General features: G+C 42.9%; 1 protein-coding gene across 1 annotated transcript; it reads right to left on the bottom strand.

Moving 5' to 3' along the window:
* Positions 1-14921: 14921 nt before the first annotated feature.
* Positions 14922-55171, bottom strand: LOC120046146 (probable E3 ubiquitin-protein ligase HECTD2). The gene is made up of 21 exons (XM_038991146.1): positions 55076-55171; positions 54301-54418; positions 52993-53143; positions 52804-52906; positions 48007-48096; positions 47847-47911; positions 47636-47681; positions 46233-46342; positions 45813-45961; positions 43859-43982; positions 43454-43550; positions 42740-42847; positions 40797-40929; positions 40257-40345; positions 35873-36031; positions 30420-30494; positions 30207-30294; positions 29957-30063; positions 16311-16426; positions 15958-16101; positions 14922-15788 (listed from the first exon to the last, which is right to left on the bottom strand). Exons 1-21 carry the CDS (start codon positions 55169-55171, stop codon positions 15668-15670), a joined length of 2289 nt encoding a protein of 762 aa, XP_038847074.1. The 3' UTR covers positions 14922-15667.
* Positions 55172-72089: the final 16918 nt, after the last annotated feature.

Genomic DNA, 72089 nt, shown 5'->3' with positions numbered 1-72089 from the left:
GACCAAGACGTTGGTTGCTCCTGTGGGAGACTGGGTCATATCCCATGTCAGTGGAGGCTCCTCAGGGGAGGACCATCCTCCTCAGTGAATAGACAAAACTATATTAAATATATTCACGTCACTGTTTTGCAATGAAGGTCTACAGTAGCCTCAACAGCACTCTGTAGGGTAGCACCATGGTGTAGCCGGAGGAAAGCTAGTTTCCGTCCTCTGGGTACAGTGACTTCAATGCAAAAGTTAGGAGACTAGTGATTCTCACCCCCTTCCATAGACTTACACAGTAATTATGACAGCTTCCAGGTGACGTCCCCCAACTTATCAGAGCTCTTGCAGCATGAACTGACATGTTGTCCACCCAATCAAAGAATCAGAGAATGACTCTAGTACTGAAAGCATAAGATACAGCTAGTGCATAAAATGTGGTTAGAGAGAGAGCTATATTTTGTATTTTTTTCACTTTCACTTTCTTAGCTAGCGAATACAGTTAGTTAATTTAGCCTACTCAAACACCCTGCTCAAACAGAGTGGGATGCTATGTTAGCTAGCTGGTTATGGCTATCAAACACTGGTACTCTTCCAAGTCAAGGTAAGCTTTTGGTTTTATTAATTTATTGCCACCGGAGCTGGCCAGTGTAACTGCTAAACTCCTTGCTGACTGAAGCGGATTTACTAGCGCGTTAGTTCTAGTAGCTATGCTGACTATGACATCATAATAGGGTGACAATGATGTAGGCTGTGTGTAGTGGTTAGCGGTTATGATATAAAGGTTTGGCTTGGAATGATTTTTTTGCCTAGTCACAGACAGCTGATGTGTTGTTCACTGAAGTCCACAAGCGAAGGGAAAAGGTGAGAGGAGGAGAGCGCATAGATGCGAGAAGAAATTATACAATGATCAAAGGGATCATGCTGTTCACTGCTATGAAAGTGAACTGTGTTTGTGTGTGATCAGGGTGTATTCATTCAACCTTTCTTAAATGGAAGCAAATGGAACGAAACGATGATAAACATACCTGAATTTGCTTGTTTGCAACTGCTGGACTAATGATTACACCTTAAATCAGCTAGATGCAGGCAAGAGTGTGCAAGTCGGTATTGAATTTGTCAATGTCTGTCACCTTGATTACTCAAATTTCTCTCAACCTGTGCATCTAGCGTACATTGTAAACTTTCATTCATAGGCTAGGTTGTAGCAACCTCATGATTGGTACAGGGAAAATTTGAGTATCATGTATTTGTCTAAACCTATCGATGTTATATTGAGCTGAGTGAATGGAATATGAATGACAGTTATCCAAAAATACCGTCCTCCCTCATCTTAAATGGCACCGACAGCCACTGTCCCACGTGTTACATAAGGTGTATTGAAGTTACAAAAATGTCAATGTTCAACCTTAACATGTCATAACTATACAACAGAACTGATGAACAGAAATAACATTTACTCTCACAGGTGGGCAAAAATAAATATCTAAAAGCCACGCGCCTAATAAGATACGCCTCCAGTCTTCTGATCTGATCCGCTGGGTCATATCTCAATAACCCAGCACCAATAACCCAGCATCAACAACCCAACCTTGCTCTTTTTAAAAAAAACAACCCAACTAAGTTACCCAACGCCTGCAACCAAACAACCCAGCATGTTGTAGTGTATTCACATCTAAAAAGCTTTGTGCAGGTGTTTGCTATTGTAATTGATTTATTTAACCTTTATTTAATTAGGCAAGTCAGTTAGGAACACATTCTTATTTATAATGACGGCCTACCAAATGGCAAAAGGCCTCCTGCGGGGATGGGGCTTGGGATCGGAAAAAAATATACAATTTAGGACACAACACACACCACGACAAGAGAAACAACACAACACTACATAAAGAGAGACCTAAGAAAACAACATAGCATGGAAGAAACACATGAAAACACAGCATGGTAGCAACACAACATGACAAAAACATGGTAGCAACACAACATGACAACAACATGGTAGCAACACAACATGACAACAACATGGTAGCAACACAACATGACAACAACATGGTAGCAACACAACATGACAACAACATGGTAGCAACACAACATGACAACAACATGGTAGCAACACAACATGACAACAGCATGGTAGCAACACAACATGACAACAACATGGTAGCAACACAACATGACAACAGCATGGTAGCGGCACAACATGACAACAGCATGGTAGCAAACACAACATGGTAGCAGCACAAAACATGGTACAAACATTATTGGGCACAGACAACAGCACAAAGGGAAAGAAGGTAGAGACAACAATACATCACACAAAGCAGCCACAACTGCCAGTAAGAGTGTCCATGATTGAGTATTTGAATGAAGAGATTGAGATAAAACTGTCCAGTTTGAGTGTTTGTTGCAGATCGTTCCAGTCACTAGCTTCAGCAAACTGAAAAGAGGAGTGACCCAGGGATGTGTGCTTTGGGGACCTTTAACAGAATGTGACTGGCAGAACGGGTGTTGTATGTGGAGAATGAGGGCTGAAGTAGGTATCTCAGATAGGGGGAGTGAGGCCTAAGAGGGTTTTATAAATAAGCATCAACCAGTGGGTCTTGCGACGTGTATACAGAGACGACCAGTTTACAGAGGAGTATAGAGTGCAGTGATGTGTTCTATAAGGAGCATTGGTGGCAAATCTGATGGCCGAATGGTAAAGAACATCTAGTCGCTCGAGCGCACCCTTATCGGCTAAACTATGAATTATGTCTCCGTAATCTAGCATGAGTAGGATGGTCATCTGAATCAGGGTTCGTTTGGCAGCTGGGGTGAAAGAGGAGCGATTGCGATAGAGGAAACCAAGTCTAGATTTAACTTTAGCCTGCAGCTTTGATATGTGCTGAGAGAAGGACAGTGTACCGTCTAGCCATGCTCCCAAGTACTTGTATGAGGTGACTACATCAAGCTCTAAACCCTTAGAGGTAGTAATCACACTTGCGGAGAGAGGGGCATTCTTCTTACCAAACCACATGACCTTTGTTTTGGAGGTGTTCAGAACAAGGTTAAGGGCAGAGAAAGCTTGTTGGACAGTAAGAAAGCTTTGTTGAAGAGAGTTTAACACAAAATCCGTGGAGGGGCCAGCTGAGTATAAGACTGTATCATCTGCATATAAATGGATGTGAGAGATTCCTATTGCCTGAGCTATGTTGTTGATGTAAATTGAGAAGAGCGTGGGGCCTAGGATTGAGCCTTGAGGTACTCCCTTGGTGACAAGCAGTGGCTGAGACAGCAGATTGTCTGACTTTATACACTGCACTCTTTGAGAGAGGTAGTTAGCAAACCAGGCCAAAGACCCCTCAGAGAGACCAATACTCCTTAGCCGGCCCACAAGAATGGAATGGTCTACCGTATCAAAAGCTTTGGCCAAGTCAATAAAAATAGCAGCACAACATTGCTTATAATCAAGGGCAATGGTGACATCATTGAGGACCTTTAAGGTTGCAGTGACACATTCATAATCTGAGCGGAAACCAGATTGCATACCAGAGAGAATACTATAGACATCAAGAAAGCCAGTCAGTTGATTATTGACAAGTTTTTCCAACACTTTTTATAAACAGGGCAAAATAGAAATAGGCCTATAACATTTAGGATAATCTTGATCTTCCCTTTAAATAAAGGACGAACCATGGCTGCCTTCCAAGCAATGGGAACCTCCCCAGAGAGGAGAGACAGGTTAAAAAGGTCAGAGATAGGCTTGGCGATGATAGGAGCAGCCACCTTAAAGAAGAAAGGGTCTAAACCATCTGACAGAGATGTTTTTTTGGGGTCAAGTTTAAACTTAGGGATAGGCCCCTTTTTTCTCCACTTCCTGTCTGAATGATGTGCCCAAAGTAAACTGCCTGTAGCTCAGGCCCTGAAGTCAGGATATGCATATAATTGGTACCATTGGAAAGAAAACATTTATAAGTTTGTATAAATGTTAAAATAATGTAGGAAAATATGACACAATAGATATGGTAGGAGAAAATCCAAAGAAAAACCAACCAGCATTTTCTTTGAGAGATCATCCTCTTAGAAATGCAAGAGAAAGGTCATATTGAAAATTAGCTCCCTGGATGCAATTCCTATGGCTTCCACAGGGTGTCAGCAGTCTATGTTCAAGGTTTCAGTCTTGTAACTTCAAAAACGAATAAGAAATATCAGTTTTAGTAGAAGGACACAGTCTTGGAAATTCGTGTTTGCGTGCGCATGAAGACATTACCCACCTGCTAAAATCGGTTTCATATTGAACATACTTCTTTCCGAAAGAAATATTATAGTTTGATTACATTTTAGGGTGTCTGAGGAATAAATAGAAACGTATTTTGACTTGTTGAAACAAAGTTTAGGGGTAGATTTTCGGATTCCTTTCTCTGCAAGTTGAACGAGTGGATTACTCAAATCGATGGCGCCAACTAAGCTGACTTTTTGCGATATAAAGAAGGATTTTATCTAACAAAACGACACTACATGTTATAGCTGGGACCCTTTCGATTACAAATCAGAGGAAGATTTTCATAAAGTAAGTGAATATTTAATCGTTATATGTGAATGTATGAAACTGTGCCAGTGGAAAAATATTTTGATGTGGGGCACCGTCCTCAAACAATCGCATGGCATGTTTTCGCTGTAATAGCTATTGTAAATCGGACAGTGCAGTTAGATTAACAAGAATTTAAGCTTTCAGCCAATATCAGACACTTATATGAACCTAAATGTTTAAAATCCATAATATTTATGATTATTTATTTGAATTGCGCGCCCTCCAGTTTCACCTGAAGTTGTCTCGTTAGCGGGACACCGATCCTTAAGAAGTTTTTAAGGAGCTCCTTTAGCACCTTGGACTCAGTGACCGCCTGCAGGGAGAAACTTTGTAGTGACACAGTGGGAAAAAAGGGAGGAGCATTGGGGCTAGTCGCATTAGAAGGGGTGGAAGATGAGGAAATGTTGGACGGGCAAGGAGGCATGGCTGAGTCAAATAAGAATCCTGACTTAATGAAGTGGTGATTAAAGAGCTCAGCCATTTGCTTCTTGTCAGTAACAACCACATCATCAACATTTAGGGACATGGGCAGCTGTGAGGAGGAGGGTTTATTCTCCAGGTCTTTAACCGTTTTCCAGAACTTCTTGGGGTTAGACCCACAGAGAGAGAACTGCTCCTTTAATAACCTTTTCTCAATAGGGGGGCGCCATTTCGACTTTGTAAAAAATCGTTCCCAAATTAAACTGCCTCGTACTCAATTCTTGCTTGTACAATATGCATATTATTATTACTATTGGATAGAAAACACTCTCTAGTTTCTAAAACCGTTTGAATTATATCTGTGAGTAAAACAGAACTCATTTTGCAGCAAACTTCCTGTCAGGAAGTGAGAAATCTGAAATCGGGGGCTCTGTTCCAGGGTCAGTTTATTAATTTGCATGTAATCTATGGGTCTACATGCACTGCATACGCCTTCCCCTAGATGTCAGTAAGCAGTGAGAATTGGAATGGGGTGTCTATGTAGATCTGAGGCCGAACAAGAGCTCTTGGAGCCGAGGGTGCAGTCTTTTCAACGTTCGTCATGACGCGAGACAGACCTCAGGATTGCGTTCTGAAAAGCTGTTGTTATAGGCGTTAGATATATCCGGCTCTGATTTTATTCGATATAGGTGTTAAAAACATCATAATGTAGTTATTTTAAACCGAGTTATATCAGTTTATATCAGTTTATATTGCGATTTTCGGGATTTTCTTTGTGCTGCGTTCTGGGGATTTGGACACGTCTGCACCACATGGCTAACGTTTGCTGCTAATTCCACAGTTGAAGACGACATTCTACAACCGAGCAACGATTATTCTGGACAAATGACAACTTGTACAAGATTCTGATGGAAGCTCATCAAATAGTAAGAACTATTTATGATGTTAATTCGTATATGTGTCGAAAATGTTAAACTATTATTCCGCCATTAATTTCGGCGCGGTCTCGCTTTAACGCACGCTGTATGTCGTAGTAACGTTAATTTAAAAAATCTAACACAGCGGTTGCATTAAGAACTAATGTATCTTTCATTTGCTGTCCAACCTGTATTTTTTAGTCAAGTTTATGATTAGTTATTGATTAGATTAGGTGCCTCTCCCAAGATTTCTCCCGACATTTTGTTAGCAGTTTGGCTACTATTCTCATTGTATAACCACGATTTGTGCTGCTAAATATGCACATTTTCGAACAAACCATATATGTATTGTGTAATATGATGTTATAGGACTGTCATCTGAAGAAGTTTGAGAAGGTTAGTGAAATAATTAATATATTTTGCTGGTTTATTCGCTATCGCTAATGTTATGTTGAATGAATGGGGCTGTGTGGTAGGCTATTGTAGTAAGCTAATATAATGCTATATTGTGTTTTCGCTGTAAAACACTTAAAAAATCTGAAATATTGGTTGAATTCACAAGATGTTTGTCTTGAATTTGCTGTACACCGTGTATTTTTCATAAATGTTTTATGATGAGTATTTAGGTATTTCATGTTGGTTTCTGTAGTTATTCTAGCTGCTTTGGTGAGAGTTGTGATGGTGGCTGCAATGTAAAACTATGATTTATACCTGAAATATGCAAATTTTTCTAACAAAACATATGCTATACAATAAATCTGTTATAGGACTGTCATCTGATGAAGTTGTTTCTTGGTTAGTGACTATTTATATCTTTATTTGGTCGAATTTGTGATAGCTACCTATGCAGTAAAAAAATGGTGAAAAGAAGTTGGGTCTTTTGCTATCGTCGTTAGCTAATAGAAATACATATTGTGTTTTCCCTGTAAAACATTTTAAAAATCAGAAATTATGGCTGGATTCACAAGATGTGTATCTTTCATCTGGTGTCTTGGACTTGTGATTTCATGATATTTAGATGCTAGTATTTACTTGTGGCGCTATGCTAGGCTATGCTAGTCAGCTTTTTTACTGATGAGGGTGCTCCCGGATCCGGGATGAGTACCAAGTAGAAGTTTTAAGTAACTAACTTTGGCCTTCCGGACAGCCTGAGTGCACTTTTCTCATTTGCCTGAACGAGAGCCAGTCAGCCTGAGTATGCGTGTGCCGAGCATTTCACCAAATGCAATTCTTGAGGTGGAGTAACTCTGCAAGATCATGGTCGAACCAGGGACTGAACCTGTTTTTAATTCTCATTTTCTTTATGGGGGCGTGTTTGTTAACAATACTACCGAAAATATCAAAAAAGAAGGGCCAAGCATCTTCGACAGAGGGGATCAAACTGATTCTATACCATTTTACAGAAGCCAGTTCATGAAGGAAGGCTTGCTTATTCAAGTTTTTTAGCAAGCGTCTATGACAAATCAGGACAGGTCGTTTCACTGAGCAGCCAATACGAACACAGGCTGTAAAACAATGATCACCAAGGTCATTACAGAAAACACCAGACTGATACCTATCAGGATTATTTGTGAGGATAACATCGAGGAGAGTAGCCTTTCTGGGTGTTTGGGGTCATACCTTGTGGGATTGGTAATAATCTGAGAAAGATTTAGGGAGTCCCATTCCTATAGGACTTGCTCAGGTGGTTTAAGACTTAGTGTAAGGGGCCAGGAGAGAGCTTAGGGCAGGAAGGGTACAGGCCTGTGCTGATGGAGGACAATAGCACCCAGCAACAGTCAACAAAGAGCTATTTGAAAGTTGAATGCTTTAAACCAGCAAATCAAACTGTTTGGAGACAGACTTGGTAGAGACAACCGAGCACTGACGGCTCCTACTTCCGGCGCCGACAGAGATGGCCGCCTCGCTTCGCGTTCCTAGGAAATTATGCAGTATTTTGTTTTTTTACGTGTTATTTCTTACTTTGGTACCCCAGGTAATCTTAGGTTTTATCACATACAGTCGGGAGGGAACTACTGAATATAAGAGCAACGTCAACTTACCATCATTACGACCAGGAATATGACTTCCCGAAGCGGATCCAGTGTTTTGCCTTCCACCCAGGACAATGGATCTGATCCCAGCCGGCGAACCTAAACAACGTCGCTGTAAAAGGGGCAAACGAAGCGGTCTTCTGGTCAGGCTCCGGAGACGGGCACATTGCGCACCACTCCCTAGCATACTACTCGCCAATGTCCAGTCTCTTGACAACAAGGTTGATGAAATCTGAGCAAGGGTTGCCTTCCAGAGAGACATCAGAGACTGTAACGTTCTTTGCTTCACGGAAACATGGCTCACTCGAGAGACGCTATTGGAGTCGGTGCAGCCAGCTGGTTTCTTCACGCATCGCGCCGACAGAAACAAGCATCTTTCTGGTAAGAAGAGGGGCGGGGGGGTATGCCTTATGATTAACGAGACGTGGTGTGATCATAACAACATACAGGAACTCAAGTCCTTCTGCTCACCTGACTTATAATTCCTCACAATCAAATGTCGACCGCATTATCTACCAAGGGAATTCTCTTCGATTATAATCACAGCCGTATATATTCCCCCCCAAGCAGACACATCGATGGCCCTGAACGAACTTCATTTGACTCTATGTAAACTGGAAACCACATATCCTGAGGTTGCATTCATTGTAGCTGGGGATTTTAACAAGGCTAATCTGAAAACAAGACTCCCTAAATTCTATCAGCATATCGATTGCGCAACCAGGGCTGGTAAAACCCTGGGCACATCAAAAGTGGGCAATGTCGAATACAAAATATTACCAATATGTTGTAACGTTTCCATTACCTATTGATTCATATTACACAAATGTGTGGACTTAATTCCACTTTTATGTTAAGTATTTTCATCAAAATCCTTAGAATGACTGTGATGATGTAGTGAAAAAATAGAGTGAACAAATGTGAATGATGATGAAGGCCAGTGATGAAGATGAGTCTAGCAACTTTCAGACGCTAAGGTCCAGGGTGAGGACTCAATCACGATTTATGGCATTGTCTGGATGGCAGACCATATGATGGATATCATAAAAGTCAAACACAACCTTATCCGTGGCTTTCTCAGAGGCGGGAGGCTCCCATAGAATCCTGGGAGCACGCACACCGCCGGGGGTGTGAAGACACATTAAAACTTGAGTCGACTAAATTAATGTTGCTGTGTGAATTAAATTGTCGTTTTCGGAATGTTTCAAGAGTTCATAAAGATTCGCAAATTTTCTTAGGTCTATGTTTTATTGTTTTTAAGTGCTATGGATGTATTTTTACAGCTACTGTGTTAATTAGTTCAAAGAGGGTGCACTCCTATCATTTAGATTAGAAAAGGTTCAAGAATGCATATGGTGTTTTTATGCCCTTTGTTTATTGTTTTGGCCAAGCAAAGTGATGAGAGATACTGATATTTGGCGCTCTGGGGAAAATAAAAGATGGGTGGAAACTTTGTTCATGGAGTTATTCTAAACCAATCTCCAGGTGTAGCGTTCCGTTACACTATAGTATGTATTTTATCCATTTAGACTTTTTGTATCTTTTCACATTGAAGACTTCTGGTATGTACCATTTGATATGCATATTCTTATTGCATAACTGTACTACATCTGATTACTTTTAAATGGATACAAACCACTGTCCTCTTATTTGTGAGTAATATTTCTATTTGGGGTGGCAGCGTAGCGTAGTGGTTAGAGCGTTGGACTAGTAACCGAAAGGTTGCAAGTTCAAATCCCCGAGCTGACAAGGTAAAAATCTGTAGTTCTTCCCCTGAATAAGGCAGTTAACCCACTGTTCCTAGGCAGTCATTGAAAATAAGAATTTGTTCTTAACTGACTTGCCTAGTTAAATAAAGGTGAAATATGTATTTTAACTAATGGTAAAAGTTATTCACATAGCATATATGCTCGGCCTCTAACTGTGCAGCTCTGAACTGAGGTTAAATGAATCATTAGCTCTTTGTCTCTTAGCCTGTTAATGTTGGACACATGTAACTTATAGTATTCCAAGTGGTGACGCAAGGCTCGCTATTTTGACTAGAACCATCGGATTCGCTTATAGCATTCACATGATAATAGAGTCAGATATTCAGATATTCAGTTTAATATTCATTGCAGTCTTATTACGGGTTCGAGTGTGAGGTACTGTATATAATATAGCCTGTATGATAAATATCACCTCACTACAATGGAATCTGTGAACGCCATGTACAGTGCGAAACAACATACAGAACCTTTCTTATTTAGATTATGATTAACTGACACATTAATGCTTGTGCAATACTAGAGCATTAGATTAAGCAAAATAAACATGAGTGTAACCACTACTCTGTATAACCTTGACATTGACCCTGAAATGTTTACCTTGCACTACATTTTTTAAATGTATTTTATTTAACTTTTATGTACAGTTGAAGTCGGAAATGTACATACACTTTAGCCAAATACATTTAAACTCCGTTTTTCACAATTCCTGACATTTATTTCCTAGTAAATATTCGCTGTCTTAGGTCAGTTAGGATCACCACTTTACTTTAAGAATGTAAAATGTCAGAATAATAGTACAGAATTTTTTTTATTTCAGCTTTTATTTCTTTCATCACATTCCCATTCTATTTTTGTTTAATCAGACCAGAGGACATTTCTCCAAAAAGTACGATCTTTGTCCCCATGTGCAGTTGTAAACCGTAGTCTGGCTTTTTTATGGCGGTTTTGGAGCAGTGGCTTCTTCCTTGCTGAACAGCCTTTCAAGTTATGTCGATATAGGACTCGTTTTACTGTGGATATAGATACTTTTGTACCTGTTTCCTGCAGCATCTTCACAAGGTCCTTTGCTGTTGTTCTGTGATTGATTTGCACTTTTCGCACGAAAGTACGTTCATCTCCAGGAGACAGAACGCGTCTCCTTCCTGAGCGGTATGACGGCTGCATGGTCCCATGGTGTTTATACTTGCGTACTATTGTTTGTACAGATGAACGTGGTACCTTCAGGCGTTTGGAAATTGCTCCGAAGGATGAACCAGACTTGTGGAGGTCCACAAGTCTTGGCTGATTTCTTTGAATTTCCCATGATGTCAAGCAAAGAGGCACTGAGTTTGAAGGTAGGCCTTGAAATACATCCACAGGTACACCTCCAATTGACTCAAATGATGTCAATTAGACTATCAGAAGCTTATAAAGCCATGACATAATTTTCTGGAGTTTTCCAAGCTATTTAAAGGCACAGTCAACTTAGTGTATGTAAACTTCTGACCCACTGGAATTGTGATACAGTGAATTATAAGTGAAATAATCTGTCTGTAAACAATTGTTGGAAAAATTACTTGTGTCATGCACAAAGTAGATGTCCTAACCGACTTGCCAAAACTATAGTTTGTTAACAAGAAATTTGTGGAGTGGTAGAAAAACTAGTTTTAATGACTCCAGCCTAAGTGCATGTAAACTTCTGACTTCAACTGTATCTAGGCAAGTCAGTTAAGGACAAATTCTTATTTTCCAATGACTGGCTACCCCAGCCAAACCCTCTCCTAACCCGGTCGGCGCAGGGCCAATTGTGCGCCGCCCTATGGGACTCCCGATCACGGCTGGTTGTGATACAGCCCGGGATCGAACCAGGGTCTGTAGTGATGCCTTTTGCACTGAGATGCAGTGCTTTAGTCCTCTGCGCCACTTTGGATGAAAAGGGAAAACATTCATAATTTCCCTCCTATTATGCTGGTAATAGGCTGGGGGAGTGTGACAACACTTTCACAGCCATATTGTTAAGTCAATAAAATGTAAAAGGGAAGAAGTTGCTATTGTGAAGAACTGGGACACAGCAGGCTATACAGTAGAACTACAGTAGCAGGCAATAAGGAATTAAAACAGACACTTGTGGATATGACTTAGAGTTATGAACTTGGTTTCATGATAAGTAATTTTTTTGCATGATGTGGAGTGGTTTCAGTGAACTTCAGACATAAGGTTCTTATACTCTTCTCTACCTGAGAGCAATTAGTTCATCTACAATTTGTGGCACTTAGCAACGGTGTAGTGCTGTAGGTTTGCCAACCTGTGCTAGTCTCGGAAATCCCAGACCTGGAACATTGGTACATTGTGGGAGGTAACCCGTCTGTCTAGAGATCAAAAAAGTGGGTTATGACAGTGGTTCCCAACCTTTTTCGGTTAATGTACCACCAACTGAATTTTGCTCTGCCCGGTGTACCCCTGAAGTACCCCCTCATGTGCATTTTACCAGTAAGCCTATGATCTCATGAGTTTTCTGAAGTGGATAGGCCAAATACCTCCAGGGGTCCTAGTACCCCTGGTTGGGAACCACTGGGTAATGAGAGCCAAGGAGTCACAGCTGAGGTATTCGGACAGCTGTCATGAGTGGACATACCTAGGCCCTATTGTGACCTCGCTTGCAAGTACTGGTACTCCATTGATGTAGGATCTTAATTAGATCACTCTTTGGTTGCTGAGAATTTCCCTGCACCGCAGGAAATGCAGATGAGCTTCATCAGTTACATAAATTCACAGAAAACACGCACTAGCACACAGTTATATTAACAGTATTCTGCTTTTCATGTAGCCTCATTTTGACCAGATAATAGCCTAACCACAGCTCAAGCAACATTATGGACAAAAAGTTTGGAATAATTTTGCTGCGACACTACAGGTCAAATTAAAATCCTATGCCTGTACGTGTTCTCAACCAGTCCACGCCCAGGTACATTGGGTTTATATCAATATTACGTTCAGTTCTCAGAGTACAGCAAAGGCACCCAAAAATGGGAGCACCTTTTTACTCTGCTTGTCGACACCCTACCGTTCTAAGTCGAGCCCTCTGCTGTGGCAACCCAACCTGTCCAACCCTGTTCGTCAATCAGCACTGGTCTGGCATGCCTCTAAGGCATTCTGAATGCGATAACTGGCTTTTTTCCAGTTGCAATCCAAACTATGAATGTACACATTGTCACTTCAGAAACCGGGCGGTTGTTGATCTGATGAATGGCGGTAACCTTTATAAAGTGTTTTTAACACGCCTCCGATGGCATGTGGTGAGGTGTTATATGGCCTTGATCAGACAGATATGAAGGTGGCCCCTGGCTATTGAGTTCTCTGGTCTACCTTTGGCCTGATTCTTGACCTAGACCCACCTTGAGGTGTGAGACAGAGGAGGGCTGTCAGTCACTCGGGGCCAAACTGGACACACAAAGCTGTCTGATTGTAGGAAGGTCAAATAGATTACTGAGAGACTCAACCTTCTGATCAGCCACGTGATGTGATTGCGTCATCTACAGTCTCTATGGTTTATCATGTGAGTATGGTTGCTGACTGACTGGCTCTCTGATAACCTTTATGATAGGAGTCCATTCTCAGCTGGCTACAGTACAACATTGTACATAGACTAGAGAAAGACTACAGAGACCGTCTATACAGATGCTTTTAGAGGTTCCTAGCAGCAGCTGGGTCCATTTAGACTACAAGAGAGCAACCCAGATTTAAATGGAAGGCTAGTAGTCATTTTATTTCTGCTGGGGGATCCCTCCTGTGATTGGGCGACTGGTCTATATTTTCACAAGCTTGGCTACTGCTTAATTAACACTTTCCTCATTTAAAGCATTAGCTCATCACGTCAACTATGCTAAAAGGCTTCTCCGGAAGAACATAGTGCACATGTTTAAAATCAGCAACAGGCCACATGATTAGTAGGTTTTCTAGAATGCAGGATAACTTACAGTGCATTCAGAAAGTATTCAGACCCCTTGACTTTTTCCACATTTTGTTACGTTACAGCCTTATTCTGAAATGGATAAAATAATTCAATCTACACTCAATACCCCATAATGACAAAGCAAAAACAGTTTTTTTTTTAATTTTTGCAAATGTATTTCAAATAAAAAAATGAAATATCACATTTACATAAGTATTCAGACCCTTTTGTATGTTTTCTAGAGTACAGGATAACTTAACCACAGGAGGTTGGTGGCACCTTAATTGGGGAGGATGGGCTCGTGGTAATGGCTGGAGAGGATGGTTTCCATGTGTTTGATGCCATTCCATGCGCTCCATTCCAGCCATTATTGTGAGCCATCCTCCCCTCAGCAGCCTCCACTGAACTTAACTGTGACTAAATCCCCATGTCCAACATATACATTCAATGATGAGATGTAAATAGTTATCTATGCAGTATACTTTAAATAACTTCCATTCCATCACAGTTGGTGGTATGCATTGCAACTTCACTTCCTCACTGTTGGGGAGAACTATAAACAGTTGACCTGGGCTCATAAATCAACACAACCGATTGCTCCTGTTAGAGAAGCACAGGCAGTCTTTCTTTAGTGTAAGTGTCCATTACCTGAGGAGAAAGAGTGATGAGGGAGGACTCAATCTAAGGCAAGATCGTCTAAGCCTGGTAACCTTTGGTTAATTGGACACCACATGCAACAGGACAACGGATCTGTTTCAACAAAGACCTTATTTTTATCATCAAGATCATTTTAGAAGAATCATACAGTCCATGAAATATGGACATCCTGAGCGAGCTAACTACCACACAAGTGTCACCACTTTACAAAAGGATCCCTATACAACAGTATTAAATCACATGACATAGTTCCCGATACTGTACATTTCATGAATTCGTCTCATCGTTTTAACCTGCAGGTGTGTGAGGTCCACCGAACTCATACTTGCCTTGATATCAATCGTGATCTCATTGGTGTTTTGTAACTACTTCATACCTCTCCATACAATATGCCAACTGTACCAAGAGATGTAATCTGTACAGAGAGGCATCACCGACAATGTGGGAGTAAGCAAACAAGGTACACAGTAAGTTCCCACATCAATAATAGCCATATACCAGCACAACTACTGTATTTATTTATTTATTTAACTAGACAAGTCAGTTAAGAACAAATTCTTATTTACAATGACGGCCTAGGAACAGTGGGTTAACTGCCTTGTTCAGGGGCAGAATGACAGATTGTTACCTTGTCAGCTCGGGGATTCAATCTAGCAACCGTTCGGTTACTGGACCAACACTCTAACCACTAGGCTACCTGCCGCCCCAACATGATAAACCTTACCGAAGCTTGATTCCCTTTCATGCTCTACATGAAAACATCCAGAAAGGGTCGTCTAAAAACTCTGCTCACGAACAACATAACAGAAACGTCTTCCAAATGTTTCAAAACTTCTGAGACCTCTGAAAACAAAATATATTAGTATAAATACCAACAAGATAATATCTGTGTTCATAATTTACCATCAGACTCGGAATTATTTAAATCTTAGGCCTGAAAAGGCTTTTGTCAAAGAGAGGCGGGAAAGAACTCTGTTCAGGAGGAGAGATGGGCTCTGTCACTTTAAGAGCTGACACCACAGTACTGGCAGACTGTTTGTTTAACTATTTTATCACAGACCAACCCAGCCCTGCTCTGACCTACATTCAACCTCTGACTTTAATAAACAACTCCATTGTTTAATGGACTGAGCAGAACATTTTCCATGTCCATTTTGATATCCAAAAGGCAAAGGTATTTATAGCACAAACGGGAGAGCTTTGAAGGCTATACTTGTAATGTAACTTTTCACTCAATATTCTACAGAAACAGATTTGTTAAGTATATTATTAAGAAATACTGAAGCTGAGAGATTACTGGTAGCATGTCTGAACATGTTCAAATATACACACCCTACTGACCACGATCCAAAGATAAATGGCAGTTTAACCATTGTCGTTATCTGAGTTTACTCCAGTCCAAATCCCTCCGCATTTGAAATGGCAATAGTTAACTTCTGCTTCAGTTCTTTTTTGTTTTTGTATGGTGGCAGGCAGATCTGGTTGAAACATGTGTGAGATATAGGCAACCTGGAAGGAAGAAAAGGTCAACGATAAATTCACGTTTGTTCACAGTTGCTGTTCTGTATAAATCAAATGTGACAATACCAACTGAATAAAGGAGGTCTGCTTTTAGTACTTTCGAACATGTTTACAATGAATAAGAAAGAAAACAGTGAGGACATCTGCAGTATCTTACCAGTCGGTGGAGGCATCAATCTTGGAGATCTTGAAGTTGAGGTTGGCCATTCCTCCCACGGGGACGCGGTCACTTCCTGTTGAGAAGTGGAGCAGCCTCTTCTGGAACTTCAGAGGGAATCCCAGCACCACGGCCCAGAACGCCCTGACCACGTAGACGGAGTAACACATTAGATGATTTACTTTAAGGTTAGGGTTAGGCACAATCATTAGGACCTACTTTAATTAGATGCACCATCTGGGATATTTCCTGCTGTTCAATGGTCATTTAGAAACTCAGGATTGTGGCTTTAATATCTATGAGACATCAGGCCTTTTTACACAATGACTGATATGATGATGGGTTTATAGTACCTGATGGTGGGGTCAGTCTTGCTGTAGCCCTCGTACTGGGCTGCCTTCTGCAGAGAGCTCATGTCCAGGTTGGGACTGCCACACACCAGGATCTCCACCTCCTCGGGCCTCAGTAACTACAACGAGAGGGACAAGACACAGAGTCACTATCGCAATAGTCTGACAAGTAAAACTGCAGGATATGAAACTACAGGACACAATGGGATTCCAGTGAAACTGCAGGATTTCACAAGACAACCAGTGCTAGTACCATGGGAGTTTGTCCATTAAAACCTGACTACTGCATGACACAAGACAAGGGGTTACTACCATGTTGGTCTGAATCATGAATCCCTGTTTATTGACCCAATATTGCACTAAAATTTGCACTTAAACAGAGCAGTGCATGACTATGGTAGTGTCATGCATGGATTGTTGTGTCACACACTGTCTAAAGTATTAATCAGACACATTATGCAAACATTATCAAGTTGCAAACTTGATACATTTGGCCTCATTTTGCAAACCCTAATAGACATAGTTGCATATTTTCTCTGTATTACTCTGTCCTTGACCACTTTTCAGTCCCATGCACTCTTCCCAGCTAGCACATTTGGTTCCTTGGATGTTGTGGGAATGTACGTTTTTGGTTTTCCTTTGGTTCTGGGAACGAAGCCATAAGTGTCCTGACCGGTAAAGCTGAGGTTCTGAGAACTTTTACTATGGTTCCCTGGATGTTTTCCTGAGAGGTTTTATTTAAGTAAAGAAATAACATTCTGAGAACATGTTTCAATAAGACTTTTAATAACACTGCTAGCTAGCATGAACTGTTTTGAACTCTAAGCACAGATATGACACATGGAAATTAATCAGCATTAATCATGCAAACACATATTTTTTTTTATTGAGGCATGGTATCTGCGAGATTAGAACCTATGATCTTCTGTTTACTAATCATGGAATAGTCCACTGCACCACCTGGATGTTGCTAGAATACCAAGTTTTTTTTTACTCATACAAAGCTATTCATTTTAGTCTATTCAAACATACCCCATTTTAAAGGAAACAATCACTAATTAAGATCAGGTGTGGCCAATTAGTGGGCGTGGCCAACACACCTGAACACACTTAACATTGCTCTGCTTTCTTGATATCTCAGTCAACCAGACAGGTCCTACAGGCCCTAGTTTTGTGGCACCTGGAATACTGTCCAGTTGTGTGGTCAGGTGTGGCAAAGAAGCACATAGGCAAATTGCAGTTGGTCTAAAACAGAGCAGCACGTATTCCACTTAGATGTACACAGAGGGCAAATATCAATGACATGCACATCAATCTCTCCTGGCTCAAAGTTGACGAGAGATTGACTGTATCACCATTGGTCTTTGTGCGAAGTGTTGATGTGTAGAAGGTACCGAACTGTCTGTTCAAGCAGTTGGCACACATTTCGGAGTTCATCAGTACCACACGAGACATGCAACCAGAGGTCTCTTCACAATCCCCAGGTCCAGAACAGAGGCTGGGAAACACACAGTATTAAATAGAGCAATGGCTAAATGAAACTCTCTGCCACCCCAGGTAACTCAAACTAGCAATAAAAACAGATAAAAAAACAGATAAAAGAACACCTTACAACACGACGGGGACTGTGATGAGACACAGACAATTTTTATGCATTTTGTATTGTATTATGTATTGTATTATGCATTGTATTATGTATGTGATACGTGGTTGGGATACGACAGTGATATGTGGTTGTTTCGCCTGTCTATCTTAAGATGAATGCATTAGCTGAGGGTCGCTCTGGATGGGAAATTCTGCTGAATGGCTAAATTGTAATGCAAATGTAGTGCTATGTATATTTATGTATATTATGTACTTTATTTGTTGTGTTGTTTCCTGTTTGAATCCCAGGAACAGTAGCCGCTGCCTCGAATCCGAATAAATACTAAAAGATAGAGGATAGTGAGAGTTTTGTTGACGCTGAGAATGGAATGTGTATGTTTTTAAATAATATTCTTAGAACTTTCTTTGAACATAACTAATGTTTTCTTGTTTTTTTTATGGAAAGGTTTCTTAATGTTCAGAGAACATTAATTAAAATAGAACCTGCAGAAAACGTTATGCTGAAGTACTGAAATTCCGACAGAAAAATATTGTTTCTTAATGTTCTCTGAACGTTCTGAGAACATGACTTTAAATAGAACCATGAGGAAACCTGTAGAAAACGTAGTACTAAAATTCCCACCGAAGAAGCATATGGTTCTCAGAATGTTATGTGCTAGCTGGGTATCCTGCACCATTCCCAGAACATTGTGGCAAGGTTATATGCCAAATAACCATAGGACAACAACGCTCTCACCAAGCGCAAAGAAACATATGGTTCTCAGAAAGTTGTGTGCTAGCTGTGTTATCACATCATGACTCCACTTTATCCAAACACACCCAGACAGCAGTGTCAGGCAGTGCACGCTCTGCAAGACTGCCTCACAGCAGCACAGTTTCACCTTGTTCATAAAGTGCAAACATAAATGCAACCTGATGACTAGCTAGAGCAAGCCAAGCCAATGGCAAGATCCAGCTGAGGTATAGAGTTACTGAAGAATCTGGGACAGACCAAACTGTGGTCTGCCACACTCCCTTTCCCCTCTCTCCCCCATCTTCCCTCTCTCCCCTCACCCCACTAGACAGCCATTGAGTTATTGCTGTCACAGCAGTGTTGCATAATTAATGCAAGCGTAGACAACCATTGCGTAACTGTATCAAGGAGCTGGTTTGAAAGCCGATTGCATTCACTGGCGTCGGGCCATGTGGGGGCTAAAGCTGACTTTTCCTACATGTACAGTACATGTTTCCGTCCCACTTTCACTGACCAGCATGAAAATACATGTACAATATGAGCCTGTTCATATGAGCATGCACTGCCTTGGAAAGCTAAGAGGAAAAATCTCCTGAGAGAACTAATAGATTGTACTAACAGAACTAAAAATAGAAGCAGTACTGCATATATCTAACTAATGGCAAATTCTGTGTTGGTGCTGGTGCAACAAGAGCATATTAAGTAGCAAGTCCTACCAAGATTGAAAGAGGGATTTTTGTTTTAGTCTCAGTGCAAAAACAAAAAGCTCAGGGACATTTGTCATTTGAGTCCCCGTCAAGTTTAGTCATTGCGACAAATGACATAGTATTACTGATTCTGATATTGCACTGCTGTAACGGCGCTCCTCCTCCTCTTCAACCGAAAAGGAGGAGTATTGAGGGAACCAAGGCGCAGCGGAGTTTGAACACATAATTTATTAAAGAAAACACGAACTTGACTAAACTAACAAAAACAACAAACGGTGTAGACAGACCTGAACGACGAACTTACATTTAAACACGAGAACGCACGAACAGGGAAAAATAGCCTACACATAAAATGACGATGTACAACACAAACCGAACAGTCCCGTATGGTGCGACAAACACTGACACAGGAGACAACCACCCACAACGAACACTGTGAAACCACCTACCTAAATATGACTCTTAATTAGAGGAACGCCAAACACCTGCCTCTAATTAAGAGCCATACCAGGCAACCCATAAACCAACATAGAAACAGAAAACATAGAATGCCCACCCAAACTCACGTCCTGACCAACTAACACATACAACAAACTAACAGAAATAGGTCAGGAACGTGACATAACCCCCCCCATAAGGTGCGAACTCCGGGCGCACCAGCACAAAGTCTAGGGGAGGGTCTGGGTGGGCATCTGACCACGGTGGTGGCTCAGGCTCCGGGCGAGGTCCCCACCCCACCATAGTCAATCCCAGCTTCCATCTCCCCCTACAAATGACCACCCTCATACTACACCCACTTAATCTTTTGGGTAACATCAATACAAGGGGCAGCCCCGGGATAGAGGGATAACTCAGGACAGAGGGATAGCTCAGGACAGAGGGATAGCTCAGGATAGAGAGATAGCTCAGGATAGAGAGGTAGCTCAGGATAGAGAGGTAGCTCAGGATAGAGGGGCAGCTCAGGATAGAGGGGCAACTCCGGACAGAGAGACAGCTCTGGACTGAGGGGCAGTTCTGGGTAAATAGCCGCTCTGGGCTGAGGGACAGCTCATGACTGGCTGACGGCTCTGGACGCTCATGGCTGGCTGACGGCTCTGGACGCTCATGGCTGGCTGACGGCTCTGGACGCTCATGGCTGGCTGACGGCTCTGGACGCTCATGGCTGGCTGACGGCTCTGGACGCTCATGGCTCGCTGACGGCTCTGGACGCTCATGGCTCGCTGACGGCTCTGGACGCTCATGGCTCGCTGACGGCTCTGGACGCTCATGGCTGGCTGACGGCTCTGGACGCTCATGGCTGGCTGGCGGCTCTGGACGCTCATGGCTGGCTGGCGGCTCTGGCAGATCCTGTCTGGTTGGCGGCTCTGGCAGATCCTGTCTGGTTGGCGGCTCTGGCAGATCCTGTCTGGTTGGCGGCTCTGGCAGATCCTGTCTGGTTGGCGGCTCTGGCAGATCCTGACTGACGACTGGCTCTAGCGGCTCCTGACTGACTATCGGCTCTGACGGCTCGGGACAGACGGGCGGCTCTAATGGCTCGGGACAGACGGATGGCTCAGACGGCGCTGGGGAGACGGATGGCTCAGACGGCGCTGGGGAGACGGATGGCTCAGACGGCGCTGGGGAGACGGATGGCTCAGACGGCGCTGGGGAGACGGATGGCTCAGACGGCGCTGGGGAGACGGATGGCTCAGACGGCGCTGGGGAGACGGATGGCTCAGACTGCTCCTGTCTGGCGGAAGGCTCTGGCTGCTCCTGTCTGGCGGAAGGCTCTGTAGGCTCATGGCAGACGGGCAGCTTTGCAGGCTCATGGCAGACGGGCAGTTCATGCGCCGTTGGGCAGACGGCAGACTCTGGCCGGCTGAGACGCACTGTAGGCTTGGTGCGTGGTGCCGGAACTGGAGGCACCTGACTGAGGACACGCACTTCAAGCCTAGTGCGGGGAGCAGGGACAGGACACACTGACCTCTCGAAGCGCACTATATGCCTGGTGCGTGGTACCGGACTGAGGGCACGCACCTCAGGACGAGTGCGGGGAGAAACAACAGTGTGCACAGGACTTAGGAGACGCACATGTGGCTTAGTGCGCGGTGCCGGAACTGGAGGCACTAGGCTGGAGACACGCACCATAGGGAGAGTGCGTGGAGGAGGAACAGGGCTCTGAAAACGCACTGGAAGCCTGGTGCGTAGTGTAGGCACTGGTGGTACTGGGCTGGGGCGGGGAGGTAGTGCCGGAAATACCGGACCGTGAAGGCGTACTGGCTCCCTTGAGCACCGAGCCTGCCCAACCTTACCTGGTTGAATACTCCCCGTCGCCCGACCAGTGCGGGGAGGTGGAATAACCCGCACCGGGCTATGTAGGCGAACCGGGGACACCATGCGTAAGGCTGGTGCCATGTAAGCCGGCCCGAGGAGACGCACTGGAGACCAGACGCGTTGAGCCGGCCTCATGACACCTGGCTCAATGCCCAATCTAGCCCTACCCGTGCGGGGAGGTGGAATAACCCGCACTGGGCTATGCACTCGTACAGGAGACACCGTGCGCTCTACTGCGTAACACGGCGCCTGCCCGTACTCCCGCTCTCCACGGTAAGCCTGGGAAGTGGGCGCAGGTCTCCTACCTGCCCTTGGCCCACTACCTCTTAGCCCCCCCCCAAGAAATTTTTGGGTGGTACTCACGGGCTTTTCGGGCTTCCGTGCTAGACGCGTCCCCTCATAACTCCGGTTCCCTTCTCCGGTTGCCTCTGCTCTCCTCAGTGCCTCCAGCTGTTCCCATGGGAGGCGATCCCTACCAGCCAGGATCTCCTCCCATGTGTAGCAACCTTTCCCGTCCAATACATCGTCCCAAGTCCATTCCTCCTTCTTTTTCTGTCCCTTACTCCGTTTACACCGCTGCTTGGTTCTGGAGATTTGGTGGGTGGTTCTGTAACGGCGCTCCTCCTCCTCTTCAACCGAAAAGGAGGAGTATTGAGGGAACCAAGGCGCAGCGGAGTTTGAACACATAATTTATTAAAGAAAACACGAACTTGACTAAACTAACAAAAACAACAAACGGTGTAGAGACCTGAACGACGAACTTACATTTAAACACGAGAACGCACGAACAGGGAAAAATAGCCTACACATAAAATGACGATGTACAACACAAACCGAACAGTCCCGTATGGTGCGACTGACACAGGAGACAACCACCCACAACGAACACTGTGAAACCACCTACCTAAATATGACTCTTAATTAGAGGAAAGCCAAACACCTGCCTCTAATTAAGAGCCATACCAGGCAACCCATAAACCAACATAGAAACAGAAAACATAGAATGCCCACCCAAACTCACGTCCTGACCAACTAACACATACAACAAACTAACAGAAATAGGTCAGGAACGTGACAACTGCATTCTGTTTAAAATTATTTTCCTGTTACATTCTGATGGGTTCTGAGTTCTAAATTGAAAATATGAAGTATCCTTATTCATGTCACTGAGGGAGAGAGGGGAATTTAGACATCTTACATTCTGTGAGAATATGTTATTTTTGGACATCAGGGATCCTATGGGGAGGAGTCAGGTCAGATGAAGTAAGGAAGAACAGATATCACTAAGGTTCTATTAGCAATAGAGATGTATTGGCTGTTCAGATGTGTAAGAGACTCAGCATAGGAGAAAGGGTTAAATACCAGTACTTGTGTGAATATGTTTGTCATGCCCTGACCTTAGAGATCCTTTTAATGTCTCTATTTTGGTTGGTCAGGGCGTGAGTTGGGGTGGGCATTCTATGTTTTTGTTCTATGTTGTCTATTTCTATGTGTTTGGCCGGGTGTGGTTCTCAATCAGAGGCAGCTGTCTATCGTTGTCTCTGATTGAGAACCATACTTAGGTAGCCTTTTCCCACCTGTGTTTTGTGGGTAGTTGTTTTCTGTTTTTGTGTCTGCACCAGACAGAACTGTTTCGCTTTCGTTCTCCTGTTTGTTGTTTTTGTTCGATTTGGTTTTTGGATTAAATTAGGAACACTTTAAACACTGCACCTTGGTCCACTCTTCCTTCAGCCCACGAGAATCGTTATAATGTTTTTGGTCTTATGCAGCTGTATGACCCAGCGGGTGAATAAACTTGGTTTGAGCTTTACTAAGCGTCAGTGAGTTTTTTACTCGGTTTATTTAGACCCCAACAATGCATATTAGATTCCTATTCAAAATGGATAGACTCAGCATGCATGCTAAAATTGCTGCACCAGGAAAATAATTAAATGAATGTTTAACTGTGGTTTGTGATCGGTTCAGCTGTGGCATAGATACCAACTCTGGCATTCAGTGACACGTACAGCAAACAGATAATTGAACAGTCAAATATTTGTTTTTGGAAGTGCAGCAGAGTCCTTGCCCAGACAGATACCAATGACCGCAATAAAACAATGAGGGGAATTTCCATCGCTGTCAGCTCATCTGAAAATTCACTACATACAGTTAATTGCAGTACTCCAGTCTGTTTTAATCTGTTTGGGCTGCAGGGGCAGTATTGAGTAGCCAGATAAAAGGTGCCCATTTCAAACGGCCTCGTACTCAATTCTTGCTCGTACAATATGCATATTATTATTACTATTGGATAGAAAACACTCTCTAGTTTCTAAAACCGTTTGAATTATATCTGTGAGTAAAACAGAACTCATTTGGCACAAACTTCCTGACCAGGAAGTGGAAAATCTGAAATCGATGCTCTCTTCTAGGTCCTGCCTATAAATGGGCATGATACGTATTAGTATACATGCACGTCATACACCTTCCCCTGGATGTCAAGAGGCAGTGAGAGAAGAAATGGAGTGTTTATCTTGGTCTGAGATGGAATAAATCCTCTTGGAATGACGTGTCACCCATTTCCTGTTTTCAGGAAGGCGCGAGGTTGGACCTGGAATTGCCTTCTGAAAAGTTTTCGTTATAGGCGACTACTATCTCCGGCTTTGATTTTATTTGATACATGTGACAATATCATCGTAAAGTATGTTTTTTCAATATAGTTTTATTAGATTTTTGAAATTTATTCGGGACGTTAGGCGTGTTGCGTTGTGTGCCTTTGTTCAGAAAGGAGAGCTTCGCGCCACTTGGCTAGTGCGCTTGCTAATTCAAGAGGGAAAAAGGACGTTCTAAATCCAAACAACGATTGTTCTTGACAAAGGACACCTTGTACAACATTCTGATGGAAGATCAGCAAAAGTAGGACCCATTTTATGATGCTATTTCATATATCTGTCGAACTGTGTACTATTAGTTTTGCGCCCAGGTTTTGGGCACTCGGTCGCCATAACGTAAGCCTTATGTCGTAATGAAGTTATTTTTAGAATTCTAACACGGCGATTGCATTAAGAACTAGTGTATCTATCATTTCCTATACAACATGTATTTTTTAGTTATGTTTATGAATAGCTATTTGGTCAGAATATGTGTGTCAGAAAAAGTGTCAGAAAAAAATCCGGACGTTGTGGGAAAAAGTAGCTACGTTAGCACAATGTATAACCACTGATTTCAGCTCTAAATATGCACATTTTCGAACAAAACATAAGTGTATGTATAACCTGATGTTATAGGACTGTCATCTGATGAAGCATATCAAGGTTAGTCAAAAATTATATATCTTTTACTGGTTTGTTACGATCGCTAACTTTTGCTGCTGGGAAATGGCTTGTGTTTCTGGCTATTGTGGTAAGCTAATATAACGCTATATTGTGTTTTCGCTGTAAAACACTTAAAAAATCGGAAATATTGGCTGGATTCACAAGATGTTTGTCTTTAATTTGCTGTACACCATCGATTTTTCAGAAATGTTTTATGATGAGTATTTAGGTATTTGACGTTGGTGTCTGTAATTATTCTGGCTGCTTTCGGTGCAATTTCTGATTGTAGCTGCAATGTAAACTATGATTTATACCTGAAATATGCACATTTTTCGAACAAAACATAGATTTATTGAATAACATGTTATAAGACTGTCATCTGATGAAGTTGTTTGTTGGTTAGTTTGGTTGGTTCTTGGTTAGTTAGGTTGGCTTTGTGCATGCTACCTGTGCTGTGAAAAATGTTAGTGCTTTTTTGTATTTGGTGGTGAGCTAACATAAATATATGTGCTGTTTTCGCTGTAAAACATTTTAAAAATCGGACATGTTGGCTGGATTCACAAGATGTGTACCTTTCATTTGCTGTATTGGACTTGTTAATGTGTGAAAGTTAAATATTTCAAAAAAATATATTTTGAATTTCGCGCCCTGCACTTGAAGTGGCTGTTGTCATATTGTGGCCGGCTTCGGGCTTGCAGCCATAAGAAGTTAATCTGTCACGCCCTGAACTTAGTTCCTTTTTATGTCTCTATTTTGGTTTGGTCAGGGCGTGAGTTGGGGTGGGCCAAGCCAGAGGTGGAGCGGGGTCTACGTCCCACACCAGAGCCGCCACCGCGGTGAAATGCCCACCCAGACCCTCCCCTATACGTTCAGGTTTTGCGGCCGGAGTCCGCACCTTTGGGGGGGGGGGTGTACTGTCACGCCCTGACCTTAGTTCCTTTTTTATGTCTCTATTTTCGTTTGGTCAGGGCGTGAGTTGGGGTGGGCATTCTATGTCTGGTGTTCTATGTTGTCTATTTCTTTGTGTTTGGCCGTGTGTGGTTCTCAATCAGAGGCAGCTGTCTATCGTTGTCTCTGATTGAGAACCATACTTAGGTACCCTGTTCCCACCTGTGTTTGTGGGTAGTTGTTTTTTGTTTTGTGTATTGCACCTTGCAGAACTGTTCGTTTGTCGTTTTGTTGTTCTAGTATTCGTATTTATTAAAAGGATTATGAATACTTACCACGCTGCACCTTGGTCTTCTCCTTCTCCCGACGACGTTCGATACAGAACTACCCACCACCAAAGGACCAAGCATCGTGTAATGGACTCCTGGACATGGGAGGAAATATTGCACGGCAAGGGACCCAGGGCACAGCCGGGAGAGTATCGCCGTCCGAAAGAGGAGCTGGAGGCAGCTAGAGCGGAGCGGCGACACTACGATGAATTGGCTCGAGGTAACGTGCACGAGAGGTAGCCCCAGAATTTTTTGGAGGAGGGGGGGACACATGGGGAGATTGGCGGAGTCAGGTAGGAGACCTGAGCCAACTCCACGTGCTTACCGTGGCGAGAGAGTGACCGGGCAGGCACCGTGTTATGCCTTGAAGCACACGGTGTTCCCAGTGCGCACGCATAGTCCGGTGCGCTACATCGCAGCTCCTCGAATTGGCCGGGCTAGAGTGGGCATCGAGCCAGGAGGGATGATGCCGGCTCAGAGCATCTGGTCTCCAGTGCATCTCCTCGGCCCGGGTTATACGGCACCAGCCCTACGCACGGTGTCCCCGGTTCACCAGCACAGCCCAGTGCGGCCTGTTCCAACTCTCCGCACTTGCCGGGCTACAGGGGGTATCCAGCCAGGACAGGTTGTGCAGGCTCGTTGCTCGAGACCTCCAGTGCGCCTCCACGGCCCAGTGCATCCGGTGCCTCAGACAAGGCCTCCTGCATGTCTCCCCAGCCTGGTGAGTTCTGTGCCTGTGCTAAGCCCTAACCCTCCTGCATGTCTCCCCAGCCTGGTGAGTCCTGTGCCTTCTCCCAGAGCCAGGCCTCCTGTGTGTCTCTCCACTCCAGTGATGATCCATGGCACGAAGCCTCCAGTGATGATCCATGGCATGAAGCCTCCAGTGATGATCCATGGCACGAAGCCTCCAGTGATGATCCATGGCGATGATCCAGCGTCGCCCTCTAGTCCGGAGCCTCCAGCGTCGCCCTCTAGTCCAGAGCCTCCAGCGTCGCCCTCTAGTCCGGAGCCTCCAGCGACGCCCTCTAGTCCGGAGCCTCCAGTGACGCCCTCTAGTCCGGAGCCTCCAGCGACGCCCTCTAGTCCGGAGCCTCCAGCGACGCCCTCCTGTCCGGAGCCTCCAGCGACGGGCTTCAGTCCGGAGCTGCCAGAGTCGCCCTCCTGTCCAGAGCTGCCAGAGTCGCCCTCCTGTCCGGAGCTGCCAGAGTCGCCCTCCTGTCCGGAGCTGCCAGAGTCGCCCTCCTGTCCGGAGCTGCCAGAGTCGCCCTCCTGTCCGGAGCTGCCAGAGTCGCCCTCCTATCCGGGGCCTGCTGCGAGGGTCCCCAGTCCGGGGTCGGAGGCGAGGGTCCCCGCTCTAGAGGCGCCACCTAAGTGGGCAAGCCAGAGGTGGAGCGGGGTCTACGTCCCACACCAGAGCCGCCACCGCGGTGAAATGCCCACCCAGACCCTCCCCTATACGTTCAGGTTTTGCGGCCGGAGTCCGCACCTTTGGGGGGGGTGTACTGTCACGCCCTGACCTTAGTTCCTTTTTTATGTCTCTATTTTCGTTTGGTCAGGGCGTGAGTTGGGGTGGGCATTCTATGTCTGGTGTTCTATGTTGTCTATTTCTTTGTGTTTGGCCGTGTGTGGTTCTCAATCAGAGGCAGCTGTCTATCGTTGTCTCTGATTGAGAACCATACTTAGGTAGCCTGTTCCCACCTGTGTTTGTGGGTAGTTTTCTGTTTTGTGTATTGCACCTTGCAGAACTGTTCGTTTGTCGTTTTGTTGTTTTTTTGTTCTAGTATTCGTATTTATTAAAAGGATTATGAATACTTACCACGCTGCACCTTGGTCTTCTCCTTCTCCCGACGACGTTCGTTACATAATCATGTCAATTTTTATTGATTCTAATTGATTGATTACTTGGTGTAGTCCAGGGGTACTCAAATACTATTTGAAAAGGTCCAGTCACACAAATGTCCTAGGTGGAAAAGGTCTGGATTGATATGGTAATTGATCAGTGTAGTAACAAACTCCAACCCCAACACAAGCACTGTCCAAGACACAAACTGATTACACTGCTCTTATTGTTGGAGAGAAAATGTTGTAGTTTTAAAGATTATTTCCTGCTATTCTACACATTTTGCCATTTCTTAATGTGTTCATATGTTATCTGAGTGACTCAAACATTACAACAAAATCGTATTTTTTGTTGGGGACCCGTGGTCCGTACGGGTCTGGATACGGACCGCGGCCTGCCTATCAAAGACGGTTGGTGTGGTCCATCTTTCACTCATTGTTAGTTCCACAATATGCCGATCGGTTTCTGTCAGCAGGTCAGCAAGGAAACAGTTAATTAGCTAATGGGAAAGCAACTGATAACGACCAGAGAGAGCCAGATCCTCCCATGTCAAACCATGCAAATCTAACCATAAAGCTGGCCTGGTTCTGCATGAATACAGAAGCTTTGTGGTCTGTCTGATTTATATTCGTGGAAGGACGTCACTCTTGTCATTTATTGTGGTTCCCACGTACACTTTCTATAGGCCACTCATACGAGCCACCCCCTTATGGCCCAAAGAGCCCTGGTTACAGGGTGGAGACAGAGCACACAAAAATCCCTGTTAGGACGCCTATGTCAAGAGAGGGGGAGGGGAGCTCTGTGAACACATTTAGCAGGCAGCGAGGAACAGTACACTCACTCACACACCTTCATGCACACACAGCCTAGCCTCAACTCCTCATTGCCTCTCTGTAAAATGTAAATGCAAAATGGACCTCACGTTTCTCCCTATGCTGCCTAATCAGGAACTTTCTACATGAGTTGAACACTATTGACTTTTCAAACAGGACCAGCTGGCACTGAAATGCAGCACAACAAATGATGTCCTTTCACTTTCAGTGATACACACTAAAAAAGAATGGTTCTAAATAATACCAGATAGTGGTTCTTTGGCTTTTAACCCTAGCAGAACCCTTTTTTGAAGGTTCTATAAAGAACCATACTCATAAGGTTCTAAATGGAACCTGTAAGCTGTTATAAATAACTATTTCCTAAGGTTCTATAAAGAACCATTAAAAAAGTTATATACAGTATATAGCACCAAAAAAGTGTTCCGGTATGGTTGTAACCCTTTTTTGTCACACCCTGATCTGTTTCACCTGTCTTTGTGATTGTCTCCACCCCCCTCCAGGTGTCGCCCATCATCCCCTGTGTATTTATACCTGTGTTCTCTGGTTGTCTGTTGCCAGTTTGTTTTGTTTCGTCAAGCCTACCAGCGGTTTTCCCTCTGTTCCTGTCTCTCGATTGTTCCTGTTTTCTAGTTTTCCCGGTTTTGACCTTTTCTGCCTGCCCTGACCCTGCTTGCCGTCCTGTACCTTTGCCCCACTTATCTGGATTACTGACCTCTGCCTACCCTGACTGCCATCCTGTACCTTTGCCCCACCTATCTGGAATACTGACCCCTGCCTGCCCTTGACCTGTCTCACTAAACCCAGAAGCCAGCTGCACCAATGTGTCAGAGGAAACACTGTACAACTGGAAACCGTGTCAGCGTGCATGCACCCGGCCCGCTACAGGAGTTGTTATAGCACAATGGGACAAGGACATCCTGGCCGGCCAAACCCTCCCCTACCACAGACGACGCTGGGCCAATTGTGCGCCGCCTCATGGGTCTCTCGGTCGCGGCCGGCTGCAACACAGCCTGGGTTCGAACCCGAATCTGTAGTGACGCCTCTAGCACTGGGATGCAGTGCCTTAGACCACTGTGCCACTCGGGAAGCCCAGAAGTCTTGACATTCTTACCATCAAAGCGTCGGAGGCGCACACACTGTGGAAGCCATAGTAGAAGGTAGTAAACTGCCTGTAAATGGACTTATTCAGCAGGAAATCTACGTACAGCTGGACATACTCTGCAAAGACAAGAATAATCAAACAATCAACTATGAGAGAACAAACAATTGCCACATAGTCTGAAAGGCAGTGTACTGTTAGATATCCCAAGCTACTGAAGGACAGTGGTCTTTTCTTTGGCATCTGTCTACTTCTCACTTACCCTTCCTGTTCTGGTTGGTGACAGGAATCTTATCTCCTCCCGGTTTCAGATTGTAGGACTTGATCACACCTAGTTCTTCCTGCGACACCTAAAATTACATTCATTACATTAGTGGAGCGCTTCCCTTGTGCTGTCACAGTATGTATTATGGTAATGTCAAATATATTATGTTTCATAAGTGTTATTGTGTATAAGAATTTGTGTTTTCCCCACCTGAAAAGTAGTACTGAAGTCCTCCTCCACGTTGCCTTCGTAACTGAGAAGTTCTGCCAGCCCATGAGAAAGATCCTGAAACACGAGATCAAATCTTTAAGCATGGCTTTTTATATAGATTGCAACCAATCTTTATGAAGCATATATACCTTCTTCTTCTTCTAAATCTGTAAAGAGGGAAAAAAAGCATCTTGCCATTTGAAAGTGCCACGGTGGAAACTTCTGCCTCATACAGCACAGAACACTATGTTCATAGAATGTTTTATGGAGGAAAATCTGACTTCATTTCATTATTGATACTTCTAATGACTGACTTCTCTTTTGTGTGACATTGTAAGAACAAACAACAAGAGCACCATGTAAAGCCTTTGCCACTACACAATCTAGAACACATATTGAGGAAACAAAATAACCATTATATGGTGTATGCATGGTACATGATTTGTTGTAGTTGATTTTATTAGGATCCACATTAGTGCTACAAAGAGGAACTTGGGAAAATGACAACTGGTCCAGAACAAGGCAGCACAGTTGGCTCTTAAATGTACACGTAGAGCTAATATTAATCATTTGCATGTCAATCTCTCATGGCTCAAAGTAGAGGAGTGATCGACTTCATCACTACTTGTTTTTGTAAGAAGTTTTGACATGTTGAATGCACCGAGGTGTCTGTTTAAACTACTAGCACACAGCTCAGACACCCATGCATACCCCACAAGACATGCCACCAGAGGTCTCTTCACATGTCCAGAACAGACCATGGGACAGTACTATATGGAGCCATGACTACATGGAACTCTATTCCACATCAAGTAACATACGCAAGCAGTAGAATCAGATTTGAAAAACAGATAAAAATATACCTTATGGAACAGCGGGGACTGTGAAGAGACACAAACACAGGCACAGACACACGATAACACATGGATTTTGTATTGTAGATATGTGGTAGTAGAGTAGTGGCCTGAGGGCACACACTTAATGTGTTGTGAAATCTGTTGTGAATGTATTGTAATGTTTTTCAAATTGTATAACTACCTTAATTTTGCTGGACCCCAGGAAGAGTACATGAGAGTACAGCTAATGGGGATCCATAAAAAACACAAATACAAATCCAAATTAGCCAATGCCAATGGCGGCAGGTAGTCTTACTGGGGTCTGACACTTAACGACAATACATCTAGCAATTACACATACATTATATATATAAAAGTATTTGGACAGCCCTTCAAATTAGTGGATTCGGCTATTTCAGCCACACCCGTTGGTGACAGGTTTATACATTTTTTGCACACCGTCATGCAATCTCCATAGACAAACATTGTCAGTAGAATGGCCTGACTGAAGAGCTCAGTGACTTTCAACGTGGCACTGTCATAGGATGCCACCTTTCCAACAAGTCAGTTCATCAAATTTCTGCCCTGCTAGAGCTGCCCCGGTCAACTGTAAGTGCTCAGCCACGAAGTCGTAGGCCACACAAGCTAACAGAATGGGACCGCCAAGTGCTGAAGCGCATAAAAACTTTCTGTCTTCGGTTTCAACACCGAGTTTCAAACTGCCTATGGAAGCATCGTCAGCACAATAACTGTTCGTCGGAAGCTTCATGAAATGGGTTTCAATGGCAGACCTAAAATCACCATGTGCAGTGCCAAGCGTCGGTGTAAAGCTCGCAGCCATTGGACTCTGGAGCAGTGGAAACAAGTTCTCTGGAGTGATGAATCACGCATCACCATCTAGCAGTCCGACTGACGAATCTGGGTTTGGCGAATGCCAGGAGAACGATACCTGTCCGAATGCATAGTGCCAACTATAAAGTTTGGTGGAGGAGGCATAATGGTCTGAGGCTGTTTTTCATGGTTCGGGCTAGGCCCCTTAGTTCCATTGAAGGGAAATCTTTACACTACAGCATACAATGGCATTGTAGACGATTCTGTGCTTCCAACTTTGTGGCAACAGTTTGGGGAAGGTCCTTTCCTGTTTTAGCATGATAATGCCCCCACGCACAAAGCGAGGTCAATATAGAAATGGTTTGTCGGGATCGATGTGGAAGAACTGGACTGGCCTGCACAGCGTCCTGACCTCAACTCCATTCAACACCTTTGGGATGAATTGGAATGCAGACTGCGAGCCAGGCCTAATTGTCCAACACCAGTGCCCGACCTCACTAATGCTCTTGTCGCTGAATGGAAGCAAGTCCCTGTAGCAATATTCCAACATCTATTGGAAAGCCTTCCCAGAAGAGTGGTTGCTGTTATAGCAGAAAAAGGGGGACCAACTCCATATTAATGCCCACGATTTTGGAATGAGATGTTCAACGAGCACGTGTCCACATACTTTTGGTCATGTAGTTTACATGTCAGTACATGCACACAAAAAGTAGGCGTTGTGTCGTGCGTGAGGTGTTGCTTTATTTGTTTTTTGAAACCAAGTTTGCTGTTCACTTGTGAAATATGATGGGAGTTCCATGGCTCTGTATAATACTGTACATTTCCTTGAATTTGTTCTGGACTTTTGGGGAATGTGAAAAGACCCCTGGTGGCATGTCTGGTGGGGTAAGTGTGTGTGTCAGTGCTCTGTTTAAGTTGAATATGCAAACAATTTGGAACATTTAATGTTTCTTATTAAAAAAAATACAGACGCAGTCAGTCTTCCCTCAACTCTTAGCCAAGAGAGACTGGCATGCATAGTATTAATATTTGCCCTCTGATTACAATGAAGAGTAAGACATGCCACTCTGTTCTGGGCAAGCTGTAGCTTAACTACTGTAGCTCCTTCTTTGCAGCACTTGATCATATTTTTTTATTTTATTTAACTAGGCAAGTCAGATAAGAACAAATTCTTATTTACAATGACAGCCTAGGAACAGTGGGTAAACTGCCTTGTTCAGAGGCAGAACAACATCGTTTTACCTTGTGGGCTCGGGGATTCGATCCAGCAACACTTTCTGTTACTGGCCTAATTCTCTAACCACTAGGCTACCTGCCACCCCATATGACTGGACAATATCAAGATAAGATAAAACTAGAGCCTGCAGGACTTGCTTTGTGGAGTGTGGTGTCTCTTTATCACGGACAGATCTCTCCCCATCTTTACACAACCATTGATCAATATATTTTGACCATGACAGTTTACAATCTAAGGTAACACCAATAAATTTAGTCTCCTTAATGTGGTCAACAGCCACAGCACTCATTACCAGATTCAGCTGAGGTCTAGAACTTAGGGAATGATTTGTACCAAATACAATGACATCACTGTGATTATGCTATTCCAATCCATACCTTAGAACATAGTCACACAAAATACATTTTAGAATGCAAAAGCAATCATTCGAAGAACAATGACATGTGTTTGACGTCAGTGCTGGTCAGTCTTTTTAAAGAACTTGTGGTAGCTTTTTCCCTGTCCTCCTCCAATTTAGGAAAAGGTATTCAACAGAGGCCGTTATGTAAGCTAAGACAAGGCCAACTGCCCAGTACAGACCAACATCTGGCAAGGCTGCGCAGTGCAATGTTTATTAATTTAACTAGGCAAGTCAGTTAAGAACAAATTCTTATTTATAATGACGGCCTACACCGGCCAAACCCTTACGACACTGGGCCAGTTGTTTTCCGCCCAATCTCAGCTGGTTGTGATACAGCCTGGAATCGAACCAGGGTCTGTAGTGACACCTCTAAAACTGAGATGCAGTCATTCAGACCGCTGCGCCACTCGGGAGCCCAATGAGATAAGATGCATACTGAATAGAAAGCTACACAATTACACCAAAAGCAGTTTAATACTAGTCTTAGTGACAGTAATGTATTGTGTGCATACAAGTAAACAGTATGTGATTAACATAGAGTTTGTAACAGTTTGTAACAGTGAGTTTGTAGAGATTGCAAGTGGCGATGTGCATACGTTAGGTTTGAGAGCCCTCTGCTGGTGAATATTGGAAAATATCAGTACTTCAATCACTTTCAATAGCAACTCAAAAATCTACATATTATGTGAAACTACATGATTATATAAGGAAATATTATGTCAACAAAGCATAACATTGATGGCAATTGCAGAACATGTCATGCCACGTGAAGTGTATCTCTCCTCCCTAATCCTCCTCCTTAACTACAGCTGGCATCATTCAACCCCCCCTGATCAATAAAAAATGTTGCCATCACCAGGAGAGCTTCATCAGCAGTGTTAGACTGCTAGGTGTGACATCTGTGGGTAGGAATCTATCACTGGTGTGTCTGAGGTGATGGTGGGAGTCCAGCCTGGCACCTCTGAGACCTAGCCAAATCACTCCCATCTCACTTTGGCAGCAGCCACACTGTTATGAGACTGGTGGCAGGGTGAGACTGGGACCGTATGGAGTGTGAACCTGGTTGATTATCTCACACTCCTGTGGCGCATGGCACAAACACTTCGACACCACGCGTCAACAAATAGCACAATATATGACTCCCTAAACTACAAGCACATTACTGACATTATGATGCCTTTATTCCTTCACATATTGTTCAGCTATAAGTAGGAACAGGGGCATATTGGAGTTAATTTTAGCAGATGTTGCTTCAATATATCGACATAATTTTCCTTCCTCACGATGCCATCTATTTTGTGAAGTGCATCAGTCCCTCCTGCAGCAAATCACCCCCACAACATGATGCTGCCACCCCCGTGCGTCACGGTTGGGATGGTGTTCTTCGGCTTGCAAGCCTCCCCCTTTTTCCTCCAAACATAACGATGGTCATTATGGCCAAACAGTTCTAGTTTTGTTTCATCAGACCAGAGGACATTTCTCCAAAAAGTACGATCTTTGTCTTTTTTACTGTGGATATAGATACTTTTGTACCTGTTTCCTCCAGCATCTTCACAAGGTCCTTTTCTGTTGTTCTGGGATTGATTCGCACTTTTCGCACCAAAGTACCTTCATCTCTAGGAGACAGAATGCGTCTTCTTCCTGAGCGAAATTCAACTTAGTGTATGTAAACTTCTGACCCACTGGAATTGTGATACTGTGAATTATATGTGAAATAATCCGTCTAAAAACAATTGTTGGAAAAATTACTTGTGTCATGCACAAAGTAGATGTTCTAACCGACTTGCCAAAACTATAGTTAGTTAACAAGAAATTTGTGGAGTGGTTGAAAAACAAGTTTTAATGACTCCAACCTAAGTGTATGTAAACTTCCGACTTCAACTGTACATCCATATTCATATACTGTACAAATCAACACTTTACCCTTCAGAGAAAATCTTAATCATTCTAAAATGTCCTCTCATAAGCATCACGTCCATTCATTTGATTGTAGAAATAATTATCCTTAAAAAGAGGAGTACTGTGTAAGTATACAAATGTTTCATTGACTACTGCAATCAATATTCTTGTACTTGTGATCGTTAGGAGAAGAGTGCAGTGTAATGGGAAAGAATGCCAGTGAGAGTCACAGCTTGTGTTGTGTACATACAGGCATGACCTGCTGCAGGTCGTCCAGGGTGAGGGTCGCCATGCCAACGGGGGGATCGAGGTCACACGGCACCACGGGCAGGGTCAGCAGCTTCTTGTAGACACAGGGTGGGAAGCTGATGTCCAGCGTGATGCTGTTGTAGACGGCCAGTCCCATAAGCTGACACATATCAAGTTGAGGGTGTATCAAAGTCTATGGTAAGGCGGTATTCACAGATCCTTTGCAAAAGAAAGCAATTACCTTCCAACACCAAATGACTCAAGGTTATCATTAAGAAAACTCATATACACCACTTGAAGAACAGATTAAAATGTGGTTAGTTATATTCCTTTAATGTAGCATAGCAGTATTGTGCTCCTGAGTTCTTCATACTTCGTAACAATGACAGCATTTTATACTAGCTTCACAGACCCTGCAGCGTGTGGTAATGATCACAATTATCACTCGATTAACACAGTATTTTGCCATGTATATTGGCTAGTAGCAGATCTGAAGAGCGAATATAAACAGCAGGTGTATTATGCATTTACAATGAAATTGGACGGAGCCTGAACTCCTAAAGTGGTTCCAGCTGCTTCTGGCAGATCTCACTTCATGTGTCGCCCATATGGAACTTCTGTGGGAGAGGCTAAGCTGCAGAGCTCCCTAGCTTGCTAAATAGATGAATAGAGTTTGCTTCAACTTATATTGGCGCAGACTTGGGGAAAATTCCATGGGAACTGAGAAGCGGAGAATGAAAATCAGACCGCTCCAGCCAGACTTGCAGCCCACAAAATAAGACAAAACAGAACCTTTCCGTTTTTATCACTATCTCTCTCTCTTTCTCTCTATTCTCTGTTGTGACACGGCATTTTTCATCACTCCGCCCTCCCTGTGGTGTTGGTTGCACAGTTTCAGACAGAGACACATAGCCACTTCAGTGTCGGTCAGTGTGCAGTAATTCTAACCGAGTGGCAGACAGACTGGTGAGGTGGAAGGGGTGCAGGGGTATGTGGGTGGACTAGCTCAGGCTGGCTGAACATGCCTCAGGCAAGGAGGGGACAGCAGACAATGGAGAGAGGTAAGGCCAGGACACGGCCCTGGCTCCTGGCTACTGGCTGCCTCTGTGTCTGCCTCATCACTTCTGATTGTGCAACTTGGCGAGATTCGAGTCAGCCGTACCCAAGGGGAGAGCCACGTGCACACAAGCTGCGACTCCCAACGCACACTGACTGTCGTCTCTGTAGAACACCCAGAAAGTGCTGAATACATGGTAGTGTCATTCCACCAATAGCGGGCCCTTTGGGTAGTGTTATTTTGGAAACCTTTTTAAATATATACAGTAGCAGTCAAAGTTTGGACACACCTATTCACAGGTTTTTCTTAATTTTTTACTATTTTCTATATTGTATAATATTAGCGAAAACATCAAAACTATGAAATAACACATATGGAATCATGTAGTAATCAAAAAAGTGTTAAACAAATCAAAATATATTCAAAGTAGCCACTCTTTGCCTTGAGGACAGCTTTGCACACTCTTGGCATTCTCTCAACCAGCTTCATGAGGCAGTCACCTGGAATGCATTTCAATGAACAGGTGTGCCTTCTTAAAAGTTCATTTGTGGAATTTCTTTCCTTCTTAATGAGTTTGAGCCAATCAGTTGTTTTGTGACAAGGTAGGTGTGGTATACAGAAGATAGCCCTATTTGTTAAAAGACCAAGTCCATATTATGGCAATAACAGCTCAAATAAGCAAAGAGAAACAACAGTCCATCATTACCTTCAGACATGAAGGTCAGTCAATACGGAAAATGTTAAGAACTTTAAAAGTTTCTTCAAGTGCAGTCGCAAAAACCATCAAGCGCCATGATGAAACTGGCTCTCATGAGGAACACCACAGGAAAAGAAGACCCAGAGTTACCTCTGCTGCAGAGGATAAGTTCATTAGAGTTACCATCCTCAGAAATTGCAGCCCAAATAAATGCTTCACACAGTTCAAGTAACAGACACATCTCAATATCAACTGTTCAGAGGAGACCGCGTGAATCAGGCCTTCATGGTCGAATTGCTGCAAAGAAACCACTACTAAAGGACACCAATAAGAAGAAGAGACTTGCTTGGTCCAAGAAACATGAGCAATGGACATTAGACTGGTGGAAATCCGTCCTTTGGTCTAATGAGTCTAAATGTGCAATTTTTGGTTCCAACTGCTGTGTCGGTAGGTGAACGGAGTAGGTGAACGGATGATCTCCGCATGTGTGGTTCCCACCGTGGAGCATGGAGGAGGAGGTGTGATGGTGTGGGGGTCCTTTGCTGGTGACACTGTCTGTGATTTATTTAGAATTCAAGGCACACTTAAACAGCATGGCTACCACAGCACTCTGCAGCGATACGCCATCCCATCTAGTTTGCGCTTGGTGGGACTATCATTTGTTTTTCAACAGGACAATGATCCAACACACCTCCAGGCTGTGTAAGGGATTTTTGACCAAGAAGGAGCGTGATGGAGTGCTGCATCAGATGACCTTGCTTCCACAATCACCCGTCCACAACCCAATTATATATATTTTTTTAACCTTTATTTAACTAGGCAAGTCAGTTAAGAACAAATTCTTATTTACAACGATGGCCTAGGAACAGTGGGTTAACTGCCTTTTTCAGGGGCAGAACAACAGATTTTTCCCTTGTCAGCTCGGGGATTCAATCTAGCAACCTTCTGGTTACTAGTCCAACACTCTAACCACTAGGCTACCTGCTGCCCCAATTGAGATGGTTTGGGATGAAGAAAAAGCAGCCAACAAGTGCTCACCATATGTGGGAACTCCTTCAAGACTGTTGAAAAAGCATTCCTCATGAAGCTGGTTGAGAGAGTGCCAAGCGTGTGCAAAGCTGTCATCAAGGCAAAAGGTGGCTACTTTGAAGAATTTGTTTAACACTTTTTTGGTTACTACATGATTCCATATGTGTTATTTCAAAGTTTTGATGTCTTCACTATTATTCTACAATATTAGAAAATAGTAAAAATAAAGAAAAACCTTTGAATGAATAGGTGTGTCCAAACTTTTGACTGGTACTGTATTTCATCAAATTTTAAAAGTAGACTCAGCGATATAACGTAGATGCAGAAAGTAAACAGCATAGTTGGTCAATTTCCGCAACAACTAAGAGTGTGGAAACGTGGCTACCACACTGTGAACAGCGAGATGTGAACAGATACTGTGCGTGACTGTGTGAGAGCGAAGTCGTGCATCTCACTCATCTCAATATTTGCTGTGGTTCTCGTGGCACCATTAGCATTCTGTCATAAAGAGCCCATGGTCAACATCACAACAAACATATTTTCCCATCTACATAGGTTCAACTAATAAAAATGACTATAAAAGGTGACAATTAAAGTAACAGGGTTTACTGTAACAAGGTTGACAAGGTCATCTTAAATCAGCCATAAATCCCCTTGTGACAGGGGGAATGGAAGCTTGTTGTGTACAACAGCGAGGGGCAATTGAATGCAACCCCCCCCCCCCCCCCCCCCCCTCAGTGTACTTAAAACATCTATGGGTAACAGGGTTTTTCACCACAAAACACCAGAAGTTGGCCAAGAAGAGTAGAAACAGCTCACCTGCTTTTAAACTATGATTTAACTATTCGATGTTCAATGTTTCTTATGAAAAAAATAATTTTAAAACGAATAGTTGTACCATACTAAAAATAGTTCATTTCACAACTAGGGCTTTACAATTATGGTGAAAACCTGGGAAAATGTGGGTCTTAAGTGGGCTCTAATCTTCAAAGAAATCTGACAAACATGAAGTAGGACATGTCAAAATGGAGATTTTATGAGAAAACAACTAAATGATTTGAATGAAAACCAACTACTATTGAAATGTTAACATGATTTAGTTTAGTTAGAGTGTAGGTGTATATGATCTAGCTGTTACATTTAGTTTTTGATCTAAATAAACACTCTGTCACAAGGATATAAAAGACACGCACTCTATTCGTGGAACGACCCAGTAACTTAACACATTCATATTCTGCATGCTTTAGTTATTCTATTAGATTACATCAGATTACAATGTGCCAAATAGAAAAGCACTGCAGAGTCTCTTCAGTTTAGAAGATGACAAACTGAAAAATTCCCACAAAATTATAGTTCTAAAACTAAAGCTATCATCTGCAAAGCAGCAATTAACCTGGCATAGGGAGAGTGGAGAACCTCGGAGTATCTATGGTAAATGTGCAAAGATTCCCAGGAGTTCTTCCTCACTACGTGACCTGACTAAAACTCCAGGCGCCAGTTACAGAGTACAACATGAGGACTCCAGCTGTACGTTGAGAATCTGTTTACAGTTCGCGAAGGGCTACACAGTACCGTAAATCACGGTATGGTACAAAAGGATACGACTCCGACCAATCGGAACTCGGAGTAGTTGTCACACTTCCAGCTGCTGAACCAGTGACAGTGGGAATCCTTGAAGAACGTAAACATGCCTGCAGAGAGGAGACACAAATACACTCTGCTTAAACACAACTCCACCCAGACATGACATAGACATAAAACACAGGCCTCCGGTCAAAGACAGATAACAAATGTTCTGAATAGAGTACATGGGAATTTAGTTTTTTGGACTGCTAGGTCCCAGACCAAATGGGAGTTACTGTAAATAGAATGGTCATCTATTGCAATGCTACACATCTGTCCCAGAACATGAAGATCATACATTTGACTTTTTTTCTTAATTAACAGGTCAGCATTCTTAGTCTGGGTACTGGTTGAGACTGTAGGATGAAGAATAGAAAGCCAGGGCTAAAGGAGAAATACATCTCCTGGACGTATACTGTTATCTATAGAGAAAATAGCATTGTTGCAAAAAAAACAGCTGTAACATCTGTATCTATATGGCAACACATATACCTGATCTGTTTGTCCCATATGTCTCACCGTAGTCTGTGTGAAAGATCTGTCGGACGAGAAGGAGAAACCACTCCTTGGTCAGACCACCCATGTCTAAACCAGCCTCCCCCACAAACGACACTTTCAGCTTCTTCTTCAAGTCTGCTCGATTTCTAGTCAGCTAAAAGCAGGAGAGCAAGTTAAGCTGTGGCCAACTTTCTTAAACTTATCAGAACAAGGCATGCCACATGTCTGAACTTATACAGTTGAAGTTTAAACTTGTTTTTCAACCACTCCACAAATGTCTTGTTAACAAACTATAGTTTTGGCAAGTCAGTTAGGACATCTACTTTGTGCATGACACAAGTCATTTTTCCAACAATTGTTTACAGACAGATTATTTCACCTATAATTCACTGTATCACAATTCCAGTGGGTCAGAAGGTTTTAGAAGCTTCTGATAGGCTAATTGACATCATTTGAGTCAATTGGAGGTGTACCTGTGGATGTATTTCAAGGCCTACCTTCAAACTCAGTGCCTCTTTGCTTGACATCATGGGAAAATCTAAAGAAATCAGCCAAGACCTCAGAAAAAAATTGTAGACCTCCACAAGTCTGGTTCATCCTTGGGAGCAATTTCCAAACGCATGAAGGTACCACGTTCATCTGTACAAACAATAGTAAGCAAGAATAAACACCATGGGACCACGCAGCCGTCATACCGCTCAGGAAGGAGACGCGTTCTGTCTCCTGGAGATGAACGTACTTTGGTGCGAAAAGTGCAAATCAATCCCAGAACAACAGCAAAGGACCTTGTGAAGATGCTGGAGGAAACAGGTACAAAAGTATCTATATCCACAGTAAAACGAGTCCTATATCGACATAACCTGAAAGGCCACTCAGCAAGGAAGAAGCCACTGCTCCAAAACCGCCATAAAAAAAGCCAGACTACGGTTTGCAACTGCACATGGGGACAAAGATCGTACTTTTTGGAGAAATGTCCTCTGGTCTGATTAAACAAAAATAGAACTGTTTGGCCATAATGGGCATCGTTATGTTTGGATGAAAAGGGGGGAGGCTTGCAAGCCCGAAGAACACCAACCCAACCGTGAAGCACGGGGGTGGCAGCATCATGTTGTGGGGGTGATTTGCTGCAGGAGGGACTGCAAGAGGGACTGGTGCACAAAATAGATGGCATAGTGAGGAAGAAAAATTATGTGGATATATTGAAGCAACATCTCAAGACATCAGTCAGGAAGTTAAAGCTTGGTCACAAATGGGTCTTCCAAATGGACAACGAACCCAAGCATACTTCCAAAGTTGTGGTAAAATGGCTTAAGGACAACAAAGTCAAGGTATTGGAGTGGCCATTACAAAGCCCTGACCTCAATCCTATAGAAAATTTGTGGGCAGAACTGAAAGTGTGTGCGAGCAAGGAGGCCTACAAACCTGACTCAGTTACACCAGCTCCTCAGGAGGAATGGGCCAAAATTCACCCAACTTATTGTGGGAAGCTTGTGGAAGGATACCCGAAACGTTTGACCCAAGTTAAACAATTTAAAGGCAACGCTACCAAATACTAATTGAGTGCATGTAAACTTCTGACCCACTGGGAATGTGATGAAATAAATAAAAGCTGAAATAAATAATTCTCTACTATTATTCTGACATTTCACATTCTTAAAATAAGTGGTGATCCTAACTGACCTAAGACAGGGAATTTTTACTAGGATTAAATGTCAGGAATTGTGAAAAACTGAGTTTAAATGTACTTGGCTAAGATGTTTGTAAACTTCCGACTTCAACTGTACATACCTTGGATGTTTCAGTTTTGAAATGCACTGCATGGAAAGCAGTGAAATAACTGAATTTATATGAAATGAATTGGCTCTTACATTATTGCATAACAGAAATAGTAATCAAGCCTCTCTTCCAGGGCTGTCTTCTTAAATAATGTTTTTGTGTGTCTGTTAGTTGGGAAATGGTATTACCTCATCCATTGAGTCACTGACCAGCTGCAGCCGTCGGACTTTGATGTTGAGAAAGAGCAAGCTCATGTCCACTCGCTGTCTGCGAGACACTTTGTCCACCAGGCTTTGCTGAAATAAATAACAAGAGCCACTCCTTATGTTGTTACCACAGTACATGATGTTTAAATTGGACCACTGCTGTCTGAGAGGGAGAGCGTATGTTTTCAATCTGATTCAGTGAGATATACACTGTAAATATTGTAAACTTATTGTTCTTGGTTTTTCCTGACTACAAGATGGACTGGGAAAAACTTGAGGACCTATACAGTATACACTCCAACATACATCAATTATTTTTATAAAATTAAACATATACTGTATATACAAAATAATATATATATATACAAAATAATATATATATACAATATACAAAATAATATATACAAAATAATATATACATACAAAATAATATATATATACAATATACAAAATAATATATATATATACAAAATAATATATACAAAATAATATATAATATATATATATATATATATATATATATATATATATATGCATTTTCTGTACATTAACACTAGGAAGTCAATATGCCAATATGAAGAATGATAAGAGTTAGTCTGAGAATGTGAAGCATTGTCTGTGCTTTGACAGTGCAAAACAATGACACTGTCAAAGATGGATGACAAGGACCCATGTGGGCAGTGACCTCTGTCTCACCCTGGCCATGCTGATCATCTGCTGTTCAGAGTCCTTCTGGATAACGGCCTTCTTCACCACCGTGGACAGAATGAAGGCGAACTGGCAGAATGTAAACCTGGGGACGAGGAGTAACAGGGAGGAACGGGAATATTTGGTTATCATACGGAAATAATATTTTGGTTTCATCAGGGATTGTGTGATTTTGGTGTATGATACTCATTGAAGATAGCTGCTGGATATATTTGATGTTGCAATCTGATATCATAAACAAATAATCGGTTGTGCTAATGCTGAAAGCTGACACAAGAGGGAGCTCCATTTATTTACAGGGAAATACAGGAACCATAACAGCAAGGGCTGTGAGGAGAATTGAAGAGCACTGGTCAACATAAGCTTTGCTCTGATAATATTGTCCTGTCACACCTGGTAGAGTTTCCCTGAGTCTGCCATATTCGATAGTCTTCCATGAAGTCTGTGTGGTCCAGTGTGGGGTTGTAGAAGTCAACAAAGGGCAGGATAGGAGTGCTAGAAATGATATTTGCTGCATCTACAATGGAGAAAAAAGAGAAACAGTATCGAGTTCTCTTGGAGACTGATATATTCTCATGAACTTTGACACCTCTTCTGACCCTCAAACAACATCTACTCCAGACACATATGCGTAGGAGAACCAGACAAATATGGGTAGATAACCAGACAAATATGATTAGAAGAACCAGACAAATACGGTTAGGATTAGAGGTCGACCGATTATGATTTTTCAACGCCGATACCGATTATTGGAGGACCAAAAAAGTCCGATGCCGATTAATCGGCCGATTTTTAAAATGTATTTGTAATAATGACAATTACAACAATACTGAATTAACACTTATTTTAACTTAATATAATACATCAATAAAAATCAATTTAGCCTCAAATAAATAATGAAACATGTTCAATTTGGTTTAAATAATGCAAAAACAAAGTGTTGGAGAAGAAAGTAAAAGTGCAATATGTGCCATGTAAAAAAGCTAACGTTTAAGTTCCTTGCTCAGAACAGGAGAACATATGAAAGCTGATGGTTCCTTTTAACATGATACTTCAATATTCCAAGGTAAGAGGTTTTAGGTTGTAGTTAATATAGTATTTATAGGACTATTTCTCTCTATACCATTTGTATTCCATATACCTTTGACTATTGGATGTTCTTATAGGCACTTTAGTATTGCCATTGTAACAGTATAGCATCCGTCCCTCTCCTCGCTCCTACCTGGGCTCGAACGAGGAACACATCGGCAACAGCCACCCTCGAAGCAGCGTTTCCCATGCAGAGCAAGGGGAACAACTACTCCAAGTCTCAGAGCGAGTGACATTTGAAACGCTATTAGCGCCCACCCCGCTAACTAGCTAGCCATTTCACATCGGTTACACCAGCCTAATCTCGGGAGTTGATAGGCTTGAAGTCATAAACAGCGCAATGCTTGAAGCACAGTGAAGAGCTGCTGGCAAAACGCACGAAAGTGCTGTTTGAATGAATGCTTACGAGCCTGCTGCTGCCTACCATCGCTCAGTCAGACTGCTCTATCAAATATCAAATCATAGACTTAATTATAACATAATAACACACAGAAATACGAGCCTTTGGTCATTAATATGGTCGAATCCAGAAACTATCATTTCGAAAACAAACGTTTATTATTATCGCATATACCCTGACTCTGCGTGCAATGAACGCAAGAGAAGTAACTCTTTCACCTGGTTAATATTGCCAGCTAACCTGGATTTCTTTTAGCTAAATATGCAGGTTTAAAAATATATACTTCTGTGTATTGATTTTAAGAAAGGCATTGATGTTTAAATAAAGGTGTAAAAAAAAATACCGATTTCCGATTGTTATGAAAACTTGAAATCGGCCATAATTAATTGGCCATTCCGATTAACCGGTCGACCTCTAGTTAGGATAACCAGACAAATATGGTTAGGATAACCAGACAAAAATGGTTAGGATAACCAGACAAAAATGGTTAGGATAACCAGACAAAAATGGTTAGGATAACCAGACAAAAATGGTTAGGATAACCAGACAAATATGGTTAGAATAACCAGACAAATATGGGTAGATAACCAGACAAATATGGTTAGGAGACGCAGACAAATATGGTTATGAGAACCAGACAAATATGGGTAGATAACCAGACATATGGGCAGGAGAACCAAACAAATATGGACAAGAGAATTCAATCTCTGTAGAAAGTGCAGTTTAATCCATTACAAGGGATAGACCGACCCCCCTTTTCCCTAAATCTCCACACCACTACACTAACATCCCCCTGCCCTGACCATTGCCCCAGTCTCATATCTCTGTGGGGGTGGAGATAGAAGACGTCCTACTCACTGAGGAGGGAGAGGACCTTGGTGGCGGAGGGGATCCACCAAGAGCACTTGGCCATGGGGGGCAGCTCCTCAGGCTTGACTGGGAACAGACGGGTGGAGATGAAGAGGTGCAGCCGCTCCACCAGCTGTTTGAACCGCTTCTGGGACAACCTGGGTTAGATAATCATCATCGAGGCATTATCACCATGGCAAGGAATACATTTTAACTTTCAAAACAGATTGTCTTTGCTTGAAAGCTATGACTGCTCAATTCCTACCAACTGCTACTAAAACAATTTGGAAAATGTCATTTATTTAACTTTCCTGGATAAAGAATAACAACATGGTTTCTTTCTGTGGACTGTGTTTACTTTGTGGATAACAACTACAGCCTGGAAAAGCATGGGACTGCATAAGACAGAGGAACAATTCCGACTCTTACTTCTTAAACCAGTGCATCAGGAAATAGTGGTCTGCTTCCACCAGCACGGCTATTTGCCTCAGTAAGTGTGCATAGATGACATATGTGGCTGGGCTGGTGCACTGAGGGTTCTGCAACAAAGAGAAGCTTTTTCAGCAGTGGCACTGCACTTCAAAAAGGAAATAAAGCTTTACAACAGAAGGCTTCTAATAAAGACTGGCATTACAGAGGAAACCAGACTATTTTACTTCAAACATGACCTCATCCGTTCCCTCGGCAGAGAGAGAGCGAGAGAGCGGGGAGAGAGAGAGAGCGAGAGAGAAGAAAGAGAGGAGAGGAGAATAATACCACTGGTATTATAAGGGTCTGACTGACATCAACTAAGCCAATCAGACACATTTACCAAGGCTGCTTCCCACATGGCACCATATTGCTTATATACTGCACAACTTGATCAGAGGTGCTATGGGCCCTGGTCAAATGTAGTACACTACTCTATGGGCCCTGGTCAAATGTATTGCACTACTCTATGGGTCCTGGTCAAATGTAGTACACTACTCTATGGGCCCTGGTCAAATGTAGTACACCATTTAAAAAATAGGGTGTTAATTGTGATACAAACCCTACAATTAATTAATTAATTAATTAATAATTGTCTTGTCCCTTTCAATTTCACAGGATCTGTCAGAGAGCCTATCAACAGCCCAAAGACAACTCACACTAAATGTAGATGAGAGAACTGGAGAGACTCAATGACCACAAAAAGTTGTTGGCAAGAAAGGGATGGAAGACGTACTTTTTAATTTACGGTCCTATAAACCCCATAAAATGTCTGAAACAATAATTAAACCATGAATGGGATGGAGACAAGAGTCTCCAACCAAAGTCTCAATTTTTAGCAGACAGAAATCATCCCAGTTCAACTCAGCCATTTCCCAGTCTGCCTACCGAGTCTCTGCCAGGCTGTTTGTGTCCATATTTGGCCGGTGCCAAGCCTACCTCTAGTCTGTTGGTCATGTGTAAAGTAAACACTCTGCTCTCATTATATCCAGAGCCTGACTGAGACTGACTGCTTGGGCTATGACTGGAGTCAATGGGCCATGTGGTGAGGGAGCGCATCAAGAGTTTCCTGTGTTTGCCTTTAGACTGAGGGCTGAGGGGGGCATGTGGTGAGGGAGCGCATCAAGAGTTTCCTGTGTTTGCCTTTAGACTGAGGGCTGGGGGGAGGTAATGCGTATATTTGAATGCAGAAACGGCCTCACTTATAATGAGGAAATTGCCGTTATTACAGTTACATAATGAAAGGAGTTTGTTATTTATAGCGTGGAATTAAGTATCAGCGGTCAAAAGAGCACATTAGCCAAATCTGTGTGTCATTTGTACCAGTAGTGTGTACATATGCAGCACGTGATGCATGACGTTACCTGAACTAGAATGAAATACGCTCTCAGGTCATCCTTCGTCCGTCGACTGCTAAACAAAGCAGACAATATGAAGTTAATTTCATTTCTCATCCAGTATGTAACATTTGCATCAATATTCAAGTCACAAAGAATAGAGCTTTACTATGTAGAGAGGAATCCTTTGATTTGAGTGTCAAATAAAAGAGCACTACACTATAAGAATGCCACACACCCCTTCCATTCTCTCAACAAGCTGTTAATGATCCCCTTCAGCACTGCTCTCTGGGCATCAGGAGGCTGTTGGATCAATGTTAGATCAAAGTTAGTGAGAGGTTTTCATTTCAACAACCTAATATAAACATGGCTATTCGTTGCTCTATCATTCTACATACCGTGAGCGATAATGCATCATAGACAGCATTAACGAATTTGGTATTGATTCCTGAGTCTTCAATCGTGTTGAATGGAGGGCTTGCATCTTTCTGGAAAGAGAAATTAAGAGCACATTTAGATTAGGACTAACACATAGGTTAGTGTCACGCCCTGACTTTAGTTATATTTGTTTTCTTTATTATTTGGTTAGGTCAGGGTGTGACAAGGGTGGTTTGTTTAGCTTTTGTATTGTCTATGGGTTTTGTCTTGTCTAGGGTTTTTGTTATCTATGGGGATTTTGTATTGTCTAGGGGTATGTAGGTTGATGGTGGCCTGGATGGGTTCCCAATCAGAGACAGCTGTTTATCGTTGTCTCTGATTGGGGAGCCTATTTAGCTTGCCATTTTCCAAGTTGGTTTTGTGGGTAGTTGTCCTTGTTAGTTGCCTGGATGCACTACGTTGGCTTCACGTGTCGGTTTGATATTTATTGTTTTTGTTGGCGACATCGGTAAATAAATAAGTATGTACGCTCAAAAAGCTGCGCCTTGGTCCACTCCTTTAAACGGCCGTGACAGAACTACCCACCAAAAAAGGACCAAGCAGCGTGGGAACCAGGAGCAGTGCAATCTGGACTCATGGACATGGGAGGACATTCTAGACGGCAAGGGATCCTACACATGGGAGGAGATCCTGGCTGGTAGGGATCGCCTCCCATGGGAACAGGTGGAGGCAGCCAGGAGAGCGGAGGCAGCAGGAAAAGGGAACCGGCGTTACGAGGGAACACGGCTGGCAAGGAAGCCCGAGAGGCAGCCCCCAACCTTTTTTGGGGGGGCACACGGGGAGTGTGGCTGAGTCAGGTAGGAGACCTGAGCCAACTCCCCGTGCTTACCGTGGCGGGCGTCGTATTGGGCAGGCACCGGTTTATGCGGTGGAGCGTACGGTGTTCCCAGTACGCGCTCTTAGCCCGGTGCGCTACATCCCAGCTCCCCGCATCTGCCGGGCTAGGGTGAGGATCCAGCCAGGGCGGTTGGTGCCAGCCCTGCTCTCCAGACAGCCAGTGCGTCTCAGTGCGTCTCCTCGAGCCAGGATATCCTGTGTCGGCTCTGCGCACTGTGTCTCCCGTGTGTCTGCACAGCCCAGTGCGTCCTGTGCCTGCGCCCTGCAAGTGCCGGGGTAAAATCACCATCCAGCCAGGACGGGTTGTGCAGGTCCTTAGTTCGAGACCTCTAGTGCGCCTCCATGGCCTGGTCTATCCTGTGCCTCCTCCGAGGACCAGGCTGTCTCTCCGTCTCCTCCCTCCAGGTTTGCCCGTCTGTCCTGAGCTGCCAGAGCCGCCCGTCTGTCCTGAGCTGCCGGAGCCGCCCGTCTGTCCTGAGCTGCCGGAGCCGCCCTCCTGCCCGGAGCTGCCGGAGCCGCCCTCCTGCCCGGAGCTGCCCTCCTGCCCGGAGCTGCCAGAGCCGCCCTCCTGCCCGGAGCTGCCAGAGCCGCCCTCCTGCCCGGAGCTGCCAGAGCCTCCCTCCTGCCCGGAGCTGCCAGAGCCTCCCTCCTGCCCGGAGCTGCCAGAGCCTCCCTCCTGCCCGGGGCCCGCGGCGAGGATCCCCGCTCTAGAGGCGCCACCAAAGTGGGTAAAGCCAGAGGTGGAGCGGGGTCTGCGTCCCTCACCAGAGCCGCCACCGCGGGGAGATGCCCACCCAGACCCTCCCATATAGGTTTAGGTTTGCGGCCGGGAGTCCGCACCTTTGGGGGGGGGGGGGGGTACTGTCACGCCCTGACTTCAGTTATATTTGTTTTCTTTATTATTTGGTTAGGTCAGGGTGTGACAAGGGTGGTTTGTTAGCTTTTGTATTGTCTATGGGTTTTGTCTTGTCTAGGGTTTTTGTTATCTATGGGGATTTTGTATTGTCTAGGGGTATGTAGGTTGATGGTGGCCTGGATGGGTTCCCAATCAGAGACAGCTGTTAATCGTTGTCTCTGATTGGGGAGCCTATTTAGGTTGCCATTTTCCAAGTTTGGTTTTGTGGGTAGCTGTCCTTGTTAGTTGCCTGGATGCACTACGTTGGCTTCACGTGTCGGTTTGATATTTATTGTTTTTGTTGGCGACATCGGTAAATAAATAAGTATGTACGCTCAAAACGCTGCGCCTTGGTCCACTCCTTTAAACGGCCGTGACAGTTAGTTTAGTCTACAGTCGTGGCCAAAAGCTTTGAGAATGACACAAATATTAATTCTCACAAAGTCTGCTGCCTCAGTGTCTTTAGATAATTTTGTCAGATGTTACTATGGAATACTGAAGTATAATTACAAGCATTTCATAAGTGTCAAAGGCTTTTATTGACAATTACATGAAGTTGATGCAAAGAGTCAATATTTGCAGTGTTGACCCTTCTTTTCAAGACCTCTGCAATCTGCCCTGGCATGCTGTCAATTAACTTCTGGGCCACATCCTGACTGATGGCAGCCCATTCTTGCATAATCAATGCTTGGAGTTTGTCAGAATATGTGGATTTTTGTTTGTCCACCTGCCTCTTGAGGATTACCAACAAGTTCTCAATGGGATTAAGATCTGGGGAGTTTCCTGGCCATGGACCCAAAATATCGATGTTTTTCCCCCCCGAGCCACTTAGTTATAATTTTGCCTTATGGTAAGGTGCTCCATCATGCTGGAAAAGGCATTGTTCGTCACCAAACTGTTCCTGTATGGTTGGGAGAAGTTGCTCTCGGAGGATGTGTTGGTACCATTCTTTATTCATGGCTGTGTTCTTAGACAAAATTGTGAGTGAGCCCACTCCCTTGGCTGAGAAGCAACCCCACACATGAATGGTCTCAGGATGCTTTACTGTTGGCATGACACAGGACTGACTGATGGTAGCGCTCACCTTGTCTTCTCCGGACAAGCTTTTTTCCGGATGCCCCAAACAATCGGAAAGGGGATTCATCAGAGAAAATGACTTTACCCCAGTCCTCAGCAGTCCAATCCCTGTACCTTTTGCAGAATATCAGTCTGTCCCTGATGTTTTTCCTGGAGAGAAGTGGCTTCTTTGCTGCCCTTCTTGACACCAGGCCATCCTCCAAAATTCTTCACCTCACTGTACGTGCAGATGCACTCACACCTGCCTGCTGCCATTCCTGAGCAAGCTGTGTACTGATGGTGCCCCGATCCCGCAGCTGAATCAACTTTAGGAGACGGTCCTGGCGCTTGCTGGACTTTCTTGGGCACCCTGAAGCCTTCACAACAATTGAACCGCTCTCCTTGAAGTTCTTGATGATCCGATAAATGGTTGATTTAGGTGCAATCTTACTGGCAGCAATATCCTGCCTGTGAAGCCCTTTTTGTGCAAAGCAATGATGACGGCACGTGTTTCCTTGCAGGTAACCATGGTTGACAGAGGCAGAACAATGATTCCAAGCACCACCCTCCTTTTGAAGCTTCCAGTCTGTTATTCGAACTCAATCAGCATGACAGAGTGATCTCCAGCCTTGTCCTCGTCAACACTCACACCTGTGTTAACGAGATAATCACTGACATGATGTCAGCTGGTCATTTTGTGGCAGGGCTGAAATGCAGTGGAAATATTTTGGGGGGATTCAGTTAATTTGCATGGCAAAGAGGAACTTTGCAAATAATTGCAATTCATCTGATCATTCTTCATAACATTCTGGAGTATATGCAAATTGCCATCATACAAAACTGAGGCAGCAGACTTTGTGAAAATTTATATTTGTGTCATTGTCAAAACTTTGGCCAAGACTTTACACTTATTGGTGACTCGCTCAGTTCAAGTCTGGTTCCCTTTGGGGGAAGGCTAATATTCTATATTATACACTGGGTGGTTTGAGCCATGAATGCTGATTGGCTGACAGCAGTGGTATATCAGACCGTTTATTTTTACTGTTCTAATTACGTTGGTAACCAGTTTAAGCAATAAGGCACCTCGGGGGTTTGTGGTATATTGCCAATATATTGCCAATATACCACAGCTAAAGGACGTATCCAGGCACGTGTTGCGTCGTACCTAAGAACAGCCCTTATATTGGCCATATACCACACCTCCTCTGGCCTTATTGCTTAATTATAAACTGGGTGGTTCGAACCCAGAATGCTGATTGGCTAACAGTCATGGTATATCAAACCGTATGACAAAACCTTTATTTTTTACTGCTCTAATTATGTTGGTAACCAGTTTATAATAGCAATAAGGCACCTCGGGGGTTTGTGATATAAGGCCAATATACCAGGCACTCCAGGCACTCTGTGTTGCGTTGTAAATAAGAACTTAGCCATGGTATATTGGCCATATACAACACCCCCTTGGGCCTTATTGCTTAATTATACTTTGTTATGACATAATTATCCTAGACCCTCTAGGAAGCAATGCAAACCGACCATGACACATGCTAAACATTTACCCAACTGTTGCGTATATGATCATACATTCTCTTATAGGTCCTGCTCTTATGAATAACCCTCTCTATGGAAACCAGGCACAGGTGCTTTTCTTCCCGACTCTCTAAATGACTTCATTCATTTACAGACTCAAAAACAACTCTCCAAATTCCCCTTTACCTGGCTCCCAGAAATACTTTATTCACCAACTTTTAATACCAAAACAATGATCACCTTTTATTTGCGTTGATCAGTCACATTTCAAAATTAGCATGGTTGCTTTAGCAATTTTACCATCACACTTATCTATACAAATGACATAGTAGTGCAATAAGTCCTTATAAATCATGCTGTATAAATAGCACTGGCTTGACTGACAATACAAATACGAAACCTCAGAATTGAACATGGCACAGACATGGGGATTACCCACCTTAAAGGCAGCATTCAGTTCTAAAAAGGAGCCGAACGTGGTCAAGTAGAAATCGTGGACGTGTTTCCAATCGCCTGAGACGGTTGCCCTCTCAATGTCCTCCCTAGTAAACATTAGACAAATATTAAAAGTAATTTCTGAATGATAATAATGTGTGTGTGTGTGTGTGTACTTACTGTGTATACTTACTGAAACTCTTTGACAGTCTTGGTGCGGAGGGGCATGACTGGGTCAGAGGCAAAACGAGCCCTAACCTCAGGAGGCAGATTGTCAACAGTGATGCGATGTTGATGTTGATGCTTCAGTCTGACATTAGGACAGATGGGGGGAAGCTCTCTACCTGCAGGCGGAGTAACAAAACACATATATAAAAAAAAAAAACACAAACACTATTATCCAAATGTATCATCCCTGAATAATAAAAATGCATGTGAGTTATAGATCTGTCATTCTCATTGAAAGCAAGTCTAAGAAGCGGTAGACCTGTTCTATGTGCAGCACTTCTATGCTTCACATTCTTATGTTTCGTTTTTGCGTCTTTTACTTTTGGTTTTGTACACCAGCTTCAAACAGTTGAAAATACAATATTTTGGGTTATGGAAAATATATTTCACAGCTGTTTAGATGGTAGGATGATTCTCTACTCTATACTTGCTTGTTTTGTTACAAATTATAGTTTAACAATCTCAATGAACCGTATATAACAAGATGAAACCTGCATAAATGTTTTTTTCTTCTCATATCACAACAATGAGCAGCGTAGGGCAATGAACTCTCCATATTTTCAAGTATAAGTGACAGCAATATATTAACATCTTTTGAAAACTTCCGTCGCCAGCCCACACAACGGTCGTGGTCATTACACCCAGAACAAGTTCTCCCTATAAAGGAACAGCAGTTGTGAATGGGCCTTTGTCTCCCTCATCTGCATCAAGTATTGACGCTCAAGTCTCCTCTAACATCTTTGATCTCAAGAATAGGAAGCCACGACAACACATCTGCCTGGAGCATCGCAAATTAATTCAAAACAGCCTGTATGGGTCACTTTGAAATTGAAACTTTCTTTTGGGAGCGCTGTGTGAAAATGATTTCCTTTTAAGCCTCTTAGTGTTATTATTAAGTCTCAAAGTGTACCCTGTACCTGAAGGTAACAATATCAAAAATGTGTTAGGTAGCCATATTGGTAGCACATGATAGATAATACTTGAGTAAATGCTTCTTGCAGGCACTTTGATATTGGTTCACTATGGCTGCGTTTACACAGGCAGCCCAATTCTGATCTTTTTTTCACTCATTTATGTTTTGACCAATCGGCTCAGATCTTTTCACATCAGATATTTTTCAGAGCATTTAATGAAAAAAATAATTGCGTTGCCTGTGTCATTGGGCTGCCTGTGAGCTTCAGAAATCTCAGTTCACAAAAGACTGTTGCTTACTATTCAAGTTGACTCTTGAATGAGGTAATGTGAACATTAGGGTTACCATGACGGACCATACCATGCCGTATGCCAGGAAGGATAAACTGGGAGGAGAGGCTGTGGCTACCATCCTCCTTTCTGTGGTTTGAGATGAAGTTGAGAGACGGATATGGCAGCTTTGGTCCACGATCAAGTCCCTACGATAAAAATCACAATTCATTTGACAGACATCATTGTCTGCGTTTAGACAGGCGGCCCAATTCTGATCTTTTTTCCACAAATTGGTCTTTTGACAAATCACATAAGATCTTTTCACATCAGATATTTTTCAGAGCTGATCTGATTGGTCAAAGGACCAATCAGTTAATAAAAGAACAGAATAGGCTGCCTGTCTCCAGAATAGGCTGCCTGTCTAAACATTGGAATTTTAACAGTATCGATTGGAACTATAACAGTATAGAATACTATTCATTCACAGCAAGTACTGTAGCACATAGGCCACCAAAATAAAAGTCTGATACACAAACAAAATGTACAGTATAATGTTTGGGCTTTGTTACAGTGATAATGTGGTATATTACTCACAAAGCTGCTATGCTGTTTTATAACATAAATGGGTTAGGAAGAGCTGGCCAAAAGGTCCCACCCTTAGTTTTAACATCAACACATTTCCAAAAGGATAAGCTCTGAGGTCATTGAAATGGTTAAGTTATCATTATGCAATGAAATAAATTGACATTTTATGACTTCATTGTTACATTGATCCCACATGAAAACTGTTACTTTATTTCTTAATTGGACATGAAAACACATTTAAAGAATATGAAAAATATTTTAAAACATTTCATACTAACAGAGCTGGAATTACTGGAAATTGGAGGGAGTCTATCTCTCTCCCTTTCCGCCTGATGCAGTGGTGTGTGGTTTTCTCTCGTAATGTTGAGTAGCATTTCTTCATCAGTTGAAAAGTCTCGTTTAGGTCGCAGTCACATTGCTCTTTTCTTAACTAAAACAAGTTAAAAGAACTCACAATACCCTCATACACGTTACCCGCAGTAACAAAACATCAAATCATTTGAAACTAACTCCAAAAGAGCATTCAGGACCTGAAACGCTCTCTCGTCTTCATTGTAAGCAGGTGAGCTCGCGCAAAGTTGTAAGCGCGCAGAGACCAGAGTCTGATGCTGTGGTCAAAGTGAACAGGCACGAGCGTCCGCATTCGATAGGTAATGTCGCCAAAGTCTAGTTTAGGTGCTACACTTAGGTAAGCATAAGTTAATTATTTTCCACCTAACTGGATGTATCGTCTATATTTGCAGTGCAGCTGTACACATGCGCCATGTTGTCTAAGAGGAGGTTCATAGTTACGAGCTTGGATACCATGGATGTCCTTACGTAAGTGTGCGGTGTTGCTGTGACTGATTTCCTTCGCCCAGACAGGGTCTGTTTAGACTTCGAGGAAACGGCTCGAGAAATTAATTTATCACCAGGTACTGCTAGACTTCATTTGAGATGTTTTTCTGTAGTGATAAGGTATCCTACTACCCTGACCTACTTATAGACAACACGATTTTAAAACTGTGTTATTACACATGATGACTTGACCTTGCATCACCTTGCTTTTGCCTTTTCTAATAAATACAGTACTGCAAAGTTGATTGTGAAGATAGAGACACTTTCAGCAGCAGTAGGCTACTGGTATGTTCCACTGGTGAGATCAGAGGAGCCTTCTCCACCCTTTTACCACAACCTTTTCATTAAGGCCATCACACACTTCAGATGAGCGCCAGTCACATCATGAACATGTACCAAGCCTTAAATCATCTGGCAGATGAGTAGTGAGGAGGATAATGACAGCCTCTTCATCACTGTAGCGTGGGATTATTGTTGCTGATGCAAGCAAATTGCTGTTATGTTATGGAACTTTTCGCGGACAGAGAGGGATCCTCACAGCTTCATCACTGGGCACTGAGTCAGAGTCGTACAGTATATGCTCTAGCCATTCCCCCATCCACATGTTCAAGCCCACATGTTAGAGATGATTGAGTGTTTTTTTTTTTAGCAGGTTGGCATTTATTGAGATGACTCATGTACTGGATGGAGAAAGCTATGCAGAGTGGTCACTAGCTGGCACAGCCACAAAGTTAAAAAAAAAAAAAAAAAAAGTTTTTAAACCTAATCTTAACCCTAAACTTAACCACACTGCTTACTCTAATACCTAACCCTAAGTTAATATCAAAAAGCACATTTTAGTTTTTATGATTTTTTACAATATAGACCATTTTGATTTAGCAGCTGGTCCATCTTCGCAGAAACCGCTCAACTCTGCCTCCAGGGCAAGATTCATGACAATAAACGTCAACCTGCTTTTTCCTACACAGCCAGAGTGGGGCCAGAGCCTGAGTATAGCCACTAGACTAGACTACTGATTAGCACCACTCTGTGGTGAAGAGCATGGACGCTGGGCAAAGCAAGATTACATTACTGATGCATATTGTACTAGATTCTCCACAGGCCAATTTGATTTGCTATATGAGTATTGTGGGTTATTATTCAGTTTTCTCTTCAGGATGCTGAATGACAAAATAGTTGAAGACACAGCAATTTGTTTTATCATTTCTAATTAAGATAGTTGATCAGTCAAATAATATATTACACAAATGTACAGAATACAATTGCACTGTAGGGCCACATGCCACGCATGTGATGGTGTGAGTGTCTGACTCAACCAGTAGGTGGTGGAAGCGAGCTATTTAAAACGGTTTCACGCCCTACTCAAATAAAATAAATTGTATTCATCACATGCGCCGCATACAACAGGTGTAGACCTTACCGTGAAATGCTTACTTACAAGCCCTTAACCAACAATGCAGTTCAAGAAATAGAGGTAATAAAATATTTACTAAATAAACTTAAGTAAAAAAATCGAATCAAAAAGTAACACAAGAAAACTACATAACAATAACGAGGCTAAATACAGGGGGTACCAGTACCCCGTATGATGTGCAACCATACTGTATGATGCTGCGTTTTTCACCATATGATTTATTTTGAAAGTTACTTATCTTGAAAACTTGATTGCTGACATGCAAAACATTTTGGGACTATATCAACAATGGACTAATGAAACAAATACCAAAATATTATTTTTGGGTGGAGTTTTCCTTCAAATCCATTGAACCTGTTCTATAATGAAGACAAGATCAGCAGAACCTTCACATCTATGTTGAACAAAAATATAAACGCAACATGTAAAGTGATGGTCCCATGTTTCATGAGCTGAAATAAAAGATCCCAGAAGTTTTCCATATGCACAAAAAGCTTATTTCTCTCAAATGTTGTGCACACATTTGTTTACATCTCTGTTAGTGAGCATTTCTCATTTCCCAAGATAATGCATTCACCTGACAGGTGTGGCACATCAAGAAGCTGATTAAATGGCATGATCGTTACACAGGCGCGCCTTGTGATGGGGACAATAAAATGTGCAGTTCTGTCACACAACACAATGCCACAGATGTCTAAAGTTTTGAGGGAGCATGCAATCGGCATGCTGACTGCAGGAATGTCCACCATAGCTGTTGCCAGATAATTTCATGTTAATTTCTCTACCATAAGCCGCCACCAACATTGTTTGAGAGAATTTGGCAGTACGTCCAACCGGCCTCACAACCGCAGACCACATGTAACAACACCAGCCCAGGACCTCCACATCTGGTTTCTTTCGGACAGCTGATGAAACTGAAGAGTATTCCTGTCGGTAATAATGCTCTTTTGTGGGGAAAAACTCATTCTGATTAGCTGGGCCTGGCTCCCCAAGTGGGTGGGCCTATGCCCTCCCAGGCCCAGCCATGGCTGCGTTCCTGCCCAGTCATGTGAAATCCATAGATGAGGGCCTAATGAATTTAATTCCATTGACTGATTTCCTTACATGAGCATGTTGCGTTATATTTTTGTTCAGTGTAGTTTCTCCTCTTACTGTATTTGTTTTAATGGATGGCTTTGCATGTAGACCCGACTCCTCCAGATGTGTCTTCTATTTCTAAGAGCGCCAAAGGCAGCGAAATGCAATCATTGTCCAGCCAAGAGATTAATCACTCTCAGTTGACCCCCCTACTAAAATACAGCATGGAAAATCTGGCTGTTCTTCTGTAACATTACACATTAAAGTGCAAGACCAGGTTTCCATCTGTGAAATCTATTTGAATAATCTAGGAAATCTATGATGTCACTCAGTCATCACAAACAAAGTAGTCAATGTTTGTTTACTGGGTAAAATACATACAGTAACCTCACATTATCCATCTCCTAATTGTTGTCAAATAATTTGTTGTGAATAACAAACAAACTTCAGTTTACAATAACTTATAAATATTATATCTAATATTTTAAGCATATAATGATTTCTGCCTATTTTTCAAACAAACCTACGCTGTAAAACTGGAAAAGTTCTGGCTACTCAAACATTTTGAGGAAACCTAAAAAACTTAACTAGCTATAGTGAGCAGTACTACCTTCATATGTACTAAAGTGAGCAGTACTACCCCTACCTACATGTACAAATTACCTCGACTAACCTATGCCACCGCACATTGACTCAGTACCAGTACCCCCTGTATATAGCCTTGTTATTGTTATTTTATTGTGTTACTTTTTATTACATTTTTTACTTTAGTTTATTTAGTAAATATTTTCTTAACTCTATTTCTTGAACTGGATTGTTGGTTAAGGGCTTGTAAGTAAGTATTTAAATGGTAAGGTCTACATGTCACGCCCTGACCATAGTAAGCTGTTTTTCCCTGTGTTGGTTGGGGCGTGATAGTGACTAGGGTGGGTCATCTAGGTGTATTACATTTCTATGGTGGCCTGATATGGTTCCCAATCAGAGGCAGCTGTTTATCGTTGTCTCTGATTGGGGATCAAATTTAGGTAGCCATTTTCCCCATTGTTAGTTGTGGGATCTTGTCTACAGTAAGTTGCCTTTGTGCACTCCAGTAGCGTTTCGTTTGTTCTTTATTGTTTTGTTTAGTGAGTTTCTCTTTATTAAAATTATGTGGAACTCTATGCACGCTGCGCATTGGTCTCATCTTTTTAACAATCGTGACACTACACCTGTTGTATTCGCCACATGTGACAAATGAAATTGTATTTCATTTGATATGAGTAATACAAATGCTATTTTTTTTTGTAAGGTATACTTATATTTAACACAACCATTAAGCCACGCCTCCTATAATTTCCCAGTGTACCTTCCCTTTTTGATTAAATTGTTACCACCTATGACTATACTTGTTAGTGACAGAGACATGGTTGTTGAATTGGTTTAATAGCACTCCTGTGGCTTTCACCAAGTGAGTTCCTAAGCAAATATTATCATTAATATAGAACCATTACATATATCATAAGGCCTTATACAGTGGCCTGAAACTCATAGTTTACAGGCCACTTCAGGCCTGTGAGTAAGTTTGAAAAATTCCACAAACTTTCCCCATTTCTTTCCCAGTAATTGTAAAAAAAACATGATTTCTGGAAAACCTGGAATATTTACCAGAATTTTTCAACTTCAACTGTAAATCACATTATGCTGGCTTGCAAAGTTGTAATTTCTATTGGAATATAGCCAGCGTTAGGATAAACAATAGTTGAAATTTGTATTCACCCGCAACCTGCATTCATAATGACTACCAGGGTTAAGAACAGTGTGAGGAAACTAAACTGGAACAACCATTTCATTAACGAAAATGCAAAAATTCAATGATCGGTTATAAGAAAATATTTATCTTTGTGTAGCATAACATTTGATCAATCAATCACTCAATGTACATGCAGAAACACAGATATGAAAAACAACTTCCCAAAAAATCTACCTGCAGTAGAGCATTCTGAGGAAAAAGTTAATTTGTTATCATATTGTATCTTTAAAAATGTGTTGGTATGACTTCTCATTTAGTTTGGAGTCAGTACTACATAAACATTTGAAGTATTCATGACTTTTCATTGACTTTGAGTACAATTTACTATAATTATTTGAGTTAAAAAGGACTTGGAGTTTACAGTGTACACCAAGGCTTTGCAGAATGACTCACACATCCGTAATGAAGAGGTGATGTCATATCACTGCATGTTCCTCGTAAAGACATGAATCACACGAGATGTTCCCGCATGCCTTGACTGATACCTAAATTAGGTTCAGGCAGTTACTGTAAAGTTTAAACTGTCCAGAGTGCTCCATGTGTGCACCTACCCCCGTTCCACCCTGCCCAATACACATTACGGCCCACCTGTCAGAGAGACATTTCCAACCGTAACATGACCGTGTGTCTACACGGCCAAGACCCTGGGTGCTCTCTGACGTTGCTGCTCTGGCTCCAGGGGAACATGGCTCGGATGACACTGTCACCTTTTCGCAGTGGGATACAAATCCCTTTGGAATGACTCTCCTATCTGTAAGTCCTAACACAGTGGGCTACTTCACGGTTTGATATGTTTATGGCTTCAGATTACCACGTTTTAAAACCTTGGCTCTTCTCGTCAGTGAGACCCTAAAACTGGATCATTCCATTTTAATTAACAAGACAGGCTTTATTGGTGCTTTCCACAAAGACACCTGAGAGGCGGGGACTGGAGGGCCATGTTAGGTAACATACTTCTGTTCAGAGCCTGTTTTAATGGGGCTAAATACACTTGCCGCCATTGATTAAACTCAGTCAACATGTCCTGCTTTTTTACAAGGCAGAGCGAGGCCTCAATGTTCTTGGCAGAGCTGAAATTCTAATGAAGTCCTAGCAGTAGCGTTGACGAGGTTGGCTTTTGTGAGAGACTGACTATTCAGTCAATGTGGGAAAGATGCTTGCGACTCACCTCAAGCCATTCTGAGACTGGTCATCTAAAGCCCTTTCAATCTTTGTTGCCTAAACCTTACAAGGTGTACAGAAAATATGACAACTCATATTAGTGACAACACCAAAGTAACGTCAATGTGGTTGAATGGTTTTACCATTACCTCTTTCCTGAGATGTTGAGTTGGCCTGAAACTGGACTGAAATCCACATCGGATGAGGAATGTGCCATCACTGCACAAAAGTTTAAACAATTTCCAGGACAAAGACAATAGAGTTGTCCCCACTGAGGCATGTTGAAATTTCAACATAGCTTTTGTTCTTCACATTCCAAATAAGCATTTTCAAGCCTTCTCTCCCACTCCCACCAAGCCCCTATAAAGCTTATAAATAACTTAACCTGTCCCAAAATGGGGAACTGAAAGCTGAAGCTGTAGTCTCATAGCAACAGGAAGTCTGTTTATTGCATATTATAACTTCCTGTTTTATAAATCTGTGGTTTGAATAGTGTAGTGGAATAGTGTATGGAAGTCTTGAAGGCCTAATAAGGAGTTTTACAAAAGACCAGATCAGACCAGGAAAAACTCTGGGTCATAGTTTTAGACCCAGGGGGCTTCCTATATGGTTAGTACCTGACCTGATGTTTCAGCGAGCCCAGTCTCTGGTGGCACAGCTAGCGCGGCGATGCAGTGCCCTAGACCACTGCGCCACCCAGGAGGCTTCTACAGCCTGAATTTAACATTGATTCAATAGAGATTCTGTGTCACTGGCCTACACACAATACCCCATAATGTCAAAGTGGAATTATGTTTTTCTAAAGTTTTACAAATTAATAAAAAATGAAAAGCTGAAATGTCTAGAGTCAATAAGTATTCAACCCCTTTGTTATGGCAAGTATGGACTGACTATGTGTGCAATAATAATGAATATATTTGTTAATGAATACCTAATCTCTGTACCCCACAAATACAATTATCTGTAAGGTCCCTCTATTGAGCAGTGCATTTCAAACACATATTCAACCACAAGACCAGGGAGGTTTTCCAATGCCTCACAAAGAAGGGCACCTATATATGTGTAAAATGTCAAATAAAAAAAAGAAGCAGACATTGAATATCCCTTTGAATATGGTGAAGTTATTAAATACACTTTAGATAGTATATCAATACACCCAGTCACTAGAAAGATACAAGCGTCTTCCTAACTCAGTTGCCGAAGAGGAAGGAAACCGCTCAGGCATTTCACCATGAGGCCAATGGTGACTTTAAAACAGTTGCTGTTTAATCGCTGTGATAGGAGAAAACTGAAGATGGATCAACAACATTGGCGTTACTCCACAATACTAACCTAATTGACAGAGTGAAAAGAAGGAAGCTTGTACAGAAAAATATTCCAAAACATGCATCCTGTTTGCAACAACGCAATAAAGTAATACTACAAAAAATGTGGCAAAGCAATTAGCTTTTTGTCCTAAATAGAAAGTGTTATGTTTGGGGCAAATCCAATAGAACACATTACTGAGTATCATTCTCCATATTTTCAAGCATAGTGGTGGCTGCATCATGTTATGGGTATGCTTGTAATCGATAAGCTAAGCACGGGCAAAACCCTAGAGGAAAACCTGGTTCAGTCTGCTTTCCAACAGACACTGGGAGATTAATTCTCCTTTCAGCGGGACAATAACCTAAAACACAGGCCAAATCTACACAGGACTTGCTTACCAAGAAGACAGTGAATGTTCCTGAGTGGCCGAGTTACAGTTTTGACTTAAATCTACTTGGAAATCTATGGCAAGACCTGAAAATGGTTGTCTAACAACAGAGCTTGATTTTTTTTTTAAAGAATAATGGGCAAATGTTGCACAATCCAGGTGTGGAAAGCTCTTAAAGACTTACCCAGAAAGACTCACAGCAGTAATTGATTCCAAAGGTGCTTCTACAAAGTATTGACTTAGGGTTGTGAATACTTATACAATTAGATATTTCTGTATTTCAATAAATGTGCACACCTTTCTAAAAACATGTTTTCACTTTGTCATTATAGGGTATTATGTGTAGATGATAAATAAATATATTTAATCAATTTTGAATTCAGGCTGTAACGCAACTAAATGTGGAATAAGTCAAGGGGTATGACTACTTTCTGAAGGCACTTTAGATACTGTAAAACAGTACATTAGCTGGACATGGTGACATATCAAGTTCCACTCTGATAGGTTAGCTGTCTATGATTAGTTATTATAGGGATACCAGAAAGTCATTGAAAGGGATCCCTTCTTCAGCTTGGTTTGATGACCTTTCTGTTCTGCCTCCTGTCCACACTCACATCCTTGATGCTTAGCAACGGCTGTGGAACACCACATGATGTATGAATCATTGTCATCGTCTCCAAGAGGTGTGTGGTAATATCTCGTCCTGTACCTGGCAGCACTGTGCTTCCACATATTTGTCTGTTTGTTTTTTACTCAGCGCTGTACTCTGTAGTTTCCCTAACAGAGCTACCACTCTAACTACTGGACTTCTGTTACATTTGATCAATATGTTCTAGCTTTAGCCAGCCAGCCTGTAATAGTTGTCTGCACTACTGTATCCATTACTTAAAGCTAGAAAACCTGGGAATCTCGGACATCTAGTCACAGTGTCACTCACGCGCCATCAGTGTTAATAATGGGAAGGACCTTGTCAGCTTCATAGGCTAGCATCCTCTCTGGTGGCGGTCATATCTGTGAACTACTGAACCTGTGCATGGCTCACAACTGACCCAAATCACCTTCTCCAGCGGTGCACCTGTTTCGCCACATCTAGTGTCACATACCGTTAACATGACACAATAGTTACAGTGTCACTCATGCGCCATCAGTGTTAAGGACTTTGTTAGCCTCACAGGCTAGCATCCTCTCTGGTGGCGGTTATGCCTTTGGTGTGTTTTACCAGGTCTGCCAGACATAGGCTGCAGTATAGTTGGTCCAACCCATCTATATTAGGCTACATTTTGGGAGCTTCATTTAGGGAGCTATTCCCGAACAGTGAGCGTTGTCATGGCTGAACGTGGACGGCTTTCAAAGAAATGACATTCTGTGACCGAGCGGTGCTGACTGAGAGTGTGTGTGTGTGTGTGTGTGTGTGTGTGTGTGTGTGTGTGTGTGTGTGTGTGTGTGTGTGTGTGTGTGTGTGTGTGTGTGTGTGTGTGTGTGTGAGTGTGTGCGTGGAAGACCTTCCCAAGCACCTTTTGACTGGTACTGTGTGTTTGTGTGAATGTGTGTGTGTGTGAGAGCCCAGGCACAAAGCTTTTATTTTACTTGGCTGGCTCTCACACTGCTGAGAGCAGCTGAAAGGGAGGCAGAACAGAAGTCTTTGGCCAGTAGTATGGCCCGGACCCAATGCCTTCATTTATGCCCTTTCCGTTTTTCTACCTTGTTCTTGAACAAAGGCTGATTGTGGCAAAGTTTTGCAGACTGGCCTCAATCCTGTTAGTGACACTAGTATGAAGACTGAAAAGGTCACAAGCACCTTTTTTTAATCCTATAATGGATTTTACTACGACTTCCCACCAATATTACAGCCCAGCGCATCAAAGTGAAGGACAAATGATGACCCCTGCATTATGTTTGAAAAAAGTAAAATCACAATGTCGTCAGTACTGTGTGGGGATAGGCATTGCATTGCCCTGCCGTCAATCAAGCAATGCTAGGTATCATAAGCTACATCATGATCTACAACAGACAGTCAAGATTTATCACCACTCATACCCTGGAAGCAGTGGCAGATTTAGGTATGGACGACATGGGCAGCCTACCAGGGCGGCATCTTGCCGGGGTCGGCACGGGGCGCTCGCACCCAAAAATTTGGAATGGTACATTTGCGCGATCGGTTTTCTATCTCTCATTTGCACGTCACGTCAGTGATATCATGTCACCGTGTGGGACTGTGGGTAAATTAACCTTGTCGGAGTGGGCGCCCTGATTCTAGTTTGTGAGCTAGGCAGGCTACTGCCTGGGAAGGTCTCCCACTCAGAAGTACGAGATGGGGAGAGGGGAGGGCGTAGGTTGACCTCAGGTCTCCCCACTGGAAGCCCAAGGTAGGGGGAGCGGGGGAATCTATCAAATAGCGCACCTCTACTTTGTACAGTAGTAATGCAATTAGTAAAATCAGTCACACTATGAAATGCTACCAAATAAACCCCAATTCATTCATAATACTGTGAATATATATACTCAGCAAAAAAGAAACGTCCCTTTTTCAGGACCCTGTCTTTCAAAGATAATTTGTAAAAATCCAAATAACTTCACAGATCTTCATTGTAAAGGGTTTTAACACTGTTTCCCATGCTTGTTCAATGAACCATAAACAATTAATGAACATGCATCTGAGGAATGGTCGTTAAGACACTAACAGCTTACAGACGGTAGGCAATTAAGGTCACAGTTATGAAAACTTAGGAAGCCTTTCTACTGACTCTGAAAAATACCAAAAGAAAGATGCCCAGGGTCCCTGCTCATCTGCGTGAACGTGCCTTAGGCATGCTGCAAGGAGGCATGAGGACTGCAGATGTGGCCAGGGCAATAAATTGCAATGTCCATACTGTGAGATGCCTAAGACAGCGCTACAGGGAGACAGGATGGACAGCTGATCGTCCTTGCAGTGGCAGACCACATGTAACAACACCTGTACAGGATCCGAACATCACACCTGCGGGATAGGTACCGGATGGCAACAACAACTGCCCAAGTTACACCAGGAACGCACAATCCCTCCATCAGTGCTCAGACTGTCCGCAATAGGCTGAGAGAGGCTGGACTGAGGGCTTGTAGGCCTGTTGTAAGGCAGGTCCTCACCAGACATCACCGGCAACAATGCACAAATGGGCACAACCCCACCTTTGCTGGACCAGACAGGACTGGCAAAAAGTGCTCTTCAGTGACGAGTCACAGTTTTGTCTCACCAGGGGTGATGGTCAGATTCGCGTTTATCGACGAAGGAATGAGCGTTACACCGAGGCCTGTACTCTGGAGCGGGATCGATTTGGAGGTGGAGGGTCCGTCATGGTCAAGGGCGGTGTGTTATAGCATCATTGGACTGAGCTTGTTGTCATTGTTGGCAATCTCAATGCTGTGCGTTATAGGGAAGACATTCTCCTCCCTCACATGGTACCCTTCCTGCAGGCTCATCCTGACATGACCCTCCAGCATGACAATGCCACCAGCCATACTGCTCGTTCTGTGCGTGATTTCCTGCAAGACAGTGTTCTGCCATGGCTAGCAAAGAGCCCGGATCTCAATCCCATTGAGCATGTCTGGGACCTGTTGAATCAGAGGGTGAGGGCTAGGGCCATTCCCCCCAGAAATGTCCGGGAACTTGCAGGTGCATTGGTGGAAGAGTGGGATAACATCTCACAGCAAGAACTGGCAAATCTGGTGCAGTCCATGAGGAGGAGATGCCCTGCAGTACTTAATGCAGCTGGTGGCCACACCAGATACTGACTGTTACTTTTGATTTTGACTCCCCCTTTGTTCAGGGACACATTATTCCATTTCTGTTTGTCACATGTCTGTGGAACATGTCAGTTTATGTCTCAGTTGTTAAATCTTGTTATGTTCATACAAATATTTACACATGTTAAGTTTGCTTTAAATAAACGCAGTTGACAGTGAGAGGACGTTTCTTTTTTTGCTGAGTTTAAAACCAGTCTGCACACCACCAAGGTGAATTGGTTTAGTCTTGACTCTTGGTTGACAGTGTTGGGGGATGGGTAATGTATTGATGCTCGAGTGCCAAATCAACACAAATGGATAAGAAAAGGTCTTAGCCATCAGATGCCCAGTTTAGGAAAAAAAGGAAAGAAGAAGAGGAGAAACGGGCAAAGATAAAGGTATGCAGCTATGTCATCTCTTTATGAATATAATGTTATGCATGTAATGAAATAGGCTAGTATAAGACATATGTTTGTTAGCCTATGTTGCTATGTTGCTTACATAACATTGCTTACATAACATTGGATATAATTTCACACAGTTTCATCATGATAATGTGTGTAGCCTGCAGCAAAATGATTACAACCTAACTAGCACATTATTGATTTGGTTAACTTTCATTGAGGTGACATCATAAAGGTTTTCTGTGATTGTATTGACTAGGTCCTGAACTCAGTAAGGGGAATTTACAATGCTGTAAGCTAACTTAAAAGACATCTATTTCTACGTCTTATGCCTAGAAATCGCCAAGGAGGTTGCATGGTTAATTTGGTTCCTATTCTTGAAAGTTTGATAAATTCAGCATAATGACATGTATATTTAATTGTGCAACAAATGTATTTAGGGTGTCAGACTCATATACTGTATTTCAATGCAATTTCAGGGGCACTTCTGAAATATTTTGGAGCACCCTCTGGCACTGGCCAGGATGAGGAGCCATCCACCTCCTCAGCCACACAGGCCTCTTCAGAAATGTTGTCTGAGCCTGAGGATGAGGATGAAGACCCATTTGCTTCCACTTCTCCCCAGCAGGATTCCTCAGGTGTGTTAGTGCGCATGCACACATTTGTGTGGGTACACACACGTGTTTATGTGTGCATCCCTGCATAACATAAACAAAATAAATTGTTTCCCTTTTGTAAAGTTTTAAGTTTCCATATTGTAGGTAACAATGATGATTTTAGTATTACTGGGTATGTTTGTGGGATGTTCCACCACTATAAATGCTGTGAATAACGTGTGTAAACTAATGCCTGTGTGCTCTCCATTAGAAATGCCTGTAGCAGCATCCCCACCAAATCCTGCAGCTGAGGATGAACCACTGTCTACAGACCCTGCTGACTGGCCTTCAGTTCTGACTAACAGAATTCGGACACAACTAGTTTGCAGAGGACCAAGTGAGGTACCACCTAACGTTGTTTTCCCAAGGAATGAGAGTAATGTAAGAAGATGCCACCACCAGTATTTCAGGAAGACCTTGTTGAGTGGTGAAAAAATCCCTAGAAGTTGGTTGGTGTATTCTGAAAGAAACAACAGCCTCTTCTGCTTCTACTGCAAACTCTTTTCTAGTAAGAAAATCAATTTAGCAAACTCAGGACTGACATCACATCACCAGCTACCTTGGCCACCAAATACAGAATGAACTCAATGATTTGTTGAGCAGCAAGGTCATTTTAATAAAGGTGAGTGACATCAAGCTGGCAAAACTATTCTCTATCATTCAATTTATTGGAGGGAGAAGAGTCTACGGGCCAACATTTGGCATCACTGATTCTCAAAAAGTATTTTGAGTACTGCAGAGGACAGTCTTATGATAATGGGGCCAACATGAGAGGAAAAAACAAAGGTATCCAAGCCAGACTCCTAGAAATAAATCCAAGAGCTCTATTTGTGCCATGTGGGGCTCCCACATTGAACCTGGTTGTGGCTGATGCTGCTAAAAGTTATGTCGATGCCACAGGTTACTTTGGCATCTTATACAAGCTGTACACCTTGTTCCCAGCCTCCACACACTGATGGGCCTCCCTGAAAAAACATGTGGACATCACTTTGAAGATGTGGACTGAGACAAGGTGGGAGAGTAAAGTTAAGTGTCGAGCCACTGAGGTATCAGGCAGCAGCGGCTAGAGAGGAACTGACTGAGGTGAGGGATCAAACCAAAGACCCAGTGATAAAGATTGAGGCCCAGTCCTTGTCAGAGGAGGTGGGATCATACCGCTTCAGCATCTGTACAGTGGTGTGGTATGACATCTTAAGCCAGATCCAACATGTGAGCAAGCTGATGCCGTCTCCCAGTATGCATGTGGATGTTGCAGTCAGTCTTCTCAGAAAGACAGAGAGTTCTCAGCAACTACATGGCAACAGGCTTTATGACTGCACAAACGTCAGCCAAGGATATTTGCGAGGGTATGAATGCAGAGGCCGTTCTACAACAAAGAAGGCTGAGTTCTACAAAGCAGCACTTTTCATACGAATCATTTGATGAGCCTTTGAGTGATGCCCTGAAGAAGCTGGAGGAGACATTTTTCAATATTGTTGTTGAGCCCTTCAGGAAAGATTTTCCACATTGGAAAATGTGGGAGAGAAGTTTGGATTGCTGTCAACCTTCCCCAGTGTTGAGGATCAGCGGGGTGCTGATGTTGTTTCCTACCTTCACCACCTGGGGGCGGCCCTTCAGAAAGTTCAGGACCCAGTTGCACAGTTTAAACAGCTTGGAAAATTCCAGAAAATTATGTCATGGCTTTCGAAGCTTCTGGTAGGCTAATTGACATCATTTGAGTCAATTGGAGGTGAACCTGTGGATGCAATTTACAAACGCCTGAAGGTACCACATTCATCTGTAGAATATTTGCATGAAAATCTGTCACCAATTGGTTGGAAACCTAGCTACTGCTAAACAATATGAGTAGTGTAGGTGTAACGTAGACGGCTGGAGTCGAGAAGCAAGTGGTAAGTTTAATATAATTTCGAGCAACGATGGAGCGGAAGTTCCTGACGAAACAGTGGTAGAAGTTGTCAAACCCCAAAAACCGTTGTAACCCCTTTATGGTGGTTGGGACTAGCCATAACCTTGGTACCCGAATCTGTGATTTTCATCCTCGACCATGAGATGGTGAGTTTGTGGCATTGAAGCCAAGGGAGACCGAGGATGAACATGTGAGCTGGTGCACTGGTGATGAAGAAGGGAATGTTCTCCTGATGGATGGACTCCACAGTGAGGGAGAAGGGTTTGGTTATGTGTGTGATGGTCCCGGAACCTAATGGCCGATTATTAAGGCTTGAACTGGGAAAGGAGAGGAGAGCGGGTATGAGGTGATGTTGAGAGAGGAGGCAAGGGTCTGGTCAATAAAGTTCCCCGCAGCACCGGAATCCACTAATGCTGTAGAAACAGTACATTAGGGACAGTCAACTAGTGCAATCGACACCCAAACGAGTTTGGCAGAAAGTGATGGAGGAGATACTCCTGGTGGAAGATCACGTGACCGTCCCTCTGCTCTCGTAGATCCCGAGTTGGGAAGTACCGGATAAGGGGGAGGTAATGAGTGAGGTAATGGAGTCCAGGTGTGCTTAATGATGAAGCGCAGGTCCGCGTAATGATGAAAGCCAGGTGCGCGTAATGATGGTTCCCAGGACCTGTGGTAAGTAAACCGGCGAGGTCGAACACCGGAGGGGAGGTGCGGGAGTAGACATGACAGTAGGTAAGATGGGTTGGGCATTAGATGACAGAAGGCTGTTCAATACTGAGCCATGCTGATTGACAAGTGGCGTGTATTGGTACAGGGCAATTCCACTGTAACAAATTGATGCTGATACTCAGATTTTTTACTTTAAAATGTATGTCAAACAAACCAATGATTGCAAATTGTTAAAAGTAGTCCTTATGCATATAGTTGTATGGTTTCTTTCACTTTGAAGTCATTGGTTTTTGTTTGACATCACTTTCTCAGCATCACTCTGTGACCGTGGAATTGCCCTACAGCTCGACTCAGTCCAGTCTCATATTGCGTGTGTTAACTTATGTGGCTAAATGATTATCCATAGTTGCCTCTTTTGATACAGCCACAGCAGTCTTAAAATGGACTGCAAAATGAAGATGTTAAAACAATTGAACTCTGTCTGTGACATTTCCTGACTATCTTATTTCCCTCTCTCTCACTCCAGTTGTTCTCAGAAGACAGGTCAGTGTGTGTAGAGAGAACACTATTTGACCAGGTAGTAAGGCTTCTACTGCATCGGCCTGGACCAGTACACCAAAGAGGCAGAGGACGCCACGTTTGGACCAGTGAGTCACCAACTCATCTTATGCCTTACAAAACTCAGCGCATTTGTATCGCTCCACCTTCCTCAAACTCCAGTGTCATACTTTTATTGACCTTTTGAACTTTTTTATTGTACAAGGATTTTAAGTTGAGACGTTGACTCCATACTAAATCTAATTCCATCTCCTCTATTGTTCTGCCCTCTCTATAGATTATGCTGATGCCCCACTGTAATAACCTAGAGATCTGGTTCTGCGCCAGGGTCACTTTCCGGCACCCAGGACACCTTCCGGCGACTGGGACTCCTTCCAGTGCTACTGTTGACTAGAGCAGGGGGTTCCCAAACTTTGTCACTTGGGGCCGCCCTTCCAGCATTGGGGAACATCCCGCTCCCACTTCTATTTCTATGGACACAAGCACTGTTCATGACACAAACTGTTCACACCCTTTTTGTTGTTGGAGAGAATGTTGCAGGTTTAAAGCTTATTTCCTGCAATTCTACACATTTTGTCATGGAGTGCAAATAACATTTTGCAGTTTTAAAGCTCATTTTCTTGCAATTCTATACATTTTGCCATGTCTAATGTGTATGTATGTGATATTTGAATGACTATGAAATTACAATGATATCTATGGGCTAAAAAAACTTAAACATATTTTTTTTGCTGACATGGGCTAGTTGATCTGGACACTTCTGACAAGTTATAAATAGCTCTCTAAGGTATGCAATGACTAACATGATAAGAGGAACTGATGATGCACTACCCAATTTTGAAATTGCACCTTGTGCATTCTACTATTACAACTTTAAAGAGTAAGTTTAAAGCCGGACTGAGATCCTTTATTTTCTTTTTTTTTGGGGGGGGGGGGGGGGGGGGGGGTACAGTTTGGGAACCACTGGTCTAGAGAACAGCCAGAGGGTGGTCAAGACATCTGCTGCAACTTCATCTTTAGTGTGTCAGCTCTGTTGCACCTGGGAGCTAAAGGTATGGCACCACACTCCCAACAGTCATGTATACTTAAACATACTTGTATGCTCATTTATGTATTTCTTTTGAAATACATAAAACAAAACAGTTGAAACAATAACAAAGCGTGCTCCCTGCCCGTTTCGGTAAAAAGCTGAGGGATGTGTCTGGAGAAATGTAATCACTCTCAAATTCATAGACAGAGCTATGGTGTCACACCCTGATCTGTCACCTGTCTTTGTGCTTGTCTCCACCACCTCTCCAGGTGTCGTCCATCTTCCTTATTATCCCCTTGGTATTTATACCTGTGTTCTCTGTTTGTCTGTTGCCAG

The sequence above is a fragment of the Salvelinus namaycush genome, chromosome 4 (genome assembly GCF_016432855.1).
Source record: "Salvelinus namaycush isolate Seneca chromosome 4, SaNama_1.0, whole genome shotgun sequence".
Lineage (NCBI taxonomy): Eukaryota > Metazoa > Chordata > Actinopteri > Salmoniformes > Salmonidae > Salvelinus > Salvelinus namaycush.
The sequence above is the reverse complement of the archived record's forward strand: the minus strand, read 5'-3'. Positions and strand labels throughout refer to the sequence as shown.

What these genes read in the sequence shown, in the direction of transcription:
- LOC120046146 (XM_038991146.1), bottom strand. Translation starts at nt 55,171, where the DNA reads ATGCTACTCAACATTACGAGAGAAAACCACACACCACTGCATCAGGCG. An exon ending in AACTGAATGCTGCCTTTAAG is followed by an intron (nt 48,097 to 52,803) that starts GTGGGTAATCCC and finishes TTCTCTTTCCAG; the next exon opens with AAAGATGCAAGCCCTCCATT. An exon ending in TCAGTGACTCAATGGATGAG is followed by an intron (nt 40,930 to 42,739) that starts GTAATACCATTT and finishes TCCTGCTTTTAG; the next exon opens with CTGACTAGAAATCGAGCAGA.